At 40.0% G+C, this 60,948-nt stretch overlaps 1 protein-coding gene across 2 annotated transcripts; it reads left to right on the plus strand.

Annotated features, from left to right (window-relative positions):
* The first annotated feature begins 42,941 nt into the window (after positions 1-42,941).
* On the plus strand, positions 42,942-57,950 carry Prdx4 (peroxiredoxin 4). Of its 2 annotated transcripts, none has more exons than XM_040744153.1 (7): positions 42,942-43,407; positions 48,624-48,741; positions 50,874-50,990; positions 53,169-53,291; positions 54,868-54,998; positions 55,493-55,527; positions 57,842-57,950. In XM_040744153.1, exons 1-7 carry the CDS (start codon positions 43,206-43,208, stop codon positions 57,890-57,892), a joined length of 777 nt encoding a protein of 258 aa, XP_040600087.1. In that variant the 5' UTR covers positions 42,942-43,205; the 3' UTR covers positions 57,893-57,950. The 2 variants fall into 2 exon arrangements, with proteins under 2 accessions (XP_040600087.1, XP_005078033.1); XM_005077976.4 differs by lacking the exon at positions 42,942-43,407 and adding an exon at positions 45,075-45,431.
* The last annotated feature ends 2,998 nt before the right edge of the window (positions 57,951-60,948 follow it).

Raw genomic sequence — 60,948 nt, forward strand, 5'->3', positions numbered from 1 at the left:
AGGAAATCCAGAGAATCATCAGGGCATACTTTGAAAATCTGTACTCCACAAAATTTGAAAATTTAAAGGAAATGCACAATTTCCTGCATAGATATCACTTGCCTAAACTAAATCAAGAGCAGATAAACAATCTAAACAGACCTATAACCCTTAATGAAATAGAAGCAGTCATCCAAAGTCTCCCAAACAAAAAAAAGCCCAGGCCCAGATGGCTTCAGTGCAGAATTCTACCAGAAATTCAAATAAGAGCTAATACCAATACTCCTCAAGGTATTCCACACAATAGAAACAGGAGGCTCACTGCCAAACTCTTTTTATAAGGCTACAATTACCTTGGTACCCAAGCCACACAAAGACACAACTAAGAAAGAGAACTATAGACCAATTTCCCTCATGAACATCGATGCAAAAATACTCAATAAAATACTAGCAAACCGGATTCAAGAACAAATCAGAAAAATCATCCACCATGATCAAGTAGGCTTCATCCCAGGAATGCAGGGATGGTTCAACATTAGAAAATCTATCAATGTAATCCACAATATAAACAAACTGCGAAAGAAAAACCACATGATCATCTCACTAGATGCCGAAAAAGCCTTTGACAAAATACAACACCACTTCATGATAAAGGTCCTAGAGAGATCAGGGATAACAGGAACTTACCTGAATATAATAAAAGCAATATACAGTAAACCAACAGCTAACATTAAACTAAATGGAGAGAAACTCAACGCAATTCCTCTAAAAACAGGAACAAGACAAGACTGTACACTCTCTCCATATCTCTTCAATTTTGTACTTAAAGTTCTAGCTACAGCAATAAGACAACAAAAGGAGATCAAGGGGATACAAATAGGAAAAGAAGTCAAGCTTTCACTATTTGCAGATGATATGATAGTTTATATAAGTGACCCAAAAAACTCCGCAAGGGAACTCCTAGGGCTGATAAACATCTTCAGCAAAGTGGCAGGATACAAGGTAAACTAAAAAAATCAGTGGCCCTAATATATACAGACGAAATGACTGAGAAAGAAATCAGAGAAACCTCACCCTTTACAATAGCCATAAACAGCATCAAATATCTGGGCATAATGTTAACCAAGGAAGTGAAAGACCTGTATATCAAGAACTTGGAGTCTTTAAAGAAAGAAATCAAAGAGGATACCAGAAAATGGAAAGATCTCCCATGCTCTTGGATTGGTAGGATCAGCATAATAAAAATGGCAATCTTGCCGAAAGCAGTCTACAGATTCAATGCAATCCCTATCAAAATTCCAGCACAATTCTTCACAGACCTAGAAAGAACATTAATCAACTTTACATGGAAAAACAAAAGGCCCAGGATAGGCAAAACAACTCTATACAATAAAGGAAATTCAGGAGGCATCACCATACCTGACTTCAAGCTCTATTATAGAGCTATAGTCCTGAAAACAACTTGGTATTGGCACAAAAATAGGCAGGTTGACCAATGGAACCGAATTGAAAACCCTGATATTAACCCACACATCTATGAACACTTGATTTTTGTCAAAGAAGCTAAAACTATACAATGGAAAAAAAGAAAGCATCTTCAACAAATGGTGCTGGCATAACTGGGTACTGGTATGCAGAAGACTGCAGATAGATCCATGTTTATTGCCTTGTCCAAAACTTTAGTCCAAATGGATCAAAGATCTCAACATAAATCCAGCCACACTGAAACTTTTAGAAGAGAAAGTGGGAGATACTCTTCAGTGAGTTGGTATAGGAAACCACTTCCTGAACATAACACCAGTGGCACAGACACTGATATCGACAATTAACAAATGGGACCTCCTGAAACTTAAAAGCTTCCGTAAGGCAAAGGACACAGTCAACAAGACAAAAAGGCAGTCCACAGAATGGGAAAAGATATTCACTAACCCCACATCTGACAGAGGGCTAATCTCCAAAATATACAACCAACTCACGAAGCAAGTCTCCAAAACACCAAAGGATCCAATTAAAAGGTGGGGTACAGAACTAAACAGAGAATTCTCAATAGAGGAAGATAAAATGGCCAAGAAATACTTAAGAAAGTGTTCAACATCCTTAGCCATCAGGGAAATGCAAATCAAAACAACTTTGAGATATCATCTTACTCCTGTCAGAATGGCTAAAATTATAAACACCGAAGACAGTTTATGCTGGAGAGGATGTGGAGAGAGGGGAACACTCCTCCACTGCTGGTGGGAGTGCCAACTCGTACAGCCACTTTGGAAATCAGTATGGAGATTTCTCAGGAAAATGGGAATCAATCTACCACAAGACCCAGCAATTCCACTCTTAGGCATATATCCAAAAGAGGCAAATTCATACAACAAGGGCATCTGTTCCACTATGTTCATAGCAGCATTATTTGTAATAGCCAGAACCTTGAAGCAACCTAGATGCCCCTCAACTGAAGAGTGGATAGAAAAAATGTGGTACATTCACACAATGGAGTACTACTCAGCAGAAAAAAAAAAACAATGGAATCTTGAAATTCGCAGGTAAATGGATAGCACTGGAAGAAACCTTCCTGAGTGAGGTAACCCAGTCACAAAAAGACAAACATGGTATGTACTCACTCATATATGGATTTAGACATGGATCAGGAGAGTGCCAGTCTGCACTTCCACTGATAGAGAGTCTGGGAAACAGGAAAGTACATAAAAGATATGCATGGTACCCAAGAGAAGAGAAATGAGGCAAGATCCTCTGAACAGATGGGGAAAATGGTGAGGGGAGGAGGGAGCGGGAGCTGGAAAATAGAGAGGGGGGAGAAGAGGAAGAGAGAGTAGGTCATGGGGGAACAGGAAGGTTGACTGGGGGGATAGGATAGGGGGAAGAGTGAATCATAGGTTAGAAGACAGGTCAGGCACTATTGTGACCTCTAGTGATCTAAAGGGATGACACCAATTGGCAAGCTAAGCAATAGTGTAGAGACCACCCCGAATGCCCATTCCTGATAATGAACTTGATGCCTATAACCATCCTGGAGCATTCATCCAGTGACTGATGGAAGCAGAGGCAAACACCCACAGTTAAACACTGAACTGTACCCCAGGAAGCCAGCGACAGAGAGAGAGAGGAGCAATGAGGAAATTGGCAAAGAATGAGCTGGCAAAACCAGCAGAGACAGCTGATCCGAACAGGGGAGAGCTCTTGGACCCCAGACCGACAGCTGGGAAGCCAGCATGGGACCGATCCAGACCCACTGAATGTGAGAGTCAATGAGGAGACCTGGGCAACCTATGGGGTCCTGAGCAGTGGATCAGTGTTTATCCCTTGAATACTAACAGACATCGTGTGTCCATACACAAAGAGGGATGCTCTCTCAGCCTGGACTCTTAGGGGAGTGCCTGGACCCTACCCTGAGTGAAATGACAGACTCTAGATATCCCCTATGTGGAAGGAATTGGCAATAGGGTGGGAGGACTGGGGGGGATGAGGGTGTGGGAGGAAGAGAGGGAGAGGGAACTGGGATTGACGTTTAAAACAAGCTATTTAAATTAAAATAATAAAAAATATTTAAAAAAGAAGGCTCTTGATCTTTGTGTGTTGACTTTATATCCTACCTCTTCAGTGAAACTTTTATCAGCTCTAAAGGTTTTTGTGGAGTCTTTTTGGATCTCTAACATATACAACTGTATCATCTGAAAATAGGAATGCTTTGTATTTGTGTCCTTTGTATTTCCTCCTCCTACATTATTGTTTTAGCTAAAACTTCAACCCCTATGTTAAATATGACTGGAGAAAGTAAACAATTTTGTTTTCTTCCTGATCTTAGTGGAAATAATGAATTTCCTCCATTTATCATGATATTAGCTATAGGTTCGTTACATATAGTGTGTTCTCTTACTCAAAAGGACAGTTGTATATTGGACTCACAGCAGTTGTGACAGCATCTTCAAGATTTGTGCAAACTCAAACCAGACAAAATCCCAGCATGGAGGTTTAGAGGTGACCATGAATTCCCACCACTAATTGTTGATCTGTTGGTAACTGAGAGCTGCAGGGAGAAGGAGTTATTTTATTTAGGGCTTTTGGTTGGTTGAACATATTCCCATGGAATTCCATACACACAAAAGTGTACGGCAGCGGAAATTGAACTTGATTTTTTAATGAGGACACAGAATTGAGTGAGTAAGGAATGAGGGATGGATCCAGGTGTTGGGGGAGGGGATAAACTTGATCAAATCACAAGGCATGCCAGCTAAGACTTCTAGCAATAGTGGAGAGGGTACCTGATATGGCCTTCCCCTGTATTCAGATTGGTGACTACCATAACTGTCATCATAGAGACTTCATCCAGTAACTGATAGAAGCAGATGCAAGTGATCCATAGCCAGTTACCAGGCTAAGCTATGGGAGTCCAGTTAAAGAGAAGGAAGAGGGGTTCTATGTGCAAGACAGGCTCAAGATCATGATGGGGGAAACTCACAGAGTCAGGTGACCCAAGGTTGTGGGAGCTCATGAACTCTGGACTAACATCTGTGTGAGACCTAACTAGGCCCTCTGCATGTGGGTGACAGCTGTGTACCTTGGTCTGTTTGAGAGGTCCCTGGCAGTGGGACCAGGATCTATCCCTGATGCATGAGCTAACTTTTTGGAGCTCATCCCCTATGATGGGATGCCTTGCTCAGCCTTGATGAGGGGGCGTAGGGGGACTTGGTCCTGCCTCAATGTGCCAGGCCTTGTTGAGTCCCCATGGGAGGCCTTACCCTTTATGAGGAGTGAATATTGGTGGTGTGGGGGGAAGGGGAAACAGGAGGAAGGGAGGGGGAACTGTGGTTGGTATGTAAAATGAATTAAAAATTTTTAAACAAAAGTGTACAATATATGACATTCTCAAAAATTATAAATATATTGTTTAAAAGACATGTTCCCTGAATTCGTAGCCTCTCCGTGGTTTTTATCATGAAGGAATGTTAGATTTTGCAAAGGCATTTTTTCCATCTAATGAGATGAGCATGTCATGATCTCCATTTTGGTGTCTACTTATGTGATGAATAATACTTACTGATTTGTGTATATTGAACCATCTTCATATTTCTGGAATAAAACCAATTTGGTCAGAATGAATGACTTTTTGATATTATCTTCGATTCAGTTTGCCATTATTTTATTCAGAATGTTTATGTCTATGTTCATCTAGGCACTCAGTTTGTAATTTTCTTTATTTGTTGTGCCTTTATATGGTTTGAGTATCAGGATAATACTAGTTTGAAAAATAACTATTGTCTTGGAACTAGTTATTTTTTGAAGTTCTAGTAGAACTCTTCAGTGAATCTATCTGGCCCTGAGATTTTTTTAGCTCAGAGACTGCTTCAATCTCATTGCTGTCTATGAATCTGATACTTTATTTCACCTTGTTTAATTTTGTTATATTGTGTGGATATAGAAATTCATACATTTCTTTTTATATTTTCCAATTTAGTGTAATGTTTTTAAAAACATTCTTATGATTTTCTGAATATTGTAAGAAATAAATTGAGGAAAACATAAAGGCCTCCTGTACTCATGGATTAGCAGGATTAGCATTATTAAAATGGACATACTATGAAATCCAATCCACAGATTCAATGCAACTCCAGCCAGGACCTTTGTTCATAGACATAGAAAAAATATGTCAGCATATGTATTGAGGCACAAGACACCAAGGATATCCAAAGCAATCCTGAACATAAAGAATACTGAAATACGTATCACCATACCATATTTTAAATTATACTTTGGAGCCATAGCAATAAAAACAGCATGGTACTGGTACAAAAAATAAACACAAAAATCAATGGAATAGAATGAATAGATGACCCAAGCCAAGTTGTGGTGGTGCACAACTTTAATCCCAGCACTCAGGAGGCAGAGGCAGGCTGTCTCTGTGAATTTGAGGTCAGCCTTGTGTACAGAGCTAAGACAACCAAGGCTGCTATACAGTAAAACTTTGTCTCACCCCCAGAATAAAACAGAATAGATGGCCCAGAAATGAGTCCAACAACGACAGCTACCCAATAAATAGTACTGGGAAACCTGTATTTTAACATGCAGGGAATGAAAATAGGTCTTTACCTCTCAGTTTGCACCAAACTCAGCTCACATGGGTCAAGGATCTCAGATACCAAGAAATTGATAGAGGAAAAAATGAGAAAGTATACTTCAACTTACAGGCACTGATAAGGATATTGTAAAAGGACTCCAGTTGCTCAAGACATAAGACCAAAAATTAACCAATGGAATCTCATGTAACTAAAGTCTTCTGTACAAAAGTGAAAATGGTCAACCAAGCAGCAGCCCACATCATGACTGGGACTCATGGTGAGCAAGCAGAAATCAGGAAGCCTGTATGTCTCTAACGTAGGTCGTCTGCATATATGTTATGGCTGGGTAGCTTGTTGTTCTTGTGGAATTCCTAACAGCAGAGTGGGAACTGTCTATGACTCTTTTTTCCTACTTGTGGGACCCTTTTCCTCCTACTGAGTTGCCTCTTCCAGCCTTGATGTTATAGTATTTGTCTGGTCAGTTGCCTGTAGTGTCACTCCCATTTTTTGAGAATGCCTTGTGCTGAATGACTTCTGCCCTCTCCTCACTTAGCCACGCACTCAATGCCATCTACTCCTGAGTGATTTCTTATGTCTCCAAGGGCTAAGGAGGAAGATCGCATATCAGCCAGCTTTCTATGCCCTGCTTTATTGATATCCCAGGAAGGCCTGCCCTTTTCTGAGAAAAGGCAAAGTGGGGTGTGGATGTGAGAGATTGAGCAGGTGGGGGAAGTGACTTGAGGGAGGGGGGAGGAGAAACTGCAGTGGGGATGTAATGTATGAGAGAAGAATAAAGCAAACAAAAAAGGGGTAGCCCATGGAATGGAAGAAAATCTTTGCCAGCTAGCTATACATCTAAGAGAAGATTAGTGTCTAGAATATGTAAAGAACTAAAAAAAAAACCCTAAATGTCAAGAAAACAAACAACCCAACTAAAAATGTGTTATGGAGCTGAACAGAAAATTCTTAATAGAAGAAATATACATGTCTAGCAAACACTTTTTTAAAAATTTTCAACATCCTTAGCCATCAAGAAGATACATATTAAAACTACATTAATATTTCATCTCACTCCAGTGAGAATGGCCAACATCAGGAATACAAATGACAACAAATGCTGACACAGATGAGAAGAAGGTGAGCCCTCATATACTGCTGATGGGAGTGTAAACTAATACAGTCACTCTGAAAATTAGTTTGGTGAATTTTCAAGATACTAGAAACAGATATACCATGTGACTCAAGTATGCCACTCCTAGGTGTATACCCAAAAGACTTTATATTGTGCTATAGAAATACTGGCACATCCATGTTCACTGATGCCCTCTGCACAATAGCTATGAAATGGAATTTACCTAGATGGCCACATGCTGGTGAATAGATAATGAAAATACTGTTCATGTACACAATATTACTAAGATGTAAAGATAAATAGAAATTTGTAGGTAAATTAAGTAACCAGAAAAAATCATGCTAAGTGATTTAGCATGATTTACTGAGATAAAACATCATGACCCAGGCAGCTTATAGAAGGAAGGATCAAAGACATCACAAGAAAACCCACAGAATCAACTAAACTAAGTTCATAGAATCTGAACCTGTGTGGGACTGACCTAGGCATTCTGCATGTATGTTACATTTGTGTACTTTGGTCCTCTTATGTAACTCCTAACAGTAGGAGCAGGGGATGTCTCTAACTCTTTTGGGGACCCTACTTCTCATGGTGGGTAGCCTTGTCCAGTCTTAATGCATGGGAAGGTGCTTAGTCATTCTACAACTTGATATGCCATGTTTTATTGGTATTAAACAGAAACGGAGGAGGAGGAAGAGCAGATTGGGGGTTGGGAACAGAGGGACTGGGGAAAGAAACTGGGAGGAGGGGGAAGGGGAAACTGCGGTTTGGGATGAAAAATTAAAAAAAATATTTAATTAAAAAAAGAAGTCATAAATCCAGCCCACACTCAAGTCAAGGCATCACATTTAATCTATCATTCTACCAATTCCATACCATGTGAAAGGTATTACTCCAATTGTACATATATTTTGAGTCTCAGAGAAGTCAAATATACTTCACAAAGCCAGAAGGCTAACAGCAGCAAGAGCATTTGTGTTTGTTTACTTACTTTGCAGTTCTGCTGCATTAGTGTGGCTCACCGCCAGGACCTTGCACATACTAGGGAAGTGAATATGGCACTGAGATATCCTCCTAGCCCAGGTCTCTGTTGTGGTTAGCTTTGATTTGGTTTCAAGACAGTCTCGCTCGATAGACCAGGCTGGCTTGTAATTCACTGTGCTACACAGTCTGGCCTTGAATCGCAATCATCTTCCTCTCTCAGCCTCCCAAGTGCTAGGATGACATGACACCCAGCCCCTATGGAAAACTAATACATGCTCTTAACCACTGAGCCATCTCTCCAGTTCCACACAAGTAATTTCTATTATCTTTCTCCCACTAGATTATGAGCTGTGTAAAGTCAGGGCCTGCCTTGGTCATCATTTCTCATTCTATTTCCTCCCTGCCTCAATTTTCCCACAAATGATGTATTACCAGGCAGACATCTAATATTATATTCCAACAACAACAATCTAGTATGTAGATCCTACCTGTACAGCTGTGTTTAAGTCATGTGAGACAAAAGATGGGGACTAAGACTGAGGATGTAGCTCTAGTAGAGTACTTACCTCATATATGTGAAGCCCTGGATTTAATCGCACATGCGCATGTGCACACACACACACACACACACACACACACACACACACACACACACACACACCATAGAGATCAGCTCTGGACTATTATAACCAAAATGACCTGCTCCACAGATGGGACCTGGTTTCTAGCTGGGAATAAGAGATACTTTCTAGCACTTCAGACCTGTGTCCTGGAGTCAATGACATTCTCAGGGATGTCCATTCTGAATTTGGGTTAAGGGAATTGAAATTTCCACTCCAGGTATATAATGGAATAGTAGTACAGCTATGCGAACTGAAGCCGGTATATCCAAGGCTGTGGGGTTTACCCAGAGACCTTAGAGAAGATTTTTTGACTCAACAAACAGGTGACTCACCATGATGGCTAATCTTAGTTGTCAACTGTACTGCACCTGGCATTAACTAAAATCCAATAAGCAGGGCACAGCTCTGTGGCATTTTTCTTGATTGGATTATTTGAGGTGTAAGACTCAACCTAAATCTGGGAGATCAGAAGAACCACCACAAATCTGGAACACACCTTTTGGGACAATTGACATGAAGGCACAAGATGAGATACCCAGTCTCCTGGACTGAAACAACTATTGGACTCCATCAGAAGACAGCCGCTGTTTGACCAGCCAAACCACAGACTGTATGCCACTCTAATAAAGTCCCATCAGTCCTGTCCCTCTGAATCCTGAAGAACTAATGCCCCTAGTAACTGTGCTCTTAACCTCCATCACTTGTGTTTGTAAGGCCATGAATGAAGCCAAAGATACATGCATGTGAATTTAATGACCAGTTAAATCATACATAGAAATAAGTCTAAGTATGGGAAAGTATTTTAAGCTCCTCAAGTGCTAAGATATATACTAGATTGAACACTCTCTTTTGAGCCTGGAGGACTTGTATTTTTTAAGACTTACCTATTTTTATTTTGTTCGGAAAGGTGTTTTGCTTGCATGTATTCCTGTGTACCACATATATGTAATGCCTGCAGAAGCTAGAAAGGAGTGTCAGACATCTGGGACTGGAGTTACAGACAGTTTTGAGCCACTATGTGGGTACTAGGAATTCAATCTGGGTCCACTGAAAAAGCAACCAATGTTTTTAACCATTGAACCATCTCTCCAGACCCGCGAGCCTGAGTTTTGTGTTATGAATATGGGTGACTGACTCCAACTAGGTGGTAAGTCCCTTGAGACTCCACTTCATGGTTCTTTGTGAATTCTAGTGTGAAACTCTAGTGTCTGACTGAAGGAGGTCTATGTGGTATTAATGCCAGCTATATACAAAGCATCTCAATATATCCCAGAGGGTAAAAAGAAAAATACCAGGAAATAGCAAGCTTTCTCTCTCAGTCCCTTGTGGAGACTTCACTGGGGCGTGATTCAAGGATCCCTAAACAGATAATTCTCATCCAACTTTAAAAAAGTAAGGACTTTCAACCTTTATACTATAAACTGACTCCTTCATTTACTCCTTAAAGTTGCATGGTAGCAGTTTGGGCATTGTGTTGAAGTGTCTATACAGAGACTTGAGCCAAACAACTTATGTGGGAAGGAGATATAACAGTGTTGTTGCTGCCGGGACATATATTGGTCTCTTGTCTGGGAGGGGCACCAAAAGAGCATTGGCTAACCCTGAAAGATGACACTGGGACAATGGAAGGCAAAGGGTCCCTTATACTTCAGATAAACTGGTGGCCACTCAAACAATATATTCTCCCAGGCCTGCAACTGGTGTTTGCTTGCCATCTGACCAGACTATTTTATTGAGACAACTTCCACAAGCACTTTTTCTCATAGGTTTGAGCCTAGTATGTTTATCCTCTCCAAAGGAACCAGTATTTCAGATATGAGTTTCACTTTCCTAGAACCATTCTCCTAATTTTAGAGATGCAGGCCTATCATAAACAATCCAGTCACTGTGAAAGAACAATATGTAGACTTTTACCACCATCTAGTGGTAATGCTAAGCTTTACACTGAAACAAATTTTTATTTTTTAACTTCTTTCTTATTTAAATTAGAAACAAGCTTGCTTCACATATCAATCCCAGATCCTTCTCCCTCCCCTCCTCCCCTAACTCCCCCAACCCTCCTCAGCCCCCATCCAATCCCCACTCCACTCTCCAGGAAGGGTGAGGGCCTTCATGGGGGACCTCCAATGTCTATCATATCATCCTGGGCAGGGCCCAGGCCCTCCCCCATGTGTCCAGGCTGAGAGAGCTTCCCTCCATGTAGTATGGGCTCCCAAAGTTCATTCGGATGTCAGGGATAAATACTGATCTAGTACCGGAGGCCCCAAAGATTGTCGAGGCCTCCTCACTGACACCCACGTTAAGAGTTCTGGATCTGTCCCATGCTGGCCTCTCAGCCATCAGTCTGGGGTCAAGGAGCTACCCCTTGTTCAGGTCAGCTGTCTCTGTGGGTTTCATCAGCCCGGTTTTGACCCCTTTGCTCATCACTTCTCTCACTCTACAAATGGTTTCCAGGAATTCAGCTCAGTATTTAGCTGTGAATATCTGTCTCTGCTTCGATCAGCCACTGGATGAAGGCTCTAGGATGGCATACAAGGTAATTCTCAATCTTATTATCAGGGAAGGGAGTTTTAGGTAGCCTCTTCACTATTGTTTAGATTGTCAGTTGTTGTCATCCTTTTAGATCTCTGGAAATCTCACTAGTGTCAGATCTCTCCTCAAACCTATAATTGACTCCCTCTATTGTGGTATCTCTCATCCTGCTCTCCTCTATTCCTTCCCTACCTCAACCTTCCTGCTCCCCCATGTCCTCCTCTCCCCTTCTCTCCTCCTCCTCACTTTTCTCCTGCTCCCTCTCCACTCCCTCCATGCTCCCAGTCCACTCTGGAGATCTTGTCCCATTGCCCTTCTCTGGGGTACCATGCATATCTTTGTTAGAGTCATACCTGTTTCCCAGACTCTCTGGAAGTGGGATTGTAGGTTGGCACTCCCCTAACTCATGTCTAAAATCCATATATGAGAGAGTACATACCATGTTTGTCTTTTTGTGACTCAGGATGGTTTCTTCTAGTGCCTGCAAATTTCAAGGATTCTTTGGGTTTTTTTCAGCTGAATAGTCTCTATTCACTCTTCAGTTGAGGGACATCTAGGTTGCTTCCAGGTTCTGGATATTACAAATAATGCTGCTATGAATATAGTGTAACAGACATCTTTGTTGTATGAATGTGCATCTTTTGGGTATATGCCTAAGAGTGGAATTGCTGGGTCTTGTGGTAGACTGATTCCCATTCTTCTGAGGAATCTCCATACTGATTTCCAAAGTGGCGTACAAGTTGGCACTCCCACCAGCAATGGAAGAGTGTTCCCCTTTCTTCAACATAAACTGTCATTGGTGTTTTTTTATTTTAGCCATTCATTTTGACTGGAGTGGTATGTTTTGATCTGCATTTACCTAATGGCTAAGGATATTGAGCACTTTCTTAAGTGTCTCTCAGCCATTTTAGACTCCTCTATTGAGAATTCTCTATTTAGTTCTATACCCCATTTTTATTGGATATTTTGGTGTTTTAGAGAATTGTTTCTTGAGTTCTTTGTAAATTTTGGAGATCAGCCCTCTGTCAGATGTGGGATTAGTGAATCCTTTCCCATTCTGTGAGCTGCCTTTATGTTTTGTTGACTGTGTCCTTTGCCTTACAGAAGCTTCTTGACTCAGCTGTTAAAGGCTAGGCTCACAACCAAATTTTTCTTTAATATACTCTTCTACTGCTTTGCTCAGTGATTTAAAAAATGCCTATGAGAAATGGCAAGAAATGCCACTGCTGCCCATCTTTACCAATGCACTATCCCCTCTCTCGGTGCCTTCCAGCTAGCTTTGAACTGAACTCATAGTATCTGTTAAGTGGTCTAACATTTACAAGTCCACAAAAATAACTTACTACAAGTACAGTGTGACAGAAAGCACAAAGGCATCTACAGGAAGCTGTAGTCTGATGAATGTTTACATTTCTCTGTCCTGGGTACACTGCCAGGGTGTGGCCTGTATCAGTCCTATGCTACAGACGTCATCTATCCTGGACCAATGTCTTCGGGGCTATGTTCGGAACTAGTTAGAAAGCCTGGGTTCAACCCTGAGTGGAGTAGTGTGGATCATGGAAGTCCTAGCTACCCAAAGGCTTTAAGAATGAGACAGAGACATCCTGTCATTTCAGGAGTGCTCTCAGTCCATAATGGAGACAACAGTTTATCCAAGCATCCTCTTAAATAACTTTCTAAATGTGGGGATACTGCCAGAAGACATCTATTATGACTATAGGGCTGACTAGGAAACACTTCTTTAACCCTAGAGGTGGTCTGAGAACTCATGAACACAAACCCTCAGACCTCCCATAACACACATCTCATGAGTCTTCAGGTATGTCTCACTGGCCCCCAGGCACGTCCCACTAGCCCCCATGATGGGTACAGGGCTTAGGTCTATTTTTATGCAAACTAGAAGCCATTCTCCACTGTGGCCAGGCAATCTGGAGGTAACCAGCCAAAATTTAAAAGACAACAGGAGATTCAAGCTCCTGGAATTGAGCTGAGGTCTATACCAAAATATCATATTCGGGGCCCCCAACAGTACATGAAATTACCTAGTGGAGAGAACACAACATAAATAAAGATCTAACCACCAAATCTGTTTAGAATTGTAAGCTGCTCTATGATGAATATAAAGCTACAGTAGTGACAGAAAATTATTGATCAGCAATCATAGTCCCCTTCCTTCACAAAACTAGTTTTATCTCAGAAAATGGCCAACCCCCATTCCTCAGGCTCACCCTCTTGCTCTAGGCACTCTTTGGGTCTACACAAGGTGCTGTCTAAGCAATCACCATATGAAGACAGAGCACTGTGTACAGTGACATGAAAACTACATAGCTACCTAATACCAGTCCTGGAATGCCCACCTAGAGTTATACATGACAGAGAAATGAAAATGCGATGACATTACAGAGGTTATCTTGAAACCTAGGAGGTGTCAAGAGAGGAGATACAACTGGGGAAATCATATTCACAGTGGTAGACTTTGGCAACAAAGGAGAGACCTAACATAAAAAGAAATTTAAAGACAAGCTTAGAAAATTCCAAGGATAGAAGGAGTAATCGACGCATAGAGACAAAAATCAAAAAGATGAATAACATAAAAATACATAGAAATAGAACAGGGCTAGTGGTGGCAGACTATACTCCAGAGGCTAAGGCAAGTGGATTACAAGCTCAAGACTGGCCTGAGCTACTAAGCAAGACCCAGGGCCAACTGGGCAATTTACTGAGACCTTGTCTCAAAATAAAAGGTAAAATAAAAAAGGGAATATAGCTCAGTAGTAGAGTGTCCCCAGCACATACAAAATGGCAAGGTTTAGTTCACTCATAATAAAAAAAATTAGTAAAGATGGAGGTACTATAAATCATACTGAAGACAGGATAGCCTAAAAAGACACATGAATCTGTGCAACTATGAGAGGCCCAAATGATATCTTTCATTCAGTCTTGCCACTATGTTAAACATATAGTTACTCACATCACCCTTATTTGGCTCACAAATTCCTGTCTTATATACTGAGTACACCAGCAAACATATTATTGCTTGTTACTTCTTATTCACCAACATTATTGCCATCTCTGGGATCCAAATTTGCACACAACCAATAAAAATGACCAGACAGAATAAGAGGTCAGGTTAGAATATCCAATAACCTAACTTCTGTTTGTAACACAAAAAGCAAGACCTTGGTTTTCCAAAGGTAAGCATGGGAAGAAATATTAAATGAGAAGGATTACATTGCATTACATGACATGGTTCTGTTATATTTGGTCTGAACATCTACATTGCCTTCAAACTCATAACAAAACACGAAATTTAAATAGGAGTACCTGTCTGGGGAAATGCTAAATGATTTTTTTAATTTTATTTTATTTTGTCTGTGTCTGTATCACTGGAACTTACTATTGGTTCTGACTTCAGTTTCTTTAGTTAGAACTCATTCCCCTGTCCCAGTGGTTCTCAATCTATGAGTCATGACCCCTTTGGGGGTCAAATAATCCTTTCACAGTAATCAACTAAGACCATCATAAAATACATAATAATTTCATGCTTGGGGGTCAGCACAATATGAGGAACCACAGTAAAGGGTCATGGGGTTAGAAAGGGTGAGAACCACTGAACAATGGTATCCTAGATAACTTTCTACTACATTTTTCCACAAAGGTAGCCCCACTATCTAGCTTAATATGGATGGTGAATCCCAATATAAGCAAACACAGTCCAGACTAATAATGTAGCCCAGGGGTAGAACACTTGCCTCACAGGTACACAGTCCTAGATTCTATCTCCAGCACCACAATAAAGAAAATAATCATTAAGTTAATGAAAGCTAAAGTACCACAGTTCAACTAAAAGTTCTTACATAAAATTCCACCATAATTTTGTGGCTAGACTTGGAAACACCATAAGCAGAGAAAAGAATCTACTGCAATCCATGCCTTATAGTATACCTGAGAAGAGCACCGGGTCTAGCATGTCTAGCTATTAACCAGTGGTCCCCTGACTATGCAGATGGTACATTAAACACATTAATCATGCTTCCTAAGACCCACACTGGGATCACTAGGCATTATCTAGGAGTCTGGTCCCAAATTATAGATGAATCACCATTTCTTCTTGGATAATATAGATAGCCACAGTTAGTAAAGGCATCATGAGCCTGTTGATTCTTTTTCTCCTCAAGAGGTCATTATTCAGGTACATACACAAACAACACTGATCATGATTGCCACAACTAGAGGATGAGATTAGATCATCGAATTATTCCACTGCCATGCACAAGTCCATGCTGTCATATGGAGGTTATCTGTCTTACATACAGTCAAAATATAAGGCACATTTGGAGGGTACTTTTTTCATTAAAAATAACAAGGCTCATATTGCACCCATTAATCATAATTCCATCTTCTTTGCACAGAAGCAAGCCATTTCCTCTGAGATTCTATAGCTTTCACAGTTTATTCTTCTTCCCTTTACTTGGCTGATACATTCATAAACTTCATACACGTGTTCTCAAAACAAAAAGGTGTACTGACACCAAGAGAAGGCAGAAATGCTAACTCAGTCCCTGTGTCTGTGACTGTTTCATATGAAGGGGTACTAGATACATTTTATTCTAACTCTTATATAATTAAAAATGTATAACTCTTTAATGTTAATGTTAATGCTCTTATTTGAGACTTGATCTTAAGGAAAACCATAAGTGAGAGCAAAACAGCATTGGCTTTGTTTTGAAGCTCTTTTAGCTCTTCCCACAATACACTGAACAGCATCATTGACAACAGGCTGCTTTTTATTAGCTCAAAAATACCCATGCTGGGCTGTGGATTTGACCCAGTTGTAAAATACTGCCCTAGCATGTGCAAGGCCCTGAGTTTGATCTCTAGCATTGCAACATACATACAGAAGTAAGTAAGTAAATAAATATGTTTAAAGTACCTACCCTTAAACTATGTTATGTGACTAGATGTGGTGGTATTTTGTTATGATCTAATAAAGCCACTGAAGAACAGAATGCAAAGCTAGTCACAGCCATAGAAGCTGGCTTTAATCCCAGGACTCAGAAGACAGAGGCAGACAGATCCCTGTTATTTCAAGGCCACCCAGGATTACATGAGAGTGAATCAGTCTAAAAGAGAAACAGAGATCACACCTTTGATCCCAGCACTTGGGATGGCACTCCTTTAATCCCAGCACTAGAGAGGTATATAAGATAGGTGCAGGATATCATATTAAGACAATTAATCTCTAGCCACATTGAGGTCAGGATCAGCCCAGCCTTAGTAGAGGTAAGAGCTCTCTGGTAACCTGGCTGCTTTGTTTCCCTGACCTTCAGCTTGAACCCCAATATCTGTCTCTGTGTTTTTATTATTCATGCTACAACAAGGATTTTCCTGAGGAAAACATATATATATGCAGCAGACAAGAGATTGTGTCCTAGCACACACATTTGGCAGCTCACAATGATCTGTAATTCAAGCATCAGGGGATTGAGCACCTTCTGGCCTCCACAGGCACCTACAAACATGTGTGGCACAAATACTCATAAAATAAAATAAATTGATTTTTTAAGTCTTGTGCCTCAAGGGTTCATGGAAAGGCTTATGAATCAGTATTTTTATTGGTGTGACCAAAATACTTGTGGGTAACTAAAGAAAGGGGTGTATATTAATTAGCTTTCTATTGCTGTACCAAAGTCAACTTATTAAAAAGCATTTAATTGGGGCTTGCCTTACAGTTTGAGAGAGTGAGTGCCATCCTGGCAGGGAATGTGGGTACAGGCAGCATGGTGCTAGAAACAGTAGCTAAGAGCTTATATCTGATCCACAGGCATGAGACAGAGACAAGGGATGTGGAGGGATGGAGGGAGTGGGTAAGAGAGAGGGAGGGAGACAGAGGCTGAAAGTCTCAAATATTATAGCATGGGCCTTTGAAACCTCAATGCCCACTCTTAGTAATATACCTCCTCCAACAATTCCATACCTCCTGAGCCTTCCCAAACAGTCCTACCAGATGAAACCAACATTCAAACATATGAGCCTGTCAGGAAGAGGGCACTCTCATTCAAACCACCACTGAGGGCTACAGAAAATAGTCAGCAGTTAAAAGATCATACTGCTTGAGGACATGAAATTGGGTCCTAGCACACAAGTCAGGTGGCTCACAACCACCTGTAACTCCAGCTCCAAGGGATCCAATGCCTTTTTTGGCCTACTCAGGAAACTGCTGTCATGGACACACACACACACACACACACACACACACACACACACACACACACACTTTAAAGAAATAGATAAAATGATATAATATAATCTCAAAAACTTGTAAAGAAAAAAGAAAGGGAATGGTTTATTTTACATCTTGATTTCAGAAATGCAAATCCACAGTGGAAGAGAGGATGTGTTGGAGTAGAAGTGGTCAACTCCTGGCAGCCAAGACCCAGAGGGCAGCAGCAACCAAGCAAGATATATCATACAAGGACATGTTCCAGTGGCCTACTTTTTCCAATGAAAATCCACCTTCCATAGATACATAACCTCCCAGTAATCTAGATTTTGAATTCTTCATTGAGTTAAACCACTCATTGGGTTAGATCCCTTATATTCTGTCTCTAGAAATGCCTGCTCAGACACACCTAAAGATGTGCTTGACTGATTTCCTAAGTTATCTCTCAAGCAAATCAAATTGAAAAGATTAACCACCACAAACCCTGGCTCTTATACTTGTTTTCATCCTACATTAGCTACTTTTCCATTGCCATGGTAAGATACCAGGGTGTAAAGGTCCTCCTCCCCCCTAGACCTTTTGGCCACCATGTCAAGTGTGGAAAGAGACAGAAGGGTTGACAGAATGCTTTGCACACTGCCCATGAACACAAATGGAGACAGCTGTCTGGGAAACAGATTCCAGTGAATCAACTCAATTTTATTCCAGAGTGTATAAGACTGTGGTGCCTGGGAACAGAGCCTAATTTCCATTAAGTGACAAACTCTTATCACAAGGTTTATGTGGCAGTGGAGTCCTATAGCAAGCTCCTTAGCACAAGTCTTCTTAGCAGAGATCTGTGCCAAGTGTCAAGCTAAAGATAAATCAAGCATATGGTTCACAGGCATCTGGTTTAGAGACAGCTTTCAGATAAGGTCAGTCCTCCAGGCCTAGGGGCTTTCTCCAGATAAGCTAGAGAGCAGGAAGCTTTGCAGGGGAGGAAAGGAGTTCCATATTGTCAGGCATAGAGCAAAGGCTGCTAGCTTATGGCAGACTGTGACCTCTAACCAGCCAGCAATGTATTTCAACACCAAGGCAATTATAGAATAGTTTATTTGGGGCTTACGGGTATAGTTCATAGTAGCAGAACAGAAGAAGCAGGTAGCAGGTGGTTTAAGCAGCAACTGAGAGCTCAAAACTCAGAACCACAAACAGATGGGCAAACAGGATGGTGCTTTGTAACCTCAAAGCACACTCTGTGATACACTTCTTCCAAAAAGGCCAAGCCTCTTAATCCTTCCCAAACAGTTTCACCAACCAAGAACCAAGTATTCAAGTATATGAGACTATGCAGATTGTTCATATTCAAACTACTATATTATCTCCCATAATGTCTCTGTGAGCCTTGGGAGGAATTAAAGATTTCACGTTTATATATGAGCATTCTACGGTCATTCATTCTTCACCCTTTGATCAGTTGTGAGTCTCTATATTAAATTCCATGTGCTGTAATAAATCTGTTTAACTGTGAACTCTGAACTTCATCCTAGATTTTTCCTCCATATTTTCCACGAGGTTTGCTTTATGCACAGTGAGCCTTATCTGTAATTTGAAAGCACCCATCTAGTTTAAACTGGCATCACTGTTGGAGGAAGAAATTATACAAATATTTATATGTTTACTTATCTCATTGCATTCCTCTGAGAATCTCAATTGACCATACATAATTTGCCAGTCAATCTGGGTTTCCATTAATGGTGAAAAGTCCTTACAGTCTTCTTATGGAACATTGTCAATGCTTATTTTGAGTGATATATTTTAATGAGTTGTAAACTACCTCTTCTATATCATTTCTCTTGTCCATTCCATTCTTTAATCAAAATTCACTAAGTAAATGTGAATAAGTATTTTTGGTACTGTTTGGAAAAAAACTAGGTGCCAATTGATAGTATTATTATGTTCCTTCACTAGAGTACAATAGAAATACAAAAGGAAGCTTTTTTTCTTGCTATTATTATTACTATTATTATTATTGGCTTTTTGAGATAGGGTTTCCCTATCTGGGAACTCACTCTCTGTAGACCAGGCTGGCCTCAAATTCAAAGATCTGCCTCCCAACTGTTGGGACTAAAGATGTGTACTACCATAACCACTGAGCTAAAGAGAAGTTTTTCTGATGAGGACTGAGCACCTCACTCACCCATGGATGCAGAGATAAGTATTTAGAAGGCAACTTGATACTATGTCCATTTAACAAAATAATAGTAGTAAGTTCTTCTCTCTGAATATCACAGGGCCATTGCACTCATGAACTCACAGTAGCCTTCAAGAACTGCCAGTACAAGGCTTTCACAGGATCAAGTAAACATTCCAGCAAGGAAGAGGGAAAGGCATATGAGTCCTTACCTATAGCTGAGGAACTATTGACAGTTGGTGGTGGCTATGGGAGGAGGAGTCAGTTGTCTTTAGGGGTGTGACTCATGTTAAGTTGGCCATATTTCAGGTGGATACCCCAACATGCATGCATACACATATGAGAAGCACTAATTACACTTAGGAGGCTACTAGAAGAAGAGAGGCTGAGAGGGTAATGTGGGAGATGATCAAGACAAACTATAGGTGAAAAGAGTGAATATGATCCAAATACACTGATAAACTGTATCAATATCTCAAAGAATAAAAATTATATTTTTAAAACCAGAAAGAAAGCTACCATCACATAATGAAAGAAAAACTACTCCATGTAAAATAGGAAAATTAGTAGGACAGGGCCTCACATCTTGTCTTCTTCCAGAATAATGACTAGACATTTTACTACATGCATATTAGCTGTACTACAAGATTTTATCCATATTTCCTATACAGAAATGTCTAATGCAGTGGTTCTCAAACTTGCTAATGCTGTGACCCTTTAATATAGTTCTTCATGTTGTGGTGACTCCCAAAAGCATAAAAATATTCCATTCCTACTTCATAATTGTAATTTTGCTACTGCTATGAATCATAATATAAATATCTGATATACAGGATATCTGATAGGCAACCACCAAAGTGTTTTTGACCAACAGATTGATTACCTCTGGTCTAAGGTCTGTATGACAAAATGCATATGCAAAGTATTATATGTGGGGCACACCACAGCTTTCTCTTCTGGAGACTCCCATAGGTCATAAAAGATCCTCTTGGAAGAAACTTGAGTCACACCCATTATCCACCATGTGTTTCTCTGAGGAAGTCTCTTTTTCATGACTGGACTCTCACAATGGACAATGAGATACAGGATAGGATGGAAAATTCAAGTGAATAAGTTGAGTAATCTTTACTCATGGCCCTGAATTAGAAAGCTATAAATACCTGTAAACATCATATATGAAGACAGTGTAAGGCTGTGACTATCCATATAAGAATATACAGAAGGAAACCTCTGCCAGTGTGTGACAGGTGCCTGTATCTCCTATAGAGGAAAGATTATATATAATCTCCATATGGCATGAAGATCCTGAAAAGTACAGTGAGATCATAAAGCTATACTAATCTAAACAGTGTGGTGCTAGCAAAATAATAAACCTATAGATAATGAATCAAAACAAAAAGCTAATAAATAAACTCATCCATATATGCATATATATGGTTAAGTAATCTTCAACAAAGGTGTCAAAAATACATAATGGAACAAGAATAGTCTCTTTAATAAACAATGTTAAGAAAAATTAATATACACACAAAAGAAAAAATTGGAGCTGTATTTTTTTAATTTTATTTTCCAGTTTAAATTTAGATAAGAATCAAGGTTGCTTCACAAGTCAGTTCCAGGTCCCTCTCCCATTCCCTCCCTTCCTCCCGTGCCCTCCCCTCCCCCCCCCCGTTATCCTCTCATTTCTCCAGGGAGGGTGAGGCCCTCCATGGGGGTGTCCATAGTGTGTCATTTCATATAGGGCAGGGCCTAGACCCTTTCCCAAGAGTTCTGGGTGAGAGTGCACCTCACATTGTTCTATTGGAGTCCAAAGTCCGTGTGTATACTTGGGATGGGTACTGATCTGCTGCCCAAGGCTCAATAGATTCCCTAAGCCTCTTCACTGACACCCAGATTCAGGGGTCTTGATCAGTCCCATGCTGGCTTCCCAGGCTAATGCCTGGGATTCAAGAGTTAACCTTTGTCTGGTCAGCTGTTTCTGGGGTTAAACCAGCCCAGTCTTAATCCCTTTGATCATCAGTCCTCCCTCTCTGTTACTGGCTTTCTTGAGTTCAGCTCAGTACTTAACCAAGGGAGTCTGCCTCTTCTTCGATCAGCCACTAAATAAAGTTTCTGTTTCCCAGACTCTCTGGCCATAGGATTGTAGGCTGGCACTCCCCAGATCTATGTCTAAAATCCATATATGAGAGAGTACATGCCATGTTTCTCTTTTTGTGACTGGGTTACCTCACTTAGGATGGTTTCTTCTAGTGTCATCCATTTGCCTGCGAATCTCATGATTCCATTATTTTTTTCTGCTGAATAGTACTCCATTGTGTAGATGTACCACATTTTCTCTATCCACTCTTCGGGTGAGGGACATCTAGGTTGCTTCCACGTTCTGGCAATTACAAATAAAGCTGCTATGAACATAGTGGAACAGACCTCTTTGTTGTATGAATGGGCGTCTTTTGGATATATGCCTAAGAGTGGAGTTGCTGGGTCTTGTGGTAGGTTTATTCCCATTTTTCTGAGGAATCTCCACACTGATTTCCAAAGTGGCTGAACCAGTTGGCACTCCCACCAGCAGTGGAGTGTTATGGTACTGTGTTGTATGCAGGATGAGGCCATTGCACTCTTGAACTCTCAACAGCCATGTTTAGTGGCACAGTATTTACATAAGACTGAATCCATCAACATCTTCTCTTGGTGAGAACATGGGTTCACAAGATGCTGCCCTTTTGGACTATTTATGTGAAGTTAAAGGTTATAACATGGAGGGACTTACAAAGTCAGGCCCACCCCTCCCTGAGAACCTATAGGCCACTAATGATTGTTAAGGGAAAGAGACACATTTTTAATAGTATCGTCATTGCAAAATGACTGTGTTTCTGCAAATAACCCCTCGCCCAAAAACATGGGCAAAGATCAGACCTCAGACTTTTTTGCAATGAAACACAAAAGAGTATATTAGAATGTACTTAATATTTATACTCATCAGGGAAATGCAAATCAAAACAAGATATTTCATCATACGTTAGTGTGTGAATAAATGTGTATCAAATAATCAAAAGGTAACAAGTTTGTCAAAAATGTGGGAAAGAGAATGTTTTTGTACTCTTTGTGGGAATGTAAATTGGCACAGTCACTATAAAAAATCAGTATAGAAGTTCCTCAAGAAGGTATAAATAGCACTACCATATGTTCCGTCAACCCTACTTCTGGATATATGTGCAAATTAATTGAAATGTGGATTGCAAAAAATCTACATTATTATTATGTCCATTGCATTATTATTCACACTAGCCAAAATACAGAGACTATGTGTCCAGCAATAAGTGAAAAAAGAAAAAAATGTAATACATGTGTACAAAAGATTATTTGATCTTTAAGAAGTAAGGAAAACCTGTCACCTGCAGCAACATGAAAAGGCCTAGAAGACATTATGTAAAGTGAAAAAGCTAAGCATACGAATACAGCTATTTATGACATTAAACCTATGTCAATTCTAGAAACAGAGAGGATAATGATGGCTAGGAGCACAGTGCTTCTCAACCTTACTAATGCTCCAAACTTTAACACAGTTCCTCATGTTGTATTGACCCTCAACCACAAATTTATTTTGTTGCTACTTCATAACTGCAATTTTGCTGCTGTTAAGAATTGTAATGTAAATATCTGACATACAGATCCTAAAGAGGTCTCGATCCAAAGGTTGGTAGCCACTGTGTTAGAGGCTATGGGGAAAGAATTGATGAAGGTCAAAGAGTATAAACATCCAACTAACTAAAATGATTAGTTTCTAGATATCTAATGTTCAACATGTTTACCAGAGCTAACAGTACTGTACAGTATACTTATAAAGAATATAGATTTTAAGTCTTCTTAACATAGTCATGTAACTATAGAGGTAATATATATGTTAACTGGTTTGATTGTGAACATTTTATATCACATACAAATATCAAAACATGAGATTGTAAACTTTAAACGTTCAATTTTATGTCAGTGACAGTATGATAAAGCAGCTTTGTTTTGAAGTTTACATATGGATTACTATCAAGTCATATAAAGAAAGTGAGTGTGCTAGGCTAGTATGTCCTAGTTAGAAAACATGAAGAGTGAGTGACTTGTGAATTGCACCTCTCCTGCTTGCACAGATGTTTACTTTGCAGTGTTCATGTGAGTTGACAGTGGAATTTAGTGGCCTGGGATTATATAACATCAAAGATTCAAGAGGAGCCCTTAGAAAAAACTGGAATCTAACAGATAGGTAAGGCCTAAAATGAATGAGAAGAAGAATACAGACTCTCTCAGGAAAGAGATTTGACAGAGCCTCTGATATGGGTCAAAATTTATTCTCTAAAACACTGACATGTGAAGTCTAATATACAGTATCTCAAAATGTAACCCTGCTTGGGAGTAAGGCTTTACAGAGATAATCAGTTTCAAATTAAGACTTTAGGGTAGCCTTGTTCTGTTATGACTGGGATCTTTGTAAGAAGAGAAAATGTGAATAAAGATTCATATAAAGAATGGCTGAATAAGAGGAAGTTGCCTATCTGTCAGTCAAAGTAGAAGTCCTGGAACAGATCCTTCCCTCATAGCCTTCAGGAGGAACCAACTCTGTCAGCACACTGATGTCTGCCTTCTAAGGATGGGCATGTCTCTCAGTAATAGAACACTTGCCTAATATGTATGAGGTCCTAGGCTCAGTATCATCACCAAAAACATAAAAAGACTTCTCACTTCCGGTTTCTAAAACTATAAAACAAATATCTATTGTTACTACTGATTCAGTGGAACTTGTCACAATAGTTTGATCAGGCTTCAAGGGCAAAACAAACAATGTCCAATACTGCCATAATTTAAAGTGAGTTACTAGAACACCTTGCAAAAAAGTGGAAACAGATATGATATACTGGAATTATCACTTATATATGGAATCTTAAAAAATGTGAACCTTACAAGAACAGGTAATAGGGTGGCTCCCAAGGCCAAGTCAAGAGAGTTATTGGTCTATGGGTGAAATATGTCAATATAAGTTGAAAATTTTGTGTTGATCTAATTACAGCATGGTAACTAAAGTTAGTTACTATATACTTGCATGCAAACACAAAATGGTGACAGCAAGATGTTGGATATAGACATTGACTTGATCATGGTGATCATTTCATAATAATTCATCCATATATAAAAATAGAATATATCATAAATATGCTTTGAACATTCAATACCATATTAAGCCTGGGATCAACTGAATGAAGGCAGACGGAAACATTAGGTGGTTTAGACCAAGTCAAGATGCTAATGTTTTAAGGAGTAGGAAATGAGCACTTTAATTAACAACCCTTTCTAATACCCCTGCAAAAAAGTAGAAATTATGTTGAGAAAATATATGGGAAATATTTTCTTGAATGCAGATTTAGTCAGCACTATTTCTTTGTGGGGGGTCAGGTTAAAATCTACACCAAAGGAAGTCAGACCAACATCTCTTTTACAGATTTTGTCAGCCATATATTAATGATTCTGGGGGAAATTATACATATATGCATGCAGTAACAATTAGAGACGACAAGAGGTGAAGACTTTGAAGGAGAGCAGGGGTGGGTATACGGGAGGGTTTGGAGTAAGGAAAGGGAAGGGAGAATTGTTGTGATTAAATTATAATCTCAAGAAGAACAAGAAATCCAACTTGTGTAAGACACTTGGATTTGGGGTTTGTTATTTATTCTGGGGAAGATTTTAAGTGCTAACAGAGAAAATAATCTAAGTTGATAAAATTAGGGGTGTGAGTTAAATGGATGGGTTCTATGAATACCATATGAAGGATCTGAGACTGGACACTTTCTCCTTTGCGTTGAGTGTTGGAGATTCAAAATAAATGCTTTTAGAATTCATGGAAAACAAAAACAACGGCAACATAAATGAATAAAATGGTTTCTTGTCTTGGGTCAGAACTCTAATCCAACAAACAAGATGTGATATTTAAGATCAGAAACAGCACTAAGGCTGTATACACCACTCACTAGTCTTAATATCCCTGATGGTGTATATGAAAATAATACAATATAAAAGTTATTTCTACATACATGCAGGTAAAAACATACGCATAACAGTATATATTAAAGTTTAAAAAATCAAATTTTTATGAAAATGTCAGAAGGTTTCAAATCTTAAAAAACAGAAGGATAACAATGTATGGATATATCTTGACAACTCATAGGATGATATGAAGGGATATTAATTTATACCCACTTTTGAAATACATGAACTGGCTGAGAAAATGCTGTATCAGACATGAATTCAAGTTGCACTGGAAAAAGTTATTGTGCATTAAACATGCCCTTGAAAATCTGTCTTAAACATGACATTGAAAGCAATGTTTTTATGTATATATGTGGCATACACAGCACAGGTATAGGGGTTGTGTGTGGGGGGGAATGTCTATGTGCATACATGGAAGACAAAAGGTTGGCATCAAGTGTCTTATTCACTCTCTACATTATATTTGGAGGATTTCCTCTTGCCGAGCTCAGCTTAGCAATTCAGCTATTAGTCATCTTGTTTTAGGGATCTCCTATCTCTGTCTTCCAAGCACTGGCATTATAGGCAGGCTGACACACCAGCCAAGCATTTACATGAGAGCTTGGGCTCCAAATGCTACTACTTTTGTTTGAGCTCCAAGCCATTTACCAACTAAGCTCTCTCCCAAGTCCCAGGAAGCAAAATGTTTTCCAGTTGTATGCATTTTGGCAGAGTTTCCAAAGGTCAAAACAATAAATGTCTACGACCCTATATTCCAAAGCAAGGTACTAAACTATCTTGGTTAATATGCAAATACTGCGGCAAAACTGAATCAGGTAGTATTCACCCATTCCCCACCTCACAAGTACAAAGAGCTGAAGTAGAAAAGAATGAAAAGGGTGAGACGGGAGAATCACAACTTCTGTATGGGCTACAGTGAGTTCAAGGCCAGCCTGGGCTACTTAATGAGACCCTGAATCAAAACATGTTTTAAAACTGGGGATATAGTTCAGTAGTTGAGCACTTGACTAGCATATATAAGGGAAGGAGATTTTGGATGATGGAACTAGCATTATGATAAGTATTTTTGCCTAGCCTCAAGCATGGCTTCCTCCAACTTCCCCAAGCCTCAAAAATACTTAACTTGAATCCATTGCTGGTGGGAGTGCAAGCTTGTACAGCCACTTTGGAAATCAGTATGGTGGTTTTTCCAGACAATGAGAACCAGTCTACCTAAAGATCCAGCAATTCCACTCTTAGGCATATATCCAAAAGATGCACATTCAAACATGGACATCTGTTCAACTATGTTCATAGCAGCATTATTTGTGATAGCCAGAACCTGGAAACAACCTAGATGCCCCTCAACCAAAGAATGGGTACAGAAAATGTGGTATATTTGCACAATGGAGTACTATTCAGCAGAAAAAAATGGAATCTTGAAATTTGCAGGCAAATGGATGGAACTAGAAGAAACTATCCTGAGTGAGGTAACCTAGTCACAGAAAGACAAACATGGTATGTACTCACTCATATATGAATATTAGACACAGAGAAAATGATTACCAACCTACAATCCACACCTCCAGAGAAGCTAGGAAACAAGGAGGACCATACACGGTCCCCTAGTGAAACAGAAAGGGACAAGAGCCCCTGAACAAATTGGGAGCATGGGAGAGTGGAGGGAGGTAGGAGAAAGAGGAGGGGAGAAGAGGAAGGGGGAGGAGACCATCAGAGAGCAGGAAGAATGAATGGGGAGATGAATAGAGGAGAACAAGAAAAGAGACACATCAATAGAGGGAGCCACTCTAGGTTTAAAGAGAAATCTGGCACTAGGGAATTGTACAGAGATATACAAGGATGACCCCAACAAGGACCCTAAGCAATAGTGGAGAGGCTACCTTATATGCCCTCCCCCTACAATGAGAACAATGACTGCCTTAAACGCCATCCTAGAGCTTTAATCCAGTAGCTGATGGAAGCAGAAGCAGAGACCCTCAGCTAAACACTGAGTCAAACTCCTGGAATCCAGTTGCAAAGAGGGAGTAGTGATAAACAAAGGAGTCAAGATCATGCTGGGAAAACCCACAGAAACAGCTGACCTGAGCAACTGGGATCCCATGGACCCTAATCAGACAGCTGGGAACCAGCATAGGACCAAACCAGGCCCCCTGAACTTGATGGGGGATGGGATGGGGGCATCATTAGAAGAATTTCATTTGACTCTTGGTTGAAAGGAACACATCTCACTGGGGAGAAGAGACACAGCAACAGAGATGTAAAGTTACTAGTCATACTTAAGAACTAAAAATTAAAATTAATAGAAGTTTAAAAAGTTGGGCCCTGAAAAGGGAACTTCTAATGACTGTGAATGCAGTGGCCTGAGAAGGGGAGGTGACTGTCCACCACTTGTGTCTACATTCCTATGTCTGCTAATTGCTGGTCATAAGGTTATAAAGATCCCAGGCAATAACTGATAGACTCTGTGATTCTGTAACCCTGCAACCCTGTGCCCTGTAGTATCTTGCACAAATGTATCTTGCTTAAAATATGTAGTTACTGCTTTACTCTGTACTTTGTATGACCGTAAGTAATCATGGAAACTCTGAAATTTGTGGCCTTCAACATTATGGTCTTCCCCTTTAAAAGCTTCTCTTTATGGCTGATTGGAATTTCATTTCCCTGCCATGGAGTGAGATGTAAGCTGTCCAGTTTGAACAATAAAAATAAATCTTTGCTTTTGCATCAGAGGTTTAGGCTCCTTGAGTTGGTGTGGGGCTCCACAAACCTGGCACAACAATACTTCTTCTGCACTCAGTAATCAGAGAGATGGATGCTGGTGTCTCATTTCACTTTCTCTGCTTTATCCATCTGGAGACCGCATAGCCCATTCAGTGTACTGCCTGCATAAGGGATGAACCTTCCCTCCTTAGTTACACATTTCTGAAAACACTTTCACAGACATACCTAGAAGTGTATCTCCTAAGTGATTCTAAATCCTATCATGTTGGCAGCACACACTAACCATTAAGCTACCTGATGGGCAGTTTCTCTAAAAACACACCCTTTTTCCCTTAGAAAATTGATGTGGCTTGGCTAAAATTTGCATTGTTAAGTGGTCTCACTTGCAACCTATCCCGTAATAAAGAAGTCAAGGGTCACCAACATCAGATCTTGCCTTGTTACTGGATTCATAGCCTATAACAAGCCCCCTAAGGTCTCTAAGATAGGATACACCAAGCAGTAATTTCAGGCCAGGACCACAGATCAATCTCAAAATGTGCCACTTCCCAGGAGCCACATATTTTGTTAAGGGTTCTTTTTTTTTTAATTTACTTTTGTTATTTAAATTAGAAATAATCTTATTTTGTATATCAATCCCAATTTCCTCTCTCTCCCATTCCTCTCCATACCATCTCCCTTCTGCTTCCCAGGGAGGGTGAGGCCTTCTTTTTATTTATTTTTTTTTATTTTTAAGTTTAAATTTAGATTAGAAACAAGGTTGCTTCACAAGTCAGTTCCAGGTCCCTCTCCGTTTCCCTCCCCTCCTCCCGTGCCCTTCCCCCAACCCCCCCCAATATCCCCTCATTTCCCCAGGGAGGGTGAGGCCCTCCATGGGGGTGTTCTTATTAGCATTAATATCAGTTACTGTCATTTTTGCCAGTGCCCCTGGGTGAACTGCATCTAGTAAAATGAAATAATTCAAACAGTTTGTCTATGTGTACACAGCTGCTTGCAGAAGCCAGATCAAAGTATCAAGTACCCTGGAGCTGGAATTATAGGCAGTTATGAGATGCACCATATAGATACTGGGAACCATACCCCAGTATTTTAGAAGAACCATAAGCACCCAACTGCTGAGCTATTTCGCCAGCCCCACCATGGGAATTTTTTTGATCAACTGAGGCAACTACTGTGACCAATCCATATGGAATCCTACACTCTTTTATTTTAAACCCAGGTTAGAGAAGCCTGGAAGCTTCCCAGTTTCCTAATAATGCAACTAACACTAAGATTCTATCATAACAGTTTCCTATTAGGAATGCTTCCTTACAATAATGAGGTAAAAGCTACTAAACACAGCTCCAAATAAGCAGTAAGAAGTATCAGCTATACAGTGTTGCCTATGTGTTGACACAAAAGCACCAGGCTGGCCCATAGTCTGATTTGACATCTTTTTCCACAACCAAAGTAAATGTTACCATGTCAACTGAAACTTCTTTGACCCATAGTGACTTGTGGCCCATGCCATAAGGGCTGAATAGGTTTGAGTACAGTAAGTCTGCAACAGACTTTGATCAGCACAAAAACTTCCAGTTCCAGTTAGAAAAGCAGGGACCATGACCTCTACTTTAGTCCCATTTGTTCTTAAAAATCAAAAGATATGGGTAGAAAAATATAAAGTGTGCCCTATGATATATGCATCAGTTTAAAGAAAACAGATCTTAACGGCAAGACTAATTGGTGGAAGGAAAGGAAGAAGCTTCGGTGGAGCATGCAGGAGGGCAGTGAGGAAAAGGAACAAAGTAGAACTAAATATAATTATTGACACATATGTAGGAAGATGTCCCAGTGAAACTCAATACTTTGTAGAATAACCTTAAAATGTAATTGGAAATAAAATGCACTAAGAAGTGCACATATTCTAACAAAGGAGTTAAGTCTATTGGCAACTCCTTGCGAGATTAACAATGTGCTTGTGGCCCAACTGGCTTAGAACAAGGCTTAAAACATTAACAACCTGGTGATCTTCATTCTGTGTCCTCCAGCACAGCTGGCAGAACTCTCTCATCTGCTAGCCATGAAGCAAAGTATAGTCTTACAGGACATTTGCCCAAGCACATCATTGGTATTTCTTTCCAACTCACTGTGGGAGTGCATCTCATAACTGACTGCTTCTCACACCAAATACTTCATCAATGAGGTCGGCTGCTGGCTCCTGGCTGTGTTCCATGCTTGAATGTGTCTATATGCTTATGAGAAGAACACTATGATATTATCAGCCTCCAGGAAAGTGAGACTTAAAATACCATGTAAACCATTTATGAAAAGCAAACAAGGCAGAGCCCCACATAATCTACCCTCTTTTACTGTAAAACAAATGGTCCAACTTTTACAGCTGTTGTGTATCAAGTTCCCTAGAGTGCACAGAATATTTGAATTGGTGAAAGGCAAAGGTCTGGTGTCTCAAAACTGAAATCCTAGTATACAGGATCCTGAGGCAGGAGGATTGCTGCGAATTCAAGAACAGATAGGACTACATTAAAAAACCTATATAAAAAACAGCATACTTAAAAATAAACTTATGGGGCTAGAGTGATTGCTTGGGGGTTAAGAGTAGCAGGTGCTCTTCTAGAGAACCCATATTTGGCTTCAGCACCCACAGGACAGCTGACAGTAGTCTGTAACTACAGTTCCAGAGGATCCAGTGCCCTCTTTTGCACTCCAAGAACACTATGAACATATGGTACACAGACACGTTACGCAGACAAAATACCCTTACATAGAAAAGAAAACTAAAGGATCTTTAAAACAAAGAATTTAAAAAGTAAGTATCTGTATTTCCTATTTGAGATTAACAGAAATACATTTTAGCTAGGGATTACACACACCTGTAATGTCAGCATTTGTAAGGCTGGAACCAAAGGATTGCTGTAAGTTTAATGCTATCCAGGGCTACATAGCAAATGTCTCTTAAAAAGCATATAAAAATAAGTGTTTAAATTTCATGTCTGAAATTAACAAAAGAATATTTTAGTTGGTTATGGTGGCATATACCTATAATCCCAGCATTGGAAAGCTAAGACATGATGATTGCCACAAGTTAAAGGACAGCTATGGCTATGCATTAAGACGCTATCTCAACCCTACCCCTGAAAAATTAGTAAGAGGTAGACATGTTGTTGCTTGGCAACATGCGGAGTTCAGTGAGTGAAATCATTTACATATTTCAAGTGCTTTGATTGGCAGGTAAGTTCTGAATTATATTGAGGATCCAAAGTTCCCTTGCTGGGGTATAGACAGAACCATAAGGAATGACATTTAACTTGCCAATAAACAAGACATTATAGTAGAATGAAAGCATTGAGGCTGGAGTAAAGTGTCCATTGGTCGCCTGAAGAGAGTCAAACTGTGATTTCCGTGACCAGCATACTGACTCTGTGAAGTTAAGTGAATTAAAATTTTATTTAAAAGAAAGCACCCCAAAGAAGCTCCTTACAAACAGAAGAGAAGGCCACAGAACCCTGAGTGTTTAGGGTACATCTGATACCCAGTCAGACGCTGGATCCACAGACACTTCTGTCAAAGGAGGCAAACCACAGTATTAGACTGATGTAGGTAAAGATAAGGATGGAATTGCTTTGCAAGGGAAAGGATCTAATTTACCAAGGTCAGTCTGGAGAATCTCAGAAGGGAACAATGGTAGGCATTTCCTCTCTCCCAGAATGGTATTGGGCAAGAATCTTCTCAGCGTAAGAACTGTTACCATTGAAAAGGCCAGACAGATATCTAGACACATAAAACCTAAAAGCTAGGCCTTACTAGAACCCACTTCCTGCTTCCCAGGAACAAAGGGCCATTAAGCACTAAAGCACCTGATGACAGAGATGAGGGGAGCAACACATACACAGGCCTAGACAAATGACCAAATAAGGACAGAGCCTGAAAAGCATCCAGGTTTGCCCAAAAATAGAAGGCTGTAACCCTGACTAACCTCCAACTAACTTCCAGCCAATGAAAGTTACTAACAATGATTGCTACTCACACAGGCCAATTATATTTTAGGTGAGCCAACTTCCTTAGACTCTCCTAAGTTAGGCTATTGATTTTGTACTGGGCAGGTGGCCCCAGTATACTGGAAGATCGTGCAGATTACATACGTGGATGGTGGTCTTTTGTGGGACTTCACCAGAACCCCAAAATCATCATCATCACAGCAGATGTGACTACTCACAATCGACTCTCAAGATTGTGCCTACTGACATTCCCCCATAAGAGGAGTTGGTGGGGAAGGTCATTCCTCACCTGAGATTTCAGCCACTTCTTCTTACACTTCCCTGACAGCTGTATATAATTGTGCCCCACCTGAGTACAGTCTTGTGGTCTCAGGAGATGCTACAATATGCAAAGTGTGGGAGGTCATCCAAGGAGGACTCTATGTAATTCGGGGAAAGTTATCGACTATCCTGAGGTGAGTAATGCAAGTCTTTGGGGCCACTTATGCCCTTGTAAGTAACTACACACTTGTGTTCTTGTAAGTAAGCTCAATAAACTCACGGGTTCAACAGGCTGGACTTAGATGGAACCATTACATTAGTCTGTCATTGGTGCCTATCTAAGGTGAGTAGACATTTGTGTCTCATAACAGTGACCGAGAGAGTACTTCCTCCATTCTTAATCAAATAGAAAAGCATGTCAGAAACTTTTACTCATGTCTTCTGCAGTCAGCGAGACTTGAGAACTTATATGTGACTATGCAAATAAAGTCAGGAACCAGGGCCTGAAAATGCCCAGCCTGAAGAAACAGTAGGAGGGCTGATTTGAAGGGGAACTATACTTTCACCACATGAAAAGAAAACGTCTGTAAGTTCCACATTCAATGTGAGAAGCCCGGGAAAGTGAATGTGTTCGAGGTGACTTAAAAGGACAGTAGAACCACAGATATAACCTCAAAAGAAGTGTGAGTCACAAGGGACTTAGGAACAAAGGAGTGTCTACTGGCTGTTCATAGAAAAAGTATTGGATGGGAACAGATATAACGATCCGAATTCCTTTTGAGGAAAGGCATAAAATATGCCTGTAAGTGCATGAGATGAGGATTCCCTCTGCTCATAGCATCAATGCTCCCATCAGAGTCTGCCAACCATGTAGGGGCATGCTCGTCTCCATCCTCCCTCCCTCCCTCCCTCTTTCCCTCTCTCTCTCTCTTCCCCTCTTTCTCTCTCTCTGGATACCACACTAAGAACTGCAGACAAAGAAGGGTGAGATGAAGAGAGGAAATGCTAAAAGAGTTCCTGTATCTATCTGAAATCAGTATCCTATTACACATACATACACATTGCTACCAAGATAACAAAACTCAGGAAGGCTCCAGTTTGGAGTAGAGACTCTAAAAACAGACAAAAATACATCAGTAAACAGATGGTAATGAAGCCTTCTGGAGATTTCCTCCAAGATATAAAAAGAACAGGCCTCCAAAGCATGGACTATGTGTCTATAGAAGAAATTTACTTACTCTTTATGCCCATCAAAGGATGTTCAACAAAATCCTAATAGTGACATGTCTGGAAAAATGTCTGCCTTTGAGGAAAGAGTTTGCCTTCCTTCCAACAATAGTGGAACAATACAAAGACAAAATCACTCAAAAGAAACAATTCTCAGAAAAGGCTGGACATGCCTAGTGGTATAACTTTATACAGATGACACTAAAAGGTGAGCAACCTATTTCAGCCCATAGGGCCTTAACTATATTTTCCTGCAAAATACTGAGGACTTAGCACTGCATTCAGTTGCAAAGTGGTAAAATTTCTACAGAATTGACCTGTCAAAATCTCTGGGGCTATGAGCACCCAGTCCATGTGAGTGTACAACCATTTGAGAGCTTACATAAAGACAAAACACAAAGCTGGGCTTAGGCTTCCTAGATTGGCATAAAGTCCATGGAACTATGAGGTCTACAGGACTACCATGTTTTGATATGAATGGAAGAGAAAATAGATATGCAAGAAACTGATGTTCACCAAAATGAAGTGATATCCACATTGGTCATCTATATCCATCAAGCTCCAGTGAAATCAATATCCAACAGATACTTTGAGAGATCTTTTAATTCATTGGGAGAAAACAGCAGACTAAATACCCAGGCTTCACAGTTTGCAAATGCCACACTGATGATAATCCCATAAAACTAATTCTCACAGAGAGGCTGGAGAGACGTATCAATGGTTGAGAGCATGTATTGCTCTTTCAGAGGACCCAGGTTCAGATCTCAGCACCCACATTGGTTGGGCAGCTCACAGCAATCTGTAACGAGATTTAGGGTAATCTTATAACTCCAGTCTCTATGTTCAACTACATTCATGTGCACATATCCACATGTAGACATAGATACACATATATATACACATCGGGGGAGGGAGAAGAGGAGGGGAGAGAGGAGGGGAGTCAGAATGATAAAAATAAATCTTTTATTTTAAATTCTTACAGACACTGTTTCAAAAAACCAAGGTAGATAGCCTCTGAGAAATAATACCCAACCCTTCACATGAATACCCACATGTGTGTGCCTATATAATACATGAACCCCTCACATAGAAACACACCTGCATATACACATCCTCATCTTTCCCAAAAAGAAAATGTTGCCGATGTCTGTTTTAGTCTTACTGGTATTTTACGACACTGTTTTGTGAGAAGAGACTGACTACATTTTTAACACAGATAAATTGGAGGAAAAGCATGAAAGTTTTCCAGTCATAAAATCACATAGAGATAATAAACATTCTCTGAGCAAGAGCAAGGGTAGGATTTGCTCGGGCATACCTGCAGTCCTTGCACTTAGGAGGCAGAGCAGGGGCATCACTGTAAGTTTAAAGTCAGCCCAATTTACATAATGAGTTCCAGGTCAGTGGGGATTCCATAGTGAATCCGCAAGAGCTCAGCCATAAATGAGACATGTCTAGCATATCCATTTCCTCCAAGGCTCAGGGAAGCCTGAGGAAGAGGACGTGAGAAGATAATAAGAGCAAGAAGTCAGGGAAGATTGCTGAAAAACACTACCTTAAGGACATGGCAGGGCTGCTACACTGGTGAGATTGCAGTAACTGTGGTTGCCTGTAGCAGGTCACCATGCCAGCTTGGAGGGGGTGAGGCAGGGTTTCACAAGGTTCTGCCCCTAGCTGAGGAGCTATTGGCAGTTGAAGGCTGCTGGGGGAGGGAGCAGCAATTCTCTGTCAGGGAGTGCACCCTGGTAGATTGTTAACATTCTGGTGGATGCTCCACCCTACGTCCATCCATGTGCACATGGGCAGCACTAATCAGATTCAGTGAGTTATATTTTTTAAAGAAAGAAGAGGATGTGAAATTAGAAGGGTGACATATGTGAAGGTCTGGAGGAGGGAGTACATTTTATCAAAATATTTTTGTGTATGTGTATGAAATTCTCAAGGAAATATTTTTAATTGTTTAAAATGAAGAAAGAAACAAAAATGAAAGTCTTTCTGATAACAACCAGATAGATTAAGGTCCAGCAGACATATGAGGGATATCTCCATGTACCCTGAAAACTAAAAGAATGGAGTATATGTAAAGAATGCAATGGCTCTTTGCTGGACTCCTATTAAGACTTTTAGAATGGTGGTAGACCAGTGGTTTTTAACCTTCCTAATGCTGCCACCCTTTTTTAAAATTTAAATAAGAAATAAGGTTGCTTCACATGTCAATTCCAGGTCCCTCTCCCTTTCCCTCCCTTCCTCCCATGCCCTCCCACCAACACCTCCAATATCCAATCATTTCTCCAGAGAGGGCGAGGCCCTCCATGGGGGTGTCCATAGTCTGTCATTTTATCCAGGGCAGGGCCTAGACCCTCCCCCGAGAGTCCAGGGTGAGAGTGCATCTCTCACTGTTGGATAAGCACCCAAAGTCCATTTGTATACCCGGGATAAATACTGATCTACTACCCAAGGCTCAATAGATTACCTAGGCCTCCTCACCGACACCCACATTCAGGGGGTCTTGATCAGGCCCCTGCTGGATTCCCAGGCATCAGTCTGGGATTTAAGAGCTAACCCTTGTCAGGTCAGCTGTTTCTGGGGGTTAAAACAGTCCAGTCTTAACCCCTTTGCTCATCAGTCCTCCCTCTCTGTCGCTGGATTCCTTGAGTTCAGCTCAGTGTTTAGCTGTGGGAGTCTACCTCTGTTTCCATCAGCCATTGGATGAAGGTTCTGTTTCCCAGACTCTCTGGCCATGGGGTTGTAGGCTGGTACTCCCCAGATCTATGTCTAAAATCCATATATGAGAGAGTACATGCCATGTTTCTCTTTTTGTGACTGGATTAATTCAATCAGGATGGTTTCTTCTAGTGCCATCCATTTGCCTGCAAATTTCAGGATTCCATTGTTTTTTTTTTCTGCTGAATAGTACTCCATTGTGTAAAGGGAACACATTTTCTCTATACACTCTTCGGTTGAGGGGCATCTAGGTTGCTTCCAAGTTCTAATGCTGCCACCCTTTAATATAGTTCCTCGTGTTATGGTAAACTCCAACCACAAAATTATTTCATTGTTACTTCATAACTGTAATTTTGGTACCGTAAACATCTGTATATAACCCTTGTGAAATGGTCATTTGATGCAAGGGGATCATGTCCCACAGGTTGAGAACCACTGCTATAGATTCTAGTCTTAATGGAATTAATTTCCCCAATCCTGTATTCCATATGTATGCTGTTCTAGTTTGGTTTCTGCTTTGATGAAACATTATGACCAAAACATCTTGGGTAGTAAAGAGTTTACTCTGCTTATGCTTCCACATCATACTTTATCATCAAGGGTAGGAATGAATCCATGAACTGGAGACAGGATCTAAGGCAGAGAAACATGCTGCTTAGTGGCTGGCTTCCAGGCTCATGTTCAGCTACTGTTTCTTTTTTTTAATATATATTTTTTATTTTTAAATTTAAATTTAAATTAGAAACAAGGTTGCTTCACATGTCAATTCCAGGTCCCTCTCCCTTTCCCTCCCCTCCTCCCGTGCCCTCCCAACCCCCCCCAATATCCCCTCATTTCCCCAGGGAGGGTGAGGCCCTCCATAGGGGTGTCCATAGTCTGTCATTTCATCCAGGGCAGGGCCTAGACCCTCCCCCAAGAGTTCAGGGTGAGAGTGCCTCTCTCATTGTTGGATGAGAGTCCAAAGCCCATTTGTATACCCCAGACAAATACTGATCTACTACCCAAGGCTCAATAGAATACCTAGGCCTCCTCACTGACACCCACATTCAGGAGGTCTTGATCAGTCCCATGCTGGATTCCCAGGCATCAGCCTGGGATTCAAGAGCTAACCCTTGTCAGGTCAGCTGTTTCTGGGGGTTACACCAGCCCAGTCTTAATGCCTTTGGTCATCAGTCCTCCCTCTCTGTCACTGGATTTCTTGAGTTCAGCTCAGTGCTTAGCCGTGGGAGTCTGCCTCTTCTTCCATCAGCCACTGAATGAAGGTTGTTTCCTAGACTCTCTAGACATGGTCTCAGTAGCCCCATCCCTCCCACAGACCTCATGATTATAAATGCTAAATATTAACTTTTGTATTACCTAATGTCAAGCAAAGTGCCTTTTCCACAACCTAGTCCTCATTTTTTGCTGTTGCCTGAATTACAGCTTACGGCTGGTAGGAAGGCTGGGTCTTTGATAGTAGAAGCAGATAACATCGGTCTCCGTCTAGTTCTAGACAAAATAAGTGACTTGCTACCATAAATCTTGTTTTCCAGTTTACTTTCTAAAGTATGGTACATAAGTAAAACCACAATATGTATCTGAAGCTTGTCTGCTTCTCTGAAAACAACTTCCCCCTGTTCTTTGCATTATTATAGTACTAATTTAAAGAGAATAGTTAGATGCAATAATATTCAGAATAAGAAAATATGTGTATTCTATAAAATAATGAACAATGAAACATGATATACATGAAAGAAACCATTCTGAACTAAGCATGGTGACTCTTGCCTGTGGTTTCAGCACTTAGGAGGTTGCGGTGAGATTAGTTAACTTTCTGACTGGAGAGATGTCTCAGTGGTTAAGAGCACTGGCCACTCTTCCAGATGAGCCATGTTCAATTTTCCGCACCTACATGAAAGCTCTGAACAGTCTGTAACTCCAATTCCAGAGGATCTGGCACCCTTTTCTGACTTTTTGGGCATTAAACACATGTGGTACAAGACATGCACACAGGCAAAACACCTATACATATAAAAATAAGTAGTTTCTTAAATTAAAAAATAGAACATTAACTCCAAGTCAAGGCCAACCTGAGATATACAGCCAACCAAGGCTATATAAAAAAGACTCTTTTTTGGGGGCAGGGAGCTTCATGACAGGGTTTCTCTGTGGCTTTGGTGGCTGTCCTGGAACTAGCTCTTGTAGACCAGGCTGTTCTCAACTCACAGAGACCCATTTGTTTTCTAAGTGCTGGAATGAAAGGCCTGTGCCACCACCACCCGGCAAAAGGACTCTTAAAAGGAAGCCATTCTGACAGCTGACCTGAACTCATGGACACCAGACTGATGGCTGAGAGGCCAGCATGGGACTGATCCAGATCCCTTGAACGTGGGTGTCAGTGAGGAGGCCTTGGCAATCTTTGCGGCTTCGAGTACTAGATCAGTATTTATTCCTGGCATCCAAATGGACTTTGGGAGCCCATTCCACATGGAGGGATGTTCTCTCAGCCTGAACACACAGGGGAAGGCCTAGGCCCTGCCCAGGATGCTATGACAGACTTTGGAGATCTCCCATAAAGGGTCTCACCCTCCCTGGAGAGTCCAGTGGAGGTTGGATGGGGGTTGGGGGTTTTGAGGGGGTGGTGTGGAAGGTGGGGAGGGAGAAGGATCTGGAATTGACATGTGAAGCAAGCTTGTTTCTAATTTAAATAAATACAAAAAGAAAAAAAACAAAGGCAAGAAAACAAAGCAAAACAAAAAAAGAAGCATTCTGAAAAGACCATATGTCTTATGGTTCTATCCATAGGAACTATCTACAATAAGCAATCTACCATCAGCTGGTAGATTAGTGGTTGCTAGATTACAGAGGAGTCACAGAGATTATTTGCTGAGTGGTAGGACATATCATTTTGAAGTGATGAAAATATTCCCAAACAAGATGGCAATCATTAAATAACAAGGAATAAATAAATAAATAAAATCACTGAACTACACATTTTAAAACTTCATATATATATATATATGTTTAATATTTTTAAAACTACAGAATAAAACAATGACATAAATATTCCAAACTCGCAGTTTATATGGGCCACCAAATCATAAATGGCTGAAGTGTTGGGTTCTGGCCTAGATGGTCTCCTGAGGTTGCAGTCAAGAGGTCATCTGTGGCCTAAAGGCATGAGAGTCAACCTGAGCTTGAATATCTGCTTTCAGGATCACAGAGCTGGAAAGGTGAAGAGTATAGTTCAATAGAGGCCTCCATCACTTCTTCCTACATAGGCCTTTCCAGAAGACTGCAATACTTTCTGACTCTGTAATGAAACACAAATCTTGCTTTCCTGCTGCTTTAATATGGTTGATTAAATCAGAAAGAGAAAAGGCAACTTGGAAAATCTATGCATCTAAAAGGTCTCTGCTTAAAGGGTGGGAAAGGAGTGTTACTGGCAGCCATACATTGAGGTCTGCATGCACCTAACATCTCAAAGAAAGATGAAGTGAAAGGTGTCCTGCCTGTAGTCAGGTCTGTAGGACATTTTCTTAATTAATGACCAATGAGGGAGGGCCCAGCCCATTGTGAGTATTGCCATTCCTGGGCTGGTGGTTCAGGACTGTATAAGAAAACAAGCTGAGTGAGCTATGACGAGCAAGCCAGTAAGCAACACTCCTCCATGACCTCTAGTTCAGTTCCTGCCTTGAGTTCCTGATTTATCTTCCCCTGATGATGGAAGGTAACCTTTAGATCAAATAAACCATTTCCTCCCCACCTTCTTCTTGGTCGTTGTCTTTATTACAGCAATAAAAAACAGAGAGAGAGGCATAGAGGGGTACAAATGTCTAAACTTCATTATATAAGCATATGAAGCTGACAAAGGATAAAACAAACTAAGCATTTACATTTTACAAAAGAAAAACCAAATTCAATGAGGAATTTGTTTGCTGAATATTTAAACTTCAAGTCAGGATCCACCTGTTTCTAGCTAAATACCCTTTCCAGGGCCCAAGTTGACTTCTTCTGAAATCAAGAGGGTAACTCATGTTATCCTGTCCTCCGATATCATTCAGATGCTGAAGACCAGTTTGATCTTGGGGCTTCCATTACATTGTCTGGACACCTGAAACACTCATCTTCTTTAAATCACCTTATTCTACCTAGGACATGTCTTCACCTACTTGTACTGACCTCAACTTCAGGGGCCCAAGCATCAATTCCCATTGTAAGATTTCCTTGATACCCTACCCACTCTGGGCCACCCAAACCCGACTCACACATGCTGTGCAGTAAGTCCTCAGAAGCTTGAGGTGTCTGTGATTTTACTTATTAGTTCATATTGCTGGGGGCTATCCAGTTTAATTTTTTTCAATTTTTATTAATTTGCCTCCCAATAAGTCTAGCATTTAGCAGATACTTAAAAGGGATATCTGAAATTAAATAAGTAATCTAGGGTATGTTTTAAAAGTTACATCTCTGTGAGTTTGTACTATGAAATGATGATGCCTCACTCTAAGAATAAATGGGGCAATGACAGTATTAGGTGGTAGGACAGGTGTTTGAGGACAGTATTTGGGAATACAAAGGCCTTTCAGGACCCATAACATCAGTGCCTTTGTAAATATGCTGAAGACCTTGGGGATTGTGTGTTTTTAAATTTTTAACTTAAAAAAACATTTTAAAGTCTTGTCCCCCGGCTTAAGAGAGATACTTGACTCTGGCATTATCTAACACGAATACGAAGAATAGCAGTAAGTGAACCATATTGGGGCTTTGTTCTTTTAGTCTAAAACAGTAATAAATATTCATGAAGCTCAAATTTTTTAAGGGTTAAACTGTAGAGATGCTTGCCTGCGGTATTTATTTCATGCAACTGGAGTCAAGATGTCAAACAAGGCTGCAGTCATCCAAGCCTGGATGTTCACAAGGCTGGCAAGGCGGTAGTGGTACTTCAGGGAAGACCTAAGTTTCCCCTACATGGACCTTTCAGATTTGATTGGCTGAGTTTAGAGTGGTGTGGCTGTAGACTACATGGACCTTTCAAAAAGCTGTTTCAGCATCCTCACAACTTGGGAAATAAATGCCTTCCTGAATGAGAGAGGGACAAATGCTACTTCAGCATGGTTAGGTCCAAAAGAAACCCTGAGCAAGCTGAGGTGCCTATTAACATATCAAGGCTCTTTTAGCATCACAAGTACCTGCTCTCACCCAACTTCCTATCCTAAGCCTCTCCAGCCACTGAGTTTCCTTCTCTTCCCCCAGTGTCTGACTCCTTTATAACCCAGCCATTTGTCCACTTGCTCTCTTGGACTCCTGGTAATTCTCTTAGTTCTCTGCTTCCTCCTGATCCCCTCTATTGCACTTCTGTGGCTCTCCCCCGCGTCTCTCTCCTCTCAAGGCCTGGTTCAGTCTGAACCCTTCCAACTCCCTTTGGCTGTTCTCTCCCTCATCTACAGTACAAAACCTTTACCTCAGCCATGCCCTGGAGCGGTCATGTCCTCATTTCACTCACCCATTCTCTCCATAAAATGACAAAAAGTCAGAAAGCCATGGCCTCTGTCCCCTTTAAGCGAAGGATTACGGAGTGGATATTTGACTAGTAAAATCTAAAGGCTGAGGATGGAGCTCCTGACAATAAGGAGCAATACAAAACAATAAAAGGGAAGCCGTGGAAACAACCTGAGCCATCAGCAAACAACAACATTAACAAATGAAGTTAGTGTCTGCAGAAACAAATGCTGAACTTGTGGAGAAGTAGCTATGTGCAGATCATCCAGAGAATTGAAAGGACCCCAACACAGGTGGAGACCACACAAGGCCTAGTGTAGCATCTGGGAGCGTATTTAAGATACCAGGCAGAGGGAAGAAAGCAGACAGGAGTGTGGCCTCGCTCTGATACCCACAGTGGAACCTGCAAATGTATCCACTGACAGTATCAGATATGGATTCCACGAGGATATATTGCCACTTTGCCAAAACACGCAAGGGTATACACTTCCCTCTCAGTGTCCATACTATGTAGGGCCCCATTAGAAGTAAAAAAAATGTGTGGGCAAATCAAGTTAATATATAGACACTTAGGTGGCCATTGGTTAGTATCTGTGATATTTGGAACCACTGCCTCCTGCCTGATGGTATTGCATCTTTAATGAGTACATGACTATAGCTGGATGGTGGGGGGCTTGAGGGCAAGGCTATCACTTGAAGCTTCCTGGTGGCTGCTACTATGACAGCATAATGTCTGCCCAAATATCATTGGCTGAAAGGCCTCTGATCAAGTGACACTCAGAATGCCAGCTACCAAGAGATTTCAGACCAGCTGAGGGACACATTGTAGGTGGTAGGGAGGTGGCCAATCTGGTCACTCTCCCCAGTGGGCAGGGGTCATTGGGGCCCAGCTGGTGAGCAGTCCCTGATACCAACTGGGGCACCTCAGCTCAGCCTGAGGCAAAGAGATATAGGGATATATCACTCCCTCCCAGCTTTTTTTAAAACTCAAATTCAAACTAAGAGGCCCAGCTCAGGGCCTAGAATTCACTAAGGCTAGTGGCAGTTTTACAGTCACCATGGATCACCGCAGCCGCTCTAGAGGGGGCATAGGCCTTAGTCGAATCTCTGGGACTCAAATCCGAGCCCCTAGGGTTCCACTTCCATTCCATGTTGAGCAGGAGGCTAGGGAAGGAGAAGAATGGGAACGAGAGCTACCACGTCAGAGGCCTATCATCTATGGACCTCCAGAAAGTGAAGAGCTACAAGAAAATGTTATGAGTAAGTATATTCTCCTCTCAGCCAGAAGATGTGGGCAGGGGGGTGAGGGGAGCGCCTGGGGCAGAGGTGAGCCACGATGCTTTTGGAAACTGAACCCAGAATCTCCTGGACATGTGCTTTAAGACTGAATTCTGCTGCATCCCTACCTCCGGCACCACATTTGATTTTACAACATACACACCTGGAACACACTCAAGTCACCAAACTGGCTGATTGCCCTCTAATTCCTGCTCGAAGAAAAAGGACATACTGCTTTTCAGATTAGATGCTTTTATCTTTGAGTGCTCACCAAACTGATAAAAGGTTAGATCTAGAGAGGGAAATTATGGAACTACATTAATAGATCACACTGCGACGAAAAGAATACTGGACTAACAGAGGAATGTAATGAATGTCAATTATACTTTGGAAATTTATGGTGTGAAAGGATTAATGGGTCAAATGTATGTAGAGGAAGGGAGACTAGACACAGTAATGGCCCATAATCAAAATGTTTGTAATAAAGGAGGCTGGAGAGATGGCTCAGTAGTTAAAAGTGCCAGCTGCTCTCAGAGGGCAAGCACCCTCATGGCAGCTCCCAAGTGTCTGTTTCAGAGGATGCTTCGATGCCATCTTCTAGCCTCTATGAGCCTGAGGCACACAAGCGATGCACAGACACACATACACACAAAACACCCATTAAAATAAAATGCCAGGTGGATCTTTTTGAGTTTGAGGCCAGCCTGGTCTATAAAGTGAGTTCCAGGACAGCCAGAACTGTTACACAGAGAAACCCTCTCTCAAAAAACCAAAATAATAATAATAATTAATATTTTTTAAAAAGATGTGAATGGAAGGACAGGCACGGTCTGACATCGAGTTGTGGTTAGTGCATGAAGGGCAGCACTAGGGCCTCGGAGAACAAACAGGTGACGTCACAATTCAGTCTTTGTCAAGCTGAAGTGGGGGGACTGCTCTAGGCGCTGGGCAATCACTAAATGGTGGCAAGGCATGCAGCAGTGTATCATGGGTAGGAGAGGCAAGACAATAGAGGGAGAGGGTTAGGTGGGTAAATGGGTAATGGTGCTTTTGCAGTGTACTAGAAGGAGTTTCTTAGAACTTCACAGGTCTTGACAGGAAAATGAGGTAACGACTACATTCCACATTATATTCATCCCACTGCACCCTAAGTGTACACAAGTGTGATCTCCCAAAAAGAACAATAAAATGTACAAAGATGACCATAATTAGAAATATAAATTGCAGCCAGGCGGTGGTGGTGCACACTTTTAGTGCCAGCACTTGGGAGGGAGAAGCAGGCGGGTCTCCGTGACTTTGAGGCCAGCCTGGTCTACAGAGCCAGCTCCAGGATAGCCAGAGCTAGACAGAGAAGTCCTGTCCTTTACAGGCACATAGGTGACTGTGAACTTCTGAAGAGACAAAGTGAGGGGGTAGGGCAGCTCTGTTACAGTGATGGCCATGGAAGCACATCTGCAGGGACTTGGTTCGCCAGAGCTCTGGGCTCCAGTCACCACCTATGCTTAGAAGCCGCTTTCGAGAAGTTAGAAAAACACTTCAGCTTGGCCCGCCCCCCTCTATGACGCAAGCGCAGTAGCACGTTGGGGGGAGGGGCGGGGCCTGCGCCCACGTGGCGGGCGGGGGGGCGGAGTGGGGCGGAGCAAGTCTCGCGAGGCCGCGCCCTGGTTCGCGTGGTCTCCAGCGCGCTCTTTTAGCCGCCTGGCGGCAGGGGACCCGGAGCTTTTGCTGAGGGACGTGTTTTCGCGCTCGTTCGGTCATGGAGACGCGGTCCAAGCTACTGGACGCGACGACTCTGTCCCGTCGCTGGACCCGAAAGCTGGTGCTGCTCCTTCCGCCGCTGCTGCTGTTCCTGCTGCGGACCGAAGCTCTGCAGGGTTTGGAGTCGGAAGAGCGGTTACGGACCCGCGAAAGCGAGTGCCACTTCTACGCTGGTGGACAAGTGTACCCGGGAGAGGTGTCCCGGGTTTCAGTCGCAGATCACTCCCTGCATCTAAGCAAAGCCAAGAGTAGGTGGTGCCCTGCGGAGGTTGGGTGGATGGGGCAGAACTCAGGGATACTTAGACCCTTACTGTGGATGCTACAAAAGGGTGGGGCTGGAGTTGGGCCGCACCCCCAAGACTGAGCTCTGGGGCTGCCACCCGGTTGCCTTTGTGGGTTTGAGGATGGAGGTGGGTTCCTGGTGTGAAGAAAGAAATAGTTTCCTCTGATCTGATTTCGGGAGAGGTAGCGGTTACCCCTAAAGCCGCAAACGTGGGTGTTTCTGGTCCCGGGCTTGCAGGCATGTGGGGTGTTGTGCAAACTAAAAGACTTCCTTAAATACCCGAAAATGCCTGCAGCAGTCCTGTCTTTTTCAGGGAAGAAAGTACACTGATAAGTTGAATAATGATTCACAGAAAGTTTGATTAAACAGAGAGGTGGTTAAACAAATATTGAGAAGGTCAAACTTTTTTTTCATACCATACAAAGATTCTTAGTGAAGTCATCTCCCCAAAATTTGTAGAGTTAGTGGCTATCGATGGTTCAAAAAAATGAAGACTATTATATAGTATTTTGGAGGGAAACTGGGACAGGGAGTATAATATAGAGTATTTTGGAGGGAAACTGGGATAGGGAGTCGAAGTAGCACAATTGGATTGATGGTAAATCCTGAGCACTGCCAATTGGGCTTTTCATTATTTGTCTTTCTGTCCAATGTTTGAAGCTAGTGGCCACTCTCAGAAAAGACACGTCAGACTAAGTTGATAGTGAGAAAGTTGTGGCCTGCTGCATCTGGATATTAAGATTGCCAAAAAGAAGTGACCAGGACATCCAGACAAAGCCTGTGTCTTAGTTGTTTTCCCTAACCCACTTTTCTTAGGGATTATTTGACATTCTGTAGGTGTATGTTTGAATATTGGTGGTTGCAGCACATTATGTCCTGGAATTCTGTGAAAAAAATAGTTATACTTAACAATTTGAGGTTTGCGTTTTGAGCATAGGGTCTGGACAGATCAGATGGAATGGCTTCAAACACTATGGCCCTCCTAGTTCCTCTTGCAGAGATCTTCGATTACAAATGTGCCCCACCACACCTGGCTACTTCACAGTTATGAACCTCCAGAGACAATGGGATGTTGCTCCCACATGCAATGAATGACAAAGGCTGTTTTGCCTCCTTAAGTATTTGTAGTTTCATAGTACAAGTTAACTGCTTTGGGATTGTTTTTAGAAAGCCAATTTTGCTTTAAAACAGTAATATTTCCAAGTCTCATTGATTTCACTTGCCTGAGGAAGATAGTCTGAAATGTGTTTACTCAAATATACTTCCTGCTGGAAACAAAGCCTATCCAAAGCCGTATTTGGAAGTAAAAAAAAAAAAAAGAAAAACTAGTAGGTATAATAGCTTTCTGTTTACCAAAAACCTTTCAAAATTTTATGTAATTTTTACATATTTGGTGTCATATACAGACTTATGTAGAATTAGAGAAAATGAGGATTTTTATTTATAAAAGAGGATATTGTAGATCAATTAAGGCTATATTTTTAAATCATTTTAACAATATGGAAAGTGTCATAAATTACATTTTCAGTGACAGGAAAAGATGAGGATGCAACCTGATCCAGATTTGTGTTTGGAAAAAGTAGGAAAGGTCAAAATGTTAATAGTAGTTAAACCAATGATAGAGAGACAGGGGATTTAAATCATCTTCATAATTCTTCTCTGTGTTTACCAGAATCCTTATGCAGTGCATATTTAAGAACATGTTTATTTTTTGAGATAGGGTTTTTCTATGTAGCCCTGGCTATCCCGGAACTCACTATGTAAACCACCAGGCTGGCTTTGAACTCACAGAGGCCCACCTGCCTCTGCCTCCTGAATGCTGGGATTAAAGGTGTACATCACCATGTTTTTTGTTTTGTTTTTTAAATAGATTCAGAGGGTTTTTTTTAGGAATATTTGTGTTTAAAAATCTTAGCAAAGTAACTGCAGTTACTATCAAACCAAAAATTTGCAAACATCAATTTTCAGAACAAGATTTATTTTCCTCACATGGTTTTCTGTATATGTAAAGTCCTTAAGGAGTGTCATAACAGATCATTACAATTATTATAACCTCTTTCTTAATTAAGCATTTGAAGTGATGACTATAAAATATACAGACTTTAGCACGTTTCTAATTTTCTCTTCTGGCCTTTCTTAATAAGATCAGGATTGTTTATATTAAGTGTTCTGATTCAGTGTAAGAAATCACATATTATATGTTAACTTCACAAAAAATTAATCTTCAGTTTGTCTCTGTAGAGCAATTGTTGGTCCTGGCTTCTACACAAACATGTAAGGCTTGATTCTAGAAACTTTAGTTGAACTTGGAAGCAAGTATCGCTCTCAATATTTGTAATCGTTTTGAAAGTGTTCTTTGAATGTGTCAACAGCATGAAGAGACATAATCATCTAAGGGTGCTAGCTAGAGTTACAGCATGCCTGTACAGGACAGCAGCACTATTGATTTGCATCAAGTCATTTGAAACTGGTTCAAACGGGTGGGGGGAGTCTCCTTTTTCAAAACCTTCTAGGAAAACTATCCATGCTCTGGGACAACTGGGGGGGGCTGTAATTAAATACCCAGTAGTAGTTAGTACAAGGATAAGATATAGGACTTTGTGGGCATGGACAGAAATATTTTCCTCATTTCATTCAATTAATGTGTATTAATTACAGTAACCAGGAAAAATTCTATATATAAAAGTATTTTAACTAACATCCAACTGAAATTTAGCATTTCCTCCTATTACATATATGGGCAACAACTCACACTCAATCCAGAAGTACTTGCTTGTACCTGTTGCCCATTGGGACACAGACTTTCATGCTGTATGATAGTTATTGCAGGGATCCTGTCATTATCTTACAGAGCTATAGGGTCACTCTCACATCTTGTACCTTGAAGGTGTGATCGAACACACAGCTATTGCTACATCACCAACTTTTTGAATGCTTATACTTGCAATTCAGGGTAATTAGATTTCTTTGTAATTCTATGTATCTTATATCCTCTAACAGTAAGTTATTGTTATAAGTTCTCAGAAGTCTCTAAGCTTCCAGACTACCAACGAAGTTCAAAGCTTTAAAAGTCTCAATTTTTAGAGTTTTTGTAAAGATGTCCTTTGCCATTCCAATAACTTTCTCGGACTCATAGAACATTGTTTTTCTTCCTTAGTTTCCAAGCCAGCACCTTACTGGGAAGGAACAGCTGTGATAAATGGAGAATTCAAGGAGCTCAAACTGACTGACTATCGTGGGAAATACTTAGTTTTTTTCTTCTACCCACTTGATTTGTAAGTAATACTTACAAGTAGCCACTAATAAAATGCCAGTCTTTGTCATTTGTTATCTAAGAACAACAAACAGAATTTGTTTTTCAACTGATGGTTCTTAGTAAGGCAAGCTTAAGAGTCACAAACACAAGAAAATAGACTGATATTTTAGCAAGTAGTTAATGCAAGAGTTAGTACATAATTCTGTTTACTATAAAGGCTTTGCTATTTTTATTTGCTGTATCATTTTCCTGAGATTTAACCATTTTAATAATATCTACTATATATATAGTAATACCTTTTGATTGTGGGGTTTTTCAATTGTGAAAGCATTATTTGAATGGTCATAAATTCAATTATAAATTGTCTTGTAGTTATTCACATCAGGGAGTTTATTTTGAAACATACAATTCAGCGACTACCTTACTCAGGAAAGAGTGAAAAGCAACAAACAAAAATATTAGTTATCTCAACATCTTATTTTTTTTTCTATTTATTTTGGGGCAGGGTAGGGTTACAAAAAGCAACTAAAAGATCCCTTTACATTTGCCACTGTAACTTTGTTCAGTAAGATGAATCTAGAACTGGCAAAAATTAAATTCATTTCTATACATTGTAAGCCAGAAGTTAATAGTTCCCCTATAGGACAAAGAACAGTAAGTGGTTTTAATCTTGTTATCTCTATGCAGCTGTCCATCTTCCCCATTCCATGCTTGGATCTATATATAAAATATACATGCATGGTTGCTGCTTTGCTTCAGAGAAATCTCACCAATAGAGGGCAGGATTTGGCCAGTAGAACAAAGTTTGCCAACCCTTTGTACTAAGCCAAGTGGAAAGAATTCTAATAAATATTAGAGCATTAAACCCAACAGAAGTTATCTCTCTAATCAGCCTGTACTCTGGCTCTTTCAACTAAAAGACTAAGTAAATTTCTAACAGAAACCAGAAGTAGAAATCTTGAGATAATAAGAAAGAAGGTAGAATCTGACCATTAACCCTTTTAGGAAATACTGGAAGTATGTTATATAGCCAAGATTACCACGGACAGTTAGAACCATTTGTTTGCCTATGGCAATGCTGTGCTTGAACAACTGAATTATTTTTAAATCTACTATTGGGCTTAAGTAGGAACTTGTCCCCCAAATCTATGCTTTTCAAACTTTTGGGCCAAACCCCAGACATTAAGAATCACACATTTTGTTGCCACCCAATACACATGAATATGAACACAGGGTAATATTCAGTCTGTGTACACAAGGACAGCCATGCTTAATGTTAAAATATTGAAAAGTTTCCATACAAAGTGGTAAATAACCACCTTCTCAAAACACCCCTTCAATTTGGCACTCCCAAGTGTTCCCTTTCTGAAAATTAGAGATCTAAACTTAGCTTCAAGTTAAGATTTAATATCACTGCTAAACAAATTCATATGTACACAAAAGTCCAATAGATAGCATCATTATGTATGATGTTTTGACATTTTATATTACATTTTAACTTTGGTTGCAGCTCACAAAATTAGTTTAACCATGGTTTGAAAAAAATTCTCCCCAGTGGGGCTAGAGAGATGGCTCAACAGTTAAGAGAAATGGCTGTTCTTGAGGACCCAGGTACTCTATTCTGGCCTTCTTAGATACCAAGCACATACATGTTACACAGACATACATGCAGGCAAAACAGTCATAAACATAAAATAATAAAAGCCTTTTTAAAAATTGCTGCACAGAATAATATCCTCTCAGCCTGCTTTCTGACAGAATTTCTATTACCTGGGCATATTTTACATGGGGCTGCAACACAAGGTGGAAGAGTAACTGTCTAGACATTGCTTAGTTCTCTTGAAATCTGTAAAACACTAAACTACAAAATATTAATTAAAAGCTCATGAGATGGTATTGCTGTGAGGAAGAAGGAAACATTGGTCACACACGAATCAGTTGAATTGTAAGAAGAAATTTTGTTGAAATGCAATTGAGAACTCAAAACTTCTTTAAAATATTTAATTAAATTCTGTCTTAGGATTTCACTTGAAGAAAACTCATCTGTGAGCTGTCCTTAAGATATGTTTATATATTCAAAAGCTCATTTGAAAGTTCAGCTGTGTGCTTATTTTGAGAATATTAACTTGTTTTCTTTTTATCAACTTTTAGCACCTTTGTTTGTCCAACTGAAATCATTGCTTTCGGTGACCGAATTGAAGAATTCAGATCTATAAATACTGAAGTGGTGGCATGCTCTGTCGACTCTCAGTTTACCCACTTGGCCTGGTCAGTGTTTGCCTTAAGTCTGGGATAAAATGAATCGATTTACTTAGTCATGTGCAGATAGCTCTTAATATGGTAATATTATAATTAGATTTACTTCTTAGTCATGTGCAAATAGCTCTTAATATGGTAATATAATTTTGTGTATCCTTGATGTGAAAAACAATTAGAACACTTCTTCTATTACATAGTCATCAGTGTTAGTTCAGTCATTGGCTTTTATAGTTTTCAAAACAGTAATTTTTAAAAAATTGACTTTAGAGTAGTGTGGCTGAAATAGAAGGATCTCTGTGAGATCAAGGCCAGTGCAGGCTACAAAGTAAGATCCTGTCTCATGATACAAAAACAAAAAGAAATGTTTCTAAAAGTAGTTTCTAAAAAATGTATTATCATGAGAAGATGTGTCACGTAATAAACTGCAAAGAATTGCAAGTTAAAATGACAAGACATGCCATTTCACCCTGTGTCATTGGCCAAGATTGAAAAAAATCTCAGTGTTGCTAGAGGTGGGAAGGAATGGCACTCAGACATAGTTGAGGGTTCAGCACTTCTGGAGAGCAGCTCAGCAACATGGATCAGAATTGGAAAAGTGTATGGGTATATGAGTTTTGAATAATGTCAGCAGTTTTGTGCTGAATTTTTTTTTACACAGTAAAGATCATTGAGAATTCTTTTTATTTTAAAATGTAATATATTTAATCCATTACACTTATAAATGCAAAACATAAGCGTTTTTCCCTACTGGCAATTTTTATGGACACATTAAAATGTTTAAGTCCAATTGGTTGGAGACCTACAATTATAAATAACAAATATATCATGATTACTAATAGAATAATATTAAGTTTATGTGCTCATTTGTGTTATCATTTTTGTAATGATTATAAATCTTCTAGAATTAAAATGTATGTCAACTAAGGAAAAAGTTACACTATTCCATATGATTTGGGTGTATTTTTCTTTTTTTTTAAGTTGTTCTCTTTTATTTTTTTTAAGATTTATGTATTTATTACATATACAGTGTTCTGTCTACACGCCAGAAGAGGGCACCAGATTGAATTGCAGATGGTTGTGAGCCACCATGTGGTTGCTGGGAATTGAACTCAGGACCTCTGGAAGACCAGCCAGTGCTCTTAACCTCTGAGCCATCTCTCCAGCCCCGTATTTTTCTTTTTTTAAGATTTATTATTTATTATTGTTCTATCTACATGTACACCTGCATGCTAGCAAGGGTATTGAATCCTATTGTAGATGATTGTGAGTCAACATGTGGTGCTGGAGATTAAACTCAGGTCTTGTGGAAGAGCAGACAGTGCTCTTAACCACTGAGCCATCTGTCCAGCCCTCTGGTGTCCTTTTTATGGGAATTTGGTGCTATGTTCTTAAATACATAAGTTTTATACTAATCCTAGCCAAGGTTTCCACTTAGAATTGGGGGTGCAGACCCACAGAGAAGTATTTCCGTTTGTTTTATTTTGCTACTGTGTCAGTGTCCTTCCATGGGGTCACAGTGCACAAGTACTGGGATCTCAGATTACAGATACTTAAATCTGAGAACTGATGGATTTGCAATTGTGAGTAAATTCCCTCGTTGTTTCACATGGGATCCCACCTTTTTCAAGGCTTTGTATTGTCATCTGTTCTAAGAGTTAAGACACACCCTTTTATTATATCAAAATCCAGTATTATATATAATTAACATATGTTTAAAAAATCCTATCTTTCTGGGTATGGTTGCCCATGTCTTTAATCCCAGCACTGGGGAAACAGAGGCAAATAGATCTGTGTGACTTGGAGATCAGCCAGTTATCCTGTCTTGCTTTTAGAAGGTAACAGAAATATGCAAGGCTAAGAGTATAGGAAGCTATAGGAAGCTTTCAGCAGTGTTTATAAAAGAGAAATGTAATCAGTTTTATGTCTGCCCAGAGAGATCAATAAAATATAATATTTCATACATTAAAAATGCCATGTGTATCAGCATTAAGTACTTAAAGGATGTGGATACACTTACTACCCAGTAAGAAAAAAAAGGCTTGAAAATAAAAAGTACAGTAGCCTGTTTTTGTTATAAAGGGCATATTTTTATATATGGTTGCATTTATGTACTTTCATATGTGAAAAGAGTTGATTTTTTTAATATGTCACTTATCTCTGAGAACTGAAGTGTTCTGTCTATTACAGGATTAATACCCCTCGAAGACAGGGAGGACTGGGACCAATAAGGATTCCACTTCTTTCAGACTTGAACCATCAGATCTCAAAGGACTATGGTGTATACCTCGAGGACTCAGGCCATACTCTTAGGTACCCCTCTTTGATTAACATTTTGAGAAATGCAAGTACATTTATAATCTTCCTAGAAATGGGTGATACTTGAGAAGGTATTTTGATCACAAATACTATTTCGCTATATTTGCAGGGATGTTGTAGATAGACTTTAAACTGTTGATGCCCTATTTAAACTAGAGTTGCACACTCTTAGAGCTGGTAGAGGGATTTGACAGCCTCTCTGTTTACTGATAAAAGAAGCAGATGTGTAGATTTCTATAAATTTAGTGAGAGTTATAGCATAATAGCAGAGACCACACCTGTATCTGGGTCTACTATCCCCTTAACACTTTCCTTTTGCCTTTTTTCTGAACTGGCTTCAGTTGTTTTTTTCTAATGTCTGCTTAGTACTTTGCAAACCTGTATCTTTGGAAAGACTAAGGCAGTATCTCACCCCGTAGCCTTCTGAGCTTTTTTTGGGTTTTGATTATTTGAGATACTATAGCTTTGGCTGTCCTGGAATTCACTCTAGACAAGGCTGGCAGCTTTTACATGCGCTAGTAAGTACAAATAGAATTCTTTGATAAAAAGGGCAATTTTAGCCTTAAAACATTAAAAGTGGTTAAACACTGACTGACCAAGTAATATTACCTAATACTGAATTTGCCCTTTTATTTTGATTAATAGGTTTTTGATTTGAACACCATTACATTAAAGATGGCATTGAACTAATTATCCTGCCTTTGCACCCCCCACCCAAGTGCCAGGATTATTTAAAATCAGATTAAAGTTTTTTTCCCTTCAAAGGGAGGAATTGTTTGTTTGTTTTCTGAAACAGAGAATTATGTAGCCTTAACTAGTGTGGAGTTGGCTGACCTCCAACTCACAAAGATCTATTTGTCTTTGCTTTCCTGGTCCTGGGATTAAAGACATGGGCCACCAGATATATTAAGTTTTTTTAAAACATTATACACAAAATACAGGATTTCATTATAATATTTTGTACATGTAGATAATGAAAGTATCTTGATCATACTAAATTCCCCATTATACTCCCTTGTCCCACCCCTGCTGATCCTAATCATCCTCTACTTTCATGCCCTTTTTGCATGTGTGTGTGGTCCAGTGAGTTTAAGTAGGGTGATTTATAGGACCATGGGCACCTTACCAGTGACTGAAGAAAACAACCATTAACTGCCTACAGATACACAAGGAGGAGTTAAGCCCCTTAAGCCTGCTTATAAATCCTGAAAGATTTCCCCTTCCCCCAAACCAGATTTTTAAAATTATTTGTGTGTCTGTATGTAGATATGTGCCTTAAGAGAGTGGCATCAGATCCCTGGAAGTGGAGTTAATGGCACTTGAGTTGCTTGAAATGGGGGCTGCGAATTGAACTTGGGTCTTCTGAAATTGAAGTGTGTGCTTTAACCTGCTGAGCTGTCTCTCCAGTTCTTCAAAATCAAATTTTCAAACTATTTAACAGTGATAATCCAAAAATATATAATATTAAAATAGGAATGTATGTGTCAATAGAATAGTACTACTATACAGCAGAATACTTACCTTAACTAAGAAGAAATGGAATCACTTTTACCATCCCTGTGCTTTACAGAGGCCTCTTTATTATTGATGACAAAGGAGTCCTAAGGCAGATTACTCTGAATGACCTTCCTGTGGGTAGATCAGTGGACGAGACACTGCGTTTGGTTCAAGCATTCCAGTATACTGACAAGCATGGAGAAGGTACTTTTCTTTTCTAAAACCTTATTTTCTTATTTGACAATATCAATATATGTTTACAATGAATTTTGATCTTTTTTACCCCTCATTACCCTCTTATCCACTTCTCTACCAAAATTCTTCTCCTTTCTTCCAAGCACCCTCCTACTTTTTACTGGAGACCCATTGAGCTTTTATTAGTGTTGCTTGCATGAACATGACTCAAGGGGATGACTAGGTATTTTAGTTTACCAGATTTTCTAATATTATTAGACATGTCCAATTTATTTTTTATATTGTAACTGCAAGTAAGTATAACTGGTTAAATTAAAATAGATAAACTGCCTGCTAATAAACTCATGAATAAAAATCTTTAGTGTTAGCAGAAAAGCTAACAGAAGCCAAGTGCTTGGTAGTCTAGACATGTTTAGTATGATTTTTCTTTCATATGGAAATAGGTTCATTTGAGGAAATTAAACTGTTTTTAACTGCCTTTGTCTTATTTTTGTTCCTTTTAGTCTGCCCTGCTGGTTGGAAACCTGGTAGTGAAACAGTAAGTCATGTTGATTTTGTTGTTGTTAAAAGCATGGCCAGAGCCAAAAAAAGTATGCCAGCCTTAATGTGATCTTTCCTTATAATCAGACTGTCCTGATTTCTAAAATGAACAAATCATTGCTAAGCAGAAATCATACTGCAGACATCCCTTGAACTGGCAGGAGAGTAGCTAAAGCAGGGAAGTCATAACATGGATAATACTGTGACTTTTAAAGCTAACTATACAGAGAAATGCACTGTTCAAAACAAGGAGAAACCAAAGGGGCAAAGTAGAGATGTGGGAGAATCAACTTAGAGCTTATGTATGGAATTTCTTCCCACATTGTGAGTCAAGGAAAGAGTCCCGAGCAAACCTCTCTGCAAAGGAGAAAGCTTTGAAGAAAATCTACATTTAATGGTCACCAAAGCTAATGGATTGCTCCTTGTCATTTAAAGAAAAGATTCAAACAGATACACTTCCTCCCTTAGGGATACTGGTACACTTCATAAGTAGTTTTTGAAGTAGCCTTTGGCTAGAATGACTTGGAAACTTGCATGAACCTTTTCTTAAATAATATCTAAAATCTTTCAAGTTTTTAGCTTCTGAAAATCAAACAGTAGTTAGGAACAAAATATTTAAGGAAGGAAGAAATTTTCTTAAAATAGATGTACCATTAGCAAGAGACAGCCAGGAGTGGTAGTTAACTCTTTACCTTCAGATGTACTTCTTTTTCTTTTTTGAACATGGATCCTGCCTTAGCATTTTGCCTTCTGTGTTCTTTCTTAAAACATTATTACTGTTCATTGTATGTTTGTATGATAGGAGCCTATGTATGCCACCATGTCTGTTTGGAGGGCAGAGGACAACTTATGAAGTCTATTCCCTTCCACCCTTATGAGGGTTCCGGAGATCATCAAGCTTGCATGGCAAGGGCTTTTACCCACTGAACCATCTAACTGGCCTCTTTGATGTTCTTTCTGCATTGCCCTCTGTGTGATTGATTGGCTCCTCTTCACTCCAAAGCACTCTGTACCAGCCCCATTCACTATCCCATTAGCCTGTTTTTAAAACTGTTTACCAGTCTAAAAATGACAGAATATAAGTCTGAAGTCAAGGGATATTAGTTATCTAGTTCGTTAATGCATACTGTCTGACTAACAGTTAAATAGTTGTCAGATAGCAGGTACTCAGTAAATGTGTGTTGAAAGAAGGACCAAAACCAGAAACCTGTGGAATTATTTTTGTCAGTTAAGAATTAAACACAAGCCAGGCATTGGTGGTGCAGAGGCAGGTGGATCTCTGTGAGTTCAAAGCTAGCCTGGTCTATAGAGCGAGCTTCAGGACAGCCTCCAAAACAATACAGAGAAACCCTGTCTCGGAAAAATAAAAGAAATAAACGAAAGAATTAAACACAGTATATGTTACACATGCATTTTTCTGTAAATCCATGATTTTCACTAGGTTCTTAAAGAAGTTTATGCCCTCTAAATTTAAATCTCATAAATCCCATATTTTCTATATCTAGTGCTCAAGATACCATTAATGCAGTAACTTCACATCTTCTTTAAGATGCTCTTTGGAGGAGTTTCTTTCTTTTCAGAGTATTCATCCACTGAATTATTTATCAGCTGTTTGTGCTGTTTTTTTTTTCACTTTGCAGCTTGAGATAACAAAACGTTGCATTATGAGCCAGGCTCAGTGATATAAATCTGTAATCTCAGCTACTTAGGAAGCTTAGGTAGGAGGATCAAAAGTTCATGGCTGGCCTAGGCTATACCTGAGTTCAAAACTAAGATAGGAAATACAGCAAAGTCCTGTCTCAGAAAAGAAAAGCTTTAAACAAAAAGTTTTAGATACAGCTAAGTGCTAATGTTATTGTTTAACAGTTAAAGGGCCCAGGGTTCAACCCCCAGTACTTGAAATACCTCTAAAATTAATTTGATAAGCCCTTAGCACACAGATACCTTTTCAGTCTATTATATAACATCAGTTAAATACATTGTAAAATACATTAAATCTGTGACCATGCTTTGAATGTGTTTAATTAGATTGGGCTCAAATGTGCCATGATAGCTTGGTGGTATAGGAAATTTTGGGTTGCTTGGGTACAGATGATGTTAATCCATTGAAAAATATATTATTTGCTTCTTAGGGTCTGAGATTAGTAGATAGTACAAATCTAGTTTCTCCTAAACATAATACATAATCTGATTTGTTTTACAAAAGCAATGGTTACATCTTAAAGATGAGGGTAATTAATGCCAAACTATTCATAATGTACTTTGGCTTTTTTTAAATTTTTAAATGACTAATTTGCTTTTTGTTTTAACAGATAATCCCTGATCCAGCTGGAAAACTGAAGTATTTCGACAAACTAAACTGAAGAATATTTCAGTTTTGATGTTTGAACCTTCTCAATAAAGGTCACTGTGTTACTACCATATTGGCTTGCCATTGTGATTTCTTAGATACTATCAAAATCTATGTCACAGGCCAAAGGTATTTATTATTGAAGATAGACATTAAACACAAAAAGCATTCTCTTTCTTAGGTAAGAAATAACAAATTGAACAAAATTCATAATCAATATAACTGCCATTTGTGAAGTACATGCCATGTGGCAGGCATTGTATTAAGGAGACCTGATACATTTTCATTTTATTACCATTTATTGTAAGGTGAGGAAAGGAGGGTAAATTACTCAGTGTTAACATATCTAGTTAGCATAGGCAGCATGAGACCTTGAGCCCAGACAAGCTAACTCTAGTATGTGAACTCATAACAATCCACTGTGTCTCACAGGTCTACAAATCTTTGCCATGTTGTGAGCCCCTTTTCTTAGCATCACATATGGATAGCTGACCCCCATAGTTGAAGCTCACGCCTTCTGGCTCCATCCTTTCTCTATACTCAACATTTTCAATTTAAATAAAATCTAAAGTAGTAGCTGATATGTTTATATTCAGTTTAAGAATATAAAAATTGAAAAAATAAAAAGTGTCTATAGCTAGCCATATATATATAAAGCAGTACTCTAGTACTGCATCACCCAAAAGCGTTTCATGTAGTTAAAGGACCTGGTATCCAGAAGAATCTACCTCTTCCTCTCTTCCATGCTAATGCTGCTGGTATTCAAATCTCCTTTCCCTGGAAAGGCCGTCACTATCAGTGGTGGGCTTATGGGCTACCTGGCATGTGACTGATCATAGATATTTGGAAATGGACATTGCGACCTAAGTGCCATTCAAGTGCTAGCTTACAGTCAGAATTTTAGAAAACAGTCCTTCAGTGAAGTTAAAAACTATTCATACTTTGTAAAATGGATTTGTGACAACCTTAACCTACCTATTACAATTGGTCTCCCAAGACTTCCATTCCTTTATACGTGAAAAATACAGATTTTTTTCTTTTGCTTAAGACAGTCTTAATAACTCTAGGTTGACCTGGAATTTTCTGTGTCACCCATGCTTGTCTTAAACTTAAGACTGTCTTACTGTCCCAAGTATGGTGATTATATGCATACATCATCATAAACAGAATAATTAACTTTTCTTCATCAGTTTCTGTGAAGTTTTGTTAGATTTTTGTTCATTTTTAGATCGGAGTACAGCATGTTTTAAATCCCCTCAACAATGTCAGTTATTAATGTGTGTCAACATTCAGCAACTTTTGATCATCTAAACAGTGGGCAGAAATGCTGACCAGGTGAAAAATTTCTGCCTTGAAAGAATCTATTATCTGATTACTAAAGTAGTGCTGATAGTGTGATAATTTCTGGGTAACTACAAATAAAACACACTTGTGCTCATGACTTTTCATAGTAACTGATACAAATATCCTATGAATTAAATACTGTGCTCTTTCTTGTCTGTTCTAAACTAATTAGTGAAAGTCCACAGGTCCAAATGGCACTCTAAACAAAACACTTGGAGAAAGTCTGGAGAGCTCTTACCAGAAGATGGTCGCCTCTATCGCCTAGAGAAGGACTGCTTAGCAAAGTGAGGGTAGGGTTTCACCCTCAGTGGTGACAGAAGTGACTGGAGATGCTTTACTATTTTAAGATAAAAATGTACTTGGTCTGCTTCCTAAATGATTTTGGGATTATCTTGTCAGTACTGTTAACAGTAGCAGTGAAAGGCTCATAAAGAGAAAGATTTTGCAGTCTAGCAAAAAATGGAACCTTATCACAAGGAGAGGTATACAGGAAGGTTTTGTAGAGAAGAAACGGAAGGGGAAAATTATGTAATTGCAATCTCATTATAATTATACAATTATATTTGTAAAAGGAATGGAATCTGGCCAGGCAGTAGTGGCACACAACTTTAATTCCAGCACTCAGGAGGCAGAGGTAGGCGGATCTCTGTGAGTTCGAGACCAGCCTGGTCTACTGAATGTGTTCCAGGACTGCCTCCAAAACACAGAGAAAACCTGTATCAAAAAAAATAATTGAAGCCTGTTTCAGAGTGGAGTGTGTCATTGTCTCCTCATAAATTAATGGAGCTGAAGAGATGGTTCAAGAGTTAGGAACACTTACTGTTCTTCTAGAGGACCAGAGTTCAGTACCCAGTACCTGTGTCATGGCTCAGTCACCAGTAACTCCAGCTGCAGGGGATATAATGCATCTGGGCTCTGAGGCACCTGTACTTACATGTACATACACATGCAAAATAAAAAATAAAAATAAAAAATTTTAAAAGCAGTTAATCCAGTTGGGCAGGTCAGTCACCTGGTCAAGGAAATACCCCTCAGGAAGGCTGGTTCACCTTAAGTCATGTAGGGGTCAGGAATTCTATATAACAGTCCCTACAAGCCACCCTGAGGTTCTGTTGGATCTGTCTACCTTACTAAGAAGGGTGTAACTTTTTCTGCTGTCATTTCTTTCAGACACTGTCCAGAGCTCTATTGTGCTTTCTCTAGTACTTCAGGCTTTTTCAAACTTTCTCCAAAGCTCCTCTTTTCTGCCATATCTCTGTTTGTCCACCATGTGGTAGGCATGGCTTTTTGTCTTTTTACTATCTCCCTCCTTTGGGTAGGTTCTAAGATTTTTCTGACCAGAGACTATTCTTTTAAACCTGAAAAAAGTCTCTGAGTTTATACTAGTGGAAGACCTGGGGGTAGAAGGCTCAGGGGTATAGCATGTACTTAGGATGCTTGGAGCCCTGAGTTCAATCTCCAGAACCCAGAAAGAAGGGGGGAAGCCAGGGAACCTGTTAAATATCCTGTCAAGCATGTTACAATCCCTCCAGAGAATTACATGACCCACCCCTCCCTGAGGATTTATAAGCAGTTAAGAGATGCTTTGGAGAAGTAGCTCACAAGTCCTCCCCTCCCTAAATAGCTACAGGTAGATAATGATTGTTGGGCTTGGGGAGAGACAATTTTTGTCAATGATGAACTCACTAATATGGGGCATGTGGGCTTAGGAACAACTCACCTATG

This window comes from Mesocricetus auratus, unplaced genomic scaffold, assembly GCF_017639785.1.
Source record: "Mesocricetus auratus isolate SY011 unplaced genomic scaffold, BCM_Maur_2.0 Super-Scaffold_100003, whole genome shotgun sequence".
NCBI classification, from domain to species: Eukaryota; Metazoa; Chordata; class Mammalia; order Rodentia; family Cricetidae; genus Mesocricetus; species Mesocricetus auratus.

Coding starts and splice junctions, on each gene's coding strand:
- Prdx4 (XM_005077976.4), top strand. CDS start 45,182: ATGGAGACGCGGTCCAAGCTACTGGACGCGACGACTCTGTCCCGTCGC. Junction 48,742..50,873: donor TTCTTCTACCCACTTGATTT/GTAAGTAATACT, acceptor ATCAACTTTTAG/CACCTTTGTTTGTCCAACTG. Junction 50,991..53,168: donor CAGTTTACCCACTTGGCCTG/GTCAGTGTTTGC, acceptor TGTCTATTACAG/GATTAATACCCCTCGAAGAC.